At 50.4% G+C, this 70,787-nt stretch overlaps 1 protein-coding gene and 1 pseudogene across 3 annotated transcripts; one reads left to right on the top strand and one right to left on the bottom strand.

Moving 5' to 3' along the window:
• Nucleotides 1-3,290: 3,290 nt before the first annotated feature.
• Nucleotides 3,291-3,409, top strand: LOC132026327 (5S ribosomal RNA; annotated as a pseudogene).
• Nucleotides 3,410-12,890: 9,481 nt separating this feature from the next.
• On the bottom strand, nucleotides 12,891-66,437 carry MPZL1 (myelin protein zero like 1). Of its 3 annotated transcripts, none has more exons than XM_059412368.1 (6): nucleotides 65,944-66,356; nucleotides 31,493-31,659; nucleotides 27,651-27,864; nucleotides 26,819-26,951; nucleotides 24,310-24,412; nucleotides 12,891-14,542 (listed from the first exon to the last, which is right to left on the bottom strand). In XM_059412368.1, the coding sequence occupies exons 1-6, from the start codon at nucleotides 66,182-66,184 to the stop codon at nucleotides 14,441-14,443; spliced, it is 960 nt and encodes a 319-aa protein (XP_059268351.1). In that variant the 5' UTR covers nucleotides 66,185-66,356; the 3' UTR covers nucleotides 12,891-14,440. The 3 variants fall into 3 exon arrangements, 2 of the variants coding, with proteins under 2 accessions (XP_059268351.1, XP_059268352.1); XM_059412369.1 differs by lacking the exon at nucleotides 65,944-66,356 and adding an exon at nucleotides 65,456-65,607; XR_009406541.1 differs by lacking the exon at nucleotides 12,891-14,542 and adding an exon at nucleotides 25,560-25,657 and having other exon boundaries at nucleotides 24,324-24,412; nucleotides 65,944-66,437.
• Nucleotides 66,438-70,787: the final 4,350 nt, after the last annotated feature.

Below are 70,787 nucleotides of genomic sequence, written 5' to 3'. Positions count from 1 at the left end.
CCACCTCCAGCAGCCCCGAAACACCTGTAGCCTTCAGCCGCCTGCAGCTTCCAGCGGCCCCGAGCCACCAGCGGCCCTGCCTTCAGTAGCCCAGAGCTGCAGAGACACCAGCAGTCCAGCGGTCCAGTGGTCAGCGGTCCCGAGACGCCAGCAGTCTGGTCAGCGGTCCTGACGTCTGCAGCCCCTAGATGCCAGCGGTCTGGAGACGCCAGCAACCCTGAGATGCCAATGGCCCCTAGCCACCAGCAGCCTCGCTGCAAAATGCCTCGCCACCCTGAGCCATGAGTGGCCTTGTCTGCAGCAGTGGCTTCCTCTGGGTGGCAGCCTTGTCAGAGTGGCATCGTGGGGAGCAGAGTCTGTCATCCGGGTTGTCCTCCGTGTCGTCACCGTTGTCTCTTTGTCGTTGCGAGCGGCCTCATCTGGGAAGCAGTCTTTTCCAGAATGGCCTCTTCTTGGGAGCAGCCTTGTCCGGGGAGCAACCTCATCGAGCAGCAGCCTCGTCTTGGGAGTGGCCTCTTGGGAGCGGCTCCAATCATGGAGCGGCCTCATCTATGGAGCAGCCTTGTCCAGAGCGGCCTTCTTGGGAGTGACCTTGTCGGGATCATCGTTGTCACCTTTTCGTAAGAGATAGTCCTGACTGGTTGATTCTTGATGCTTGGTGTGAAATAAAGTTTTGCTTGACCTTCGCTTTGTATCAGTCTCATTCCTTTGATCACGGACCCTAACATTTGGGGGCTCATCCGGGATCAAACGACGAGAACTGAGCCAGCATCAGAATTTTTAGGAAAAGCCTCCGGAGGTATTGGGATCAGAGGTATTGGGATCGGAAGCATTGGGATCTGAGGTATTGGGGATCAGGGGTATTGGGATCCTATCTGTCTGGTTGGAGCTCCAGGGTATAGCCTACTGGGGAGAAGCTGGATGCAGCCATGCTCCCCAGGGCTAGAGTGGATGCAGGGATGCCCCATCCCTCTGCTGATAGAGTCCCCCTGGGCAGTCGGGGGGTTCGAGTCCCCTGCCAGTTGAGGGGGTTTGAGTCTCCTGCCCCCCCTTAGACAATTGAGGGGTTCGAGTTCCCTTAGGCAGTTGGGGGATAAAGATAGCCTCCACCAGTGGCAAGTTCTGGGTAGGAATCGCTGGGTCTGCAGTTGTTTTTGTCTGGTTCTTTTGTTGTCTATTGTGTGGTTTGTTGTGTTTGCAGGGAACCAAGAAAGTGTCCCCCCCCCCCCCCCCAGCAGCAGGCTCTGGATGAGGGCCACTGGGGTTGTGGTTGTTTGTTTGGTTTTGTCTTTTTGTTGTCTACTGTGGTGTTTGTTATGGTTGAAGGAATGTGGCAAGCAGAGAGTAAGGGGACGTTGGCTTTCATCTCTCTGTTCCTCATAATAGATGTGGGGCTTCTCCCTCACTCATTTCGTGTGTTAAGGGCTATAACGAGCCACCTGGAGTTAGTCAAATGCCGGGTTGAGGTGTCCAATGCTGATGCTCATTAGAGCCGGGCGTGGAATATGAGTGCCTAGTGGGCCACTTTTGGTAAGCAGAACTGGTACTGTGGGATGAACTGACCTCAAGACCGACTGTGAGGAATATTCCCAAGCAGCTGCCGAAACTCCCTTTGTTTTGAGGAATTCCTTGTCTTCTCTGGCCTGATGTGGACTGCCTAGCCCCTCCCCCTTGCTGGCAGGGAAAGCATGGCATCTGAAGTGGAATGGGCCCAGGTAGAACATGAGGTCTGTTGGTGAAGGGATGGCTGGGCTGATGGTTAACGGTCTCAAGGTTTTAATGAGTAATTGTTAAAGTGGCTTCTGAAGTCTTTGGTAACCTGAAACTGTTAAGGGTTGCTTGAATGACAAATGGAGTTAAATTTGTTGGACATGTAGGTCTTAACCAAATGGGATGAAGTGCTAGGGCGCTGGTTGCTGGAACTAGGTTTGTACTTTTGAAATCTGCTGGTGAACACATTCTGTGCTTAACTGATAAATTTGCCATCTAAAGAATTCTGTTGTAACAACTCACAATTGGTTTATATTTAGTCTTCAGTAGAGGTTAAGGTATTTCTAAGAGTACAAAATTCTGTTAAATGTAATTAAGACTGATGGAAATGAGAAAAGCAACTCCGTATGTAAAAAGTAGGCGATATGTAAAAGTTTGAATCTGGAGAGTGCCTGACTGTGTGAATGTATCTCTATGGCTCCACCGCTTCTGCTATGGAGTCTGAATGGACTGCACCCTGAATCTCATGGGGCGTCATATGGCATAACGGTCATCTACTCCACGGAGTAGCCTGGTCCAGGGTTTATACAGACAGACCTTAGATAAGATGGTCCTAAGTTCCCGCGAGGGACGCGAGCAGGACAGCATCCAGGGATGGCCCTGCTCCGATGGCAGAACAGACCACAGCTGTTCTCTCTGGGCTCCTCCACCCAGAATCTGGGAGATGGAACAGGGGAAATTCTGTGCAATGAATTTGGACTCTGGCTCAGCACCCAGCAGAGGTGTGTAGGCTCAAAGGTGTGCCTACGTGCCTTCGTCCATCGTCAGGAACTTGGGATCAGTAGCCAGCAGCAGGGCCGGGTAGCCTCCCCTTGCTGAGTGTTGCTGCTCCTGGGAGCACAGCCTGGGGAGTGGGCGGTGTGGGTTCAGGCGAGGCAGCACTGCTGCCAGGTGGCCGATACCCCCATGCTAGAGCATGCGCGCCCGTGAGCCTCAGCACCTCTGTGTTGGCTTTCAGACCTAGAAAAACGAGAGTCTGAGGGTCCACTTTGAGTCTAGGAAGCCATCTTCCAAGGGGAAGAAAACTCTCTGAAGTGCCATGAGCTGCCCATCCCTCTTCTCTGATGTCTGGACTTGATGGGTCACACAAGGACCCATGGGAGGAGCTCGGGAGTCAAGGCTTCAAATCTTGGCCATCGGAGGCTGCCAGGGACCTGTCCCGAGTGATACACGTGCAGCTGCTGGCACGTTCCTGAATATGCTGGCTCTCTGCAGCCTCCATCTTTGAACGACATGTCCATCTGTCTGAAACCTCATTCTGTTCCAAGCACTTAGAAACCCTCCACTACCTCCTCCTTTGTACAGAATGGGTATGACCACAAGGCATCAATAGCCCAAGAAGGCCAGGGGCCAACGTAAATGTGAACAAGAGAGATATGGTAGCTAACCAAGCCTAGACAGATTAAGGGAACAGTAAGGTATGAGAAAGTTCAGCTTCCTCCAGCAAGGGGAGGACAGTTCCATGTTACATAGGGTGTTGCGTACACTCATCTGAGAATATATGGTAAGAACCTTATGATTTCTACAGCCATACCACCCTGAATGTGCCCGATCTCGTCTGATCTCGGAAGCTAAGCAGGGTCGGGCCTGGTTAGTACTTGGATGGAAGACTGCCAGGGAATACCGGTTGCTTTCGCTTTGATCTCCAAGAGGGAATTTCTTGGGAACATGGGCTACTGCTGGCTGTGGATGCTGCCTTCATGGAGATGGCACAACCTCTCTACAAACTGGCTAAGGGAGGACTCACTATGGTAGAGTGTGGACAGCTGAGGCAGAAGGAGCATTTCGGCAATTACAAAGACACAAAAAGCCTTACTCTGTGCCCCAGCATCGGTCATCCCAGATGTTACCAAGCCCTTCCACTTCTATGTGGATGGAAAGGCAGGGCTGACTAAAGGAGTTTTGACTCAGACTCTGGGGCCTTGGCGAAGGCCCGTGGTCTATCTTAGCAAGAAACTAGATCCAGTAGCAGCTGGGTTCCCCCCTTGTTTCTGCATAATTGCGGCCATGGCCCTCCTGGTCAAGAATGCATGCAAATTGACTCTGGATCAAAATTGACTCATATTGACTACCACCCACATTATTGAGGGCCTTCTCTGGACTCCACCATACCGGTGGATAACAAATGCCTGAGTCACGGGGTATCAGGCCCTCTTCCTGAACGAAAAAAAAAAGTGATCTTCCGGCCCCCGGCAGTACTAAATCCAGCCACATTGCTACCAGAGGTGCTGGCTGACCACCCACACAACTGCAGGAAGGTCCTAACCCAAGTCATGGGAAGAAGGCTGGATCTCAGAGATACTCCCCTCCCGGATGCGGAAATGACTCTGTTCACAGAAGGGAGTAGTTACATGGTCAGTGGAAAGAGGTATGCGGGGGCTGCAATGGTTTCTCCTGAGCAGGGACTCTGGACAACAGCCCTGCCACACAGGACCTCGGTGGAAAAGCAAAGCTGATTGCATTCACCAAGGCGCTACAGATGGCCAAGGCCGCGGGCACTAATTGGAAACTACAGTGTGCCTACTGGCTCCAGAGCTCTGAGCAAGGAGAGAATGAACCAGACTCTCGAAGACACCTTGACAAAGTTAATTCTGGAGGCTGGCAGTGGATGGATGGATCTCTTTCCTTTTGCTCTCCTCAGGGCACGATGTACACCCTATTTAAACAAGGTGACCCCATTTGAAATGTTTGGGACGACACCCACCCCCCCGCCCCCGCTCTGTCCTAGGCTACAGGAGGTTGCCCTAGCAGAAATGACCGATCAGTCTATACCCCAGTCACTGCAGGCATTACAATCTGTCTTAAAAAGAAGGGATCCAAACTGCCCACACTGGGACAGAGACAGTGGTGGAACCACATCCCAGGGACTTGATTTGGATACGTCACTATCAAGTGGGGAACTTGAAGCCTCGCTAGAAGGGACAATTTACTGTTATCCTAACCACCCCCACGGCAGTAAAAGTAGAAGGTATTAGGGCCTGGGTTCATGCGGGTCACGTCAAACAAGCCGAGAGTAAGGATGCCCCCCAGAGATGGCAGCGGCAGCTGACAGACCCTGTTGACCATGGACTAGAAACTAAGACTAAAAAAACTGTAAGTTTATTGTTGCTATACTAAACAAAATTGGGGCGATAAAATGTTAGTTTTATATGTTCAATATAAGATAGAACTATCTGAAAAGTCAAGGATTTGACTAATCTCCAAAGAAAAGGGGAGAATGTAAGGGCCTGCCCCTCCCAGAGGAACGTGCTTGTGGACCCTGGATGTAGTAGGGGCGGGGCAGGCGGGTGGAGATGTCCAATCGGTGTGGCATTTGTATATCCACTAGGGTGAATTGAGATCCGATTGGCCACCTGTGTAGGGGTGGGGCTCAACTGACCGCATAAAGGTCGCTGTGCAAGGAGAGCTGGAGAGCTGTGGTGGGAGCAGAGGGAAGAGTTGGTGGGAGCGGAAGAGTCCGTTGGGTGGAGGAGCTGTCACAGTGGAGCAGGTGGGGGGCACATGGGTGGGTGTGGAGGACAGCCTCGCATGAGCCCCTCTGGGCCAGCAGACGCTCTGGAGCTGCCCCGCCCTGAAGTGAGCCAGGCCCCCCTCCCTAGCCACCCCCCCTCCCCCTTGCAAAGATGGGCAAGGCTGGGAGGTGGAGCAGGTGGACAGGGAGAAGGCAGGGGTTCTTGGAGGTGCAGCCCCCGAACTCCCAGACCGCGCTGGGAAGATGCGCCGTGGCACTCACGCAGCCCAGAGGGGAGTGTGTCCGGCTCTACAGGAACCCTGCACTTCCGGCCCCCAGCCTGCCTCAAACCAGTTATGTGACCTTCCTGTCACTTTCCCCACATCCAGAACACTCACACTGGGAGCCCTCAGGGCCTGCTTCCCACCCACAGGACGGGCGTGGGCAGGTCCCCTCTCTGGCCAGCAGATGGCAGCGCCGCCTCCCGCTGTGGCCGCGGTCGCAGCGCCCCCCCCCCCCCCCTTTCTGGTCCCGCCCCGGCTCGCGACCCTTTGAACCACTTCCGCGTCCAGGGCAGCCCCCACCCCGCCTGCAACACCACGGGAGCCGGTGTGTCCGGCCAAGAGTTCCCCGGAGAAAGCGCCGAATCCCTGAGGCTTCAGGAGCGCAGGGAACGGACAAGACCGGACATCCGCTTCTTTCTTTAAGCACGACCTTTGACCCCCCTTCCCTCTGCAGGTCGCTGGAGGCCGGGGCTCTGTCCCCCTCCTCCACCGCCAGGCGGGGGGCGCAGGGGCTGGGCGCGCGGGAAGTGGGCGGGAAGAGCTCGCAGATGGCGGGAGGTGCTCGCGTTTCCACAGGCCCCCGAGAGGTTGGGACGCGTCGTGCACTGAGCGGGTGAGACGCGTGGACCCTAACGGAGATGAGCGAAGGTGACCCGCAGGGGCTCTGGGCTGGGGCCGTGAGGACAGGCCCGTGAGGACCCGTCTGCCTGGTCGTTACCGACGCGTGGGTCCAGGACGTCTCTGAACAGGATCCCCGCACGGCCAGGCGCCCGTTTTGTGTCCTTGGGCAGGGTCACCTCTTCGTGGGCAGTTCCCTTGTTGTTTTTTGTTTTTTAAGATCTTATTCATTTGACAGACGGAGACCACAAGTAGACAGAGAGGCCGGCAGAGAGGGGCGGGGGGAGCAGGCCCCTGCTGAGCAGAGAGCCCGATGCGGGGCTCGATCCCAGGACCCCGGGATCATGACCCGAGCGAAGGCAGAGGCTATAACGCACGGAGCCCCCCAGGCGCCCCCGTTCCCGTGTGTTAAACGGGGACAGTAATACCGGCCGGCTTTGCGGGCTGGTAGGAGTTAGTTCAGGTAAGCTCCCTGCAGAGGGAATAAACAGGCAATTAAACCCAGGATTTGGGGGAGAACCACACAGGGCTTGTGGGAGGACGACATGGAGAGACGCGCACCCTCACGGCTTTCGACGTTTCTCGGAAGCTTCCTGGAAGACAGCCGGCGGCCGGGGGAGCCTTGCCAGGCTGGGGTAAGGTGTTCAGGCTGGAGAAGCGGTTGTGGAAGCCACAGGGAGCCTGGGCCTCCCTCAGGGTCTGAACCGAGCTCGGGAGCGCGCGGGACCGACGTCTCGAGGCCGAGGACCTGGCGGCTGAGGGGCTGCGAGCTCCGCAGGGGACGTGGTGACTTCCCCGAGGCCGCGGCGCGCCGCCTTGTTTCAGAAACTCCGTTCGGGGAGCGCGGGGTGGCAGCGGCGGACGCGGGGAGACGCGGTGCGGGCCTGGAGCCGGCGCGGCCGCCGCCGAGGGGTCAGCCCCGTCGAAGACGCCGGAGGAAGCGCTGAAGCCGGAGGAGGACGCTCGCCGGCGGCCGGCACGTAGGGAGAGGCCCCGTCCACTGGGGACGCGGCGCTCCGAGCACTTGGTCATCCTGGGACCCACCGAGCGGACTGTTCCATCGCCACCTGTCGTCTGGGCCACAGCCCTGAGGCCCTCAGGAGCCCCCGCCCGCGAGCGGCTGCCCGTCTCTTCGCGGTGCTGCCGCTGCTCTTCTCCGGCCGTCTCTCCCCCGCCCGCCCGTCGCTCTTCGCACCCCCTCCCCCGGCCCTCCCCAGACCCTCCTGGCCATCCTCACTCCCAACGCTCTGACGATCCTGCTGGTTGGTGGCGTCCCCGACAGCCACCTAACAGATCTCTGGCCGCCACCCCACAGGCGGGCAGGTGCGCTCCCTCCCTATGAATTCCCGCTCGCTGCTGCTCTGCTAAAGCCCTTTGCCTTCAGGGCTGCCGTCCCGTTTCTCAGCCTGGACCGCAAGGCTGTCAGGGCCCAAGCCCTGCTGAATCCGACGTGGCCATCGCGCTGGCCCCTCTCTCCCCCAGCCCGAGGCTCTGGGCTGTCCCCTCCGACTGGACCAGCCTCCGCCGGTCTGGAGAGTGTGTGGGGGCACCACGGACTGAAAGGCAGCCGGCTCCTGTGTGGTCTGCCCTGGGGCTGTCCGACAGAACTCCCTGTGCTGAAGGAAAGCTGCTGTCCGCGCGTGTGTCCCGTCCTCTGCACCTGCAGCTACCAGGCACCTGCAATGTGGTTAGTACAACGGAGGATGTGAACTGTAAATTCTATTTCACTTCACGTAATTTTCATGTCAGTGGTTGCATGTGGCCACTGGCGACCATAGGGGGCCATGCACTAACTTCATTGACCTTAAAATGTCAAGGCAGAACCATCAAAGATGGACCGGGAGCATCTGTAAAGAGTGATACCAGCTTGGATGGAAGGGGAATCACTAATACGTAGGAGAACAGGTATCATGTTGCATGGGCTACAATTCTCGTCGGGATGGATCTCTGCTGGGACGCCTGGGCGGCTCAGTCCGTTGAACGTGCAGACGTTCGGCTCAGGTCATGATCTCGGGGTCCTGGGATCTGAGTCCCTGCTCAGCGGGGAGCCTGCTGCCTCCACTGCATGTGTACTCTCTCTCTCTGACAAATAAAATACTTACACAAAAAAGATGTATTTCTCCAATTAACGGGATTCCAGATACCAAACCAGTGCTTGACAACAGCTCTGATGTCCATCTGATGCCAGGTCACACACTGGCTAGCCTGCTTTATACTTCTACCCTCCTTCCTACCCGCCCTTGGCCTCCAGGGGAAGGGACTGCCTTTTGCAATGACTTGAATACATGCCTGTGGACGGGGAGGAGGAGGTGGCGTGAAAGGGAACCCTGGAAAAACCCAGAATGAACTGAAATGGACAAAATGTACACAAGGCACCCGAATCTCTCATCTTCCTCACGGTATCAGCCCAGGTATTTCCAGCCAGGTGTGGGCACACCTGCTTCCTCCTCCTTGCTCACGCTCACTTAGCCAGCAGAAGTCATTACTCTCTGCACCCCTGCGTGTCCTGAGGTGTCCGTGTCTGAGGGGTTCAGGCTGTGCCTTCTATACGTACTTCTTTCTCGGGGTGTGATGCTGTTCCACAGGCTTGACCCTGGAGCTTCCCTGCAGGGAAGGACTCTGCGTGGTGTGGCCCTTGCTGGCCACCAGCACCTACTTGGTCCACAGATATTTTACATTCTTTGGGACCAAAACGCCTAGGCAAACTTTTCAGAAACTCGGCTCCCTCTGGCAGAGCAACTACCTTCAGGAAAGGCTTCTGGGCAGGAAAGTCCAGGCCTTTGACTCTGATAGAAACGTCCAGATGCATTAGAAACAAAGCCTCTGGGGTTCCATGGGGCCCGCGAGAGCAAGAGCTTCTTTGTTCCCTGCTCCACATTCCTCCGGGTCTCTTGTACATTTTAAGAGATTCCCTACAAAATGAAGTAAACATATTTCTTTTATTGAGAGGAAAGACACTGTTGTTAAAAAAAAAAAAAAAAAAAAAAAAAAAAAACCCTAAGAAAGAACGAGAATGGATCTAGAGTCAAAGTTGTGTCCTCGGAGTCTGTGGCAGGTGAAGGCAAACCTCGGGCCCTCAGCCAGCTGGCCTGAGCTGGGCCCTGTCCCCCATTCCCTCAGCAGAGTGGCGATCTGGGCACAGGAGCCCAAAGTAGACCCCGTGTGTCCGCCACGCAGCACTGAAGGGCAGGGCTCCGAAGCAGACGTAGGGATGTTAAACCTGCCAGACTTCCTCGTCCCAACTGTGGACGTGAAAAAAAAAAAAAAAAAAGAAAAGAACCAGCCCTTCCTCTTCATGCTCAGGAGCCCTGCAGGCTGGGGCCACTAGGCTCCCAGCAAAGGAATGACGGACCCAACCCAAACCTGAGCCAAGAAGGAACAATGGTCCCACACCCTGTCTGCAGGAGGAAAGGGAAGCCGGAAGCAGCAGCTCCTCAGGGACTTGGGGGCTTGAAAGGTTTACGTTTCCGTCCTTGTGAGCACAGCCAGGGCCTGCAGGTGCGGGGGCCTCCGCCAGCCTCCTACCCCCCCCCCCCCCGCTGTTGTTCTTACAGTCCAGTCCGTGGCCCTTCTGCCAGCCGCGGGGCCTTCAGAAGGATGTGGTGGGGACAGGGAGCCCGAAGGGGGCTAGAAGGCCACCACCATCGACCCCTCCGACTCCCTTTCCAAGGGGGCTTGTCTCCTCCCACGCCGCTGCCCCGGGCTGCAAATTTTTCAGTCACGAGAGCAGGTGACGCTTGCAGGAGCACTTGGGTCAACAGAAACAAGACAAGTAGAACAAAAGCCAGGAAGTCAGAAATGGTTTCCAATATGGTGCATCGACCAGAGAGCAGGCTCCCTAGGTGTTACCGGCTGAGGGCCTGGGGCTTTCCGTGCTTGCACAGAGGCTGCTCCGAACCACGCTGAGGGAAGAAAACAAACCACAGAGGTCCGTGGTCCTGTCTTTGTTTCGGACACAGGCATGACGTCATTGGAGCTGTGTGTGCATGGGTCCTGATCCGAAGAAACCATTTGTAAATGCCATTTTTGAGACGGGGGAATTTCAATATGAACAGGTTTTAGATGATATTAAGGAATTCTTGTCATTATTTTTTAAGACAGATTTTTTTTGAGAGTGAGCGAGAGAGAGCACAAGCAGGGGCCCAGGGAGAGGGACACACAGGCCTCCCGCTGAGCAAAGAACCCCACGTGGGGCTCGATCCCAGGACGCTGGGATCATGACCTGAGCGGAAAGCAGAGGCTTAACCGACTGAGCCACCCAAGCGCTCCTATAGTCAAAGAATTGTTTAAATGTGTTTTTAAAATTTAATTCAACTAATATACAGTGTATTACTTGTTACAGAAGTACAGGCTGGTGATTCGTCAGGCATACAAAATCGCAACAATCGCAACGTGAGCCCTCCTTAGTGTCCATCCCCAGTCACCCCTCCCCCGCCAGCAAACCTGTTTGATTAAGAGTCTCTTATGGTTTGTCTCCTGCTTTTGTCCGGTTTGATTTTTCCTTCTCTTCCCCCATGATCCTGTCTTGTTTTTCAACTTCCTGGTATCGGAGAGATCATAGATTTGTATTTCTCCGATTGACTTATTTCTCTCAGCATAACACCCTCTAGTGCCATCCACGTCGTTGCAAATGGCAAGATTTCTTTTTTTTTTTTTTAATGTGTGGTTTTTCTTTACACGTTTCCGTTAGGGGTGCCTGGGGTGCTTTGTCAGTGGGCATCCGGGCTCTTGGTGTCCGCTAAGATCTTGATCTCTGGGTCATGGGATCAAGCCCGCGTCTGGCTCAGAGCTCTTCCTCTACCCCTCCCCCTGCTCTCTTAAATAAATTAAAAAAAAAAAAGTTTCTGTTAAATGTAATAAGACATTACGGTTATGTAACAAAATTTACCTATTTTTAGACATGACCAAAGAACGTCAGGTAAATGGACATGTTTTGGGATTTGTTTTCAAATAATTCAGAAAAGAGGAAGAAGGAGAAAGGGGCAGCTGAAGCATCACTGAGGCGGATGTGTGGAAGTGGGTTTTACCCTCCCCTCTCGTGCCAGTTTGAAATCCTTCACAGAAAACGTGGATATACAGGGAGAACGTGAGTGTGGGAACCCGCCATAGAGACAGACGGGCAGTGCCTTGCCTCACCTCCACCAACGACACCTGTCACCGTCCTGCCCGGCAAGAGCGCTCCCTCCGCTGTCCCAGGCACTCGAGGGAGGATGAAGTCATCGGTTCTTCACCCCAACCGGGCCAGCACGGCAGTCACCCAGAAGGATGCGGAGGGAGCCTCGAGGGGTGGCGGGGGGGGGGGTGTTAGAGAATCTGAGGTTTCCACTTAAATACTGCCAAGCCCGCCTGCCTGGGGCTGGGGCCGCCTCAGCAATCACGAGAGTGTATTTGGCTGGTGCACTCCCCGTGCAGCCTGGAAACCAGAGCCCCCGTGGGAGCAACTTCCCCAGACCCAGTTCCCGGTACTCTGCCTCTGTGTGCTGAAGGAGGGTCTCTCTTCCTGGCGCCGCATCACATGATCGCTGCATTCCCATGAGATCCTCTCCCACGGCGGGCCTGAGCTCCAACCCTCTCCCACTCAGGAGAGCATGAAGGCTGGCCAGCCAGCCGCCTGTGCGTCTGTGGTAATTTTAGCAAGTTAATAAATCCCTAGAAAACATCATGGCTTATAAGACATTATAGCATTTGTTTTTTTTTTAAAGATTTTTATTTATCTGACAGAGCATAAATAGAGGCAGGCAGAGAGAGAGAGGAGGAAGCAAGGCTCCCCGCCGAGCAGAGAGCCCGATGCGGGCTCCATCCCAGGACCCTGAGATCATGACCTGAGCTGTATGCAGACACCCAACAACTGAGCCACACAAGCACCCTCATTACTTGTGACACAGCTCTCAACAGACTGTCACCATATTTGTCTTCCAAACTGAGTGTGGCTCCTGATCCCTGTGTCTGTGCCACACCACCCTCGCGTCAGCCCCACCGAGCTCCTCCTGAACACGAGGACTGCCTTTCAGCACGTGGCACATTGACTCAAATGAAGAAGTTCTTTTATTTATTTGCTTATCTTGGTGAGCTAGGTCACAGGGCAGTGTTTCAGAACAAGCCCAGTCCTGCCTCTCTGGACACTATTCGCTGAGTAACCTCAGGCAAGGACTACACCGCAAGCATGACACTCTTTCTACAAGTGGGGTGAAGAGTTGTCCAAGTAGCATGTGCACCGTGCGACGCAGCGTGAGAAATGCCGAGTGCCGGGCCCACCGCTCAGTCGGTGCTGGCTGGCGCCCTTATGCCCCGTCAGGCCTGCTCTGTGGCAAGGGCCTGGAGCTTGGCTGCTTCATTTCAGTCTCCCGGGCCGGCACAGCCCCTGGGGCAGGGCCATTCACCCATCGGTGCTCATGGAGCCCCGGCTAAGCACCAGGTACTGGTCTGTGCCCTGAAGATGGAGCTGCGAGCCAGCGCTGTGCTCTGGGGCTCGTGCTCCCACGGGCAGAGCTGGCCAAGCACACGGCAGTGGGACCCAGGGGGCCGGGGAGCCGGCCAAGGGGGTGAGGCGGCTGTTCTGCACGCGGCCGAAGGTCTCTCTGAGGGGAGCGGACGCTTACAGGAAGTGGGGGATTAAGCCACCCAGACAGGTGCCAAGTGCAAGCTCCAGGCCGAGGGGACAGCAGGTGCACAGGGCCTGAAGCGGGCAGTGCATGGTGCTCCTGAAGAGTGAGGAGCCCAGTGCGGCCCGAGGGGGACAAACGGTAAAGAAGGAAGACATGACACGATTCAGTAATTGAAAAAGATGTATTAAGATATTCACAAAGGTACAACAATTCTGAAGAAGGAAAAAACAAAAAATAATAACGAACTAGATGGGTTTTCCCGAGCTGGATACATTTCACTGAAAACCGAGAGGTGGTCTGGGATTTTCGTCTCTTAAGAAATGCCTTCTGGGTGTCCCCTGATCACATGGAATGTTAAAAGGTCTCGTCCTGCCACTAATAAGGCACAGGAAGGGCAGCTCTGCCAGCTGAGAGCAACCCCACCATTGTCCTCTGCAGCAGGCACAGGCACACTGGGACACAAGAGGAAGGGCTAGGAGGCGCCTGCTGCCAGGGCCAGGGGTCTGGTTGGGCGGCAAGGGGGCCGGGGGCCAGCGGCTGTTGCTAGAGCGGGTGCCGAGCTCTCAGTTTTAATCGATTCCACGTACTGGGGGAAGTAGGGGGTGGAGTAAAAATAAAAAAAAGAACCCCCCCCAAAACCCCACCCCAAACTTCAAAACAGTGACAGAGACGGGAACCCCAGAGTAGAAGTGCTAATAACCCTACCCTGATTCACAAGTCTAGACTATCTTCAGCCTCTTGAGACACCGGGAAGCTATCACAGAGCTATGACTGACGCCACGTCTCGCCAGACATGCCGGAAGCTCTTCCAAAGAGGATCGTCTCGAGACAGCTCCGGGTGCCACAGACTGGCTTTGTAATGACCCCATTTGTGCCCACTTAAAAGGAAAAGAAACTCCTCTCCTTTGGCTGGACGGAGACCCTTACTTCAAGCAGGAAGGACCTGGGCAAAGAATGTTAAGCAGTACTTCTTACTCTCCAAATGCTACCCACTCCTTAAGCAAGGCCTAGGCTTCCTACATCAACGGTGTTTATGGTATCCATCTGAAAGCATCGAGGAAGCGGTGGCCTCGGCATTTACCCTTTGCTGGTCTCACTGTGCCAGATCCACAAACTGAGAGGGTTAGGGTGTAACATGAAAGTCGGTCTCACAACATACAAAGCGAAAGACCACCCTGTATTCTAGAGAGAAATACACCAACAAAGACTTCTCAAGCTGTGTCCAAGGGGCACGCGAGATGAGGTTTTCCAACTCCTACAGCCCAGCAGGGGTGCCGACACTGGTCAGCGTCTCCGCTCTCCGACCACAATAAATGCTAAGACTGGCTAAGCCCTTAGACCACAGGGCCACGTCTACTGGAACACTAAGGATCTGCACTGTCTCCACGAAGGCAAACCGCACGTAAATGACAGCAACAGGAATGTTTTGGACTTTTCCCAACTGTAAATGACCCTGGAAGACAGCACAGAACAGCAAGGCAGTTCATATATACGTAGAATCATAGCATCTTTTTGTCATGCAGCACTGGCTCCCCGTATCAGATTAAATAAAATGTTTATACATATCCTTTATACAATCTTTTTCTCCTTCCGTGAATAAACGTGTTTGTCCTTGCCCAGCTCTCCCAGCCCACACGGGGTTTGGGCTCCGTTTTCTGCACAAGTGTCCCATTTCATTTATTTCTTGCTTAGGGTATGTTCTGGGTCTTCTCTTAATTCTTCCGGATGTCCGCATACACCACAGACTCTGACTTGTTAATCTTGTCACTGTGATGTCCACCAGAGTGGTCTAACTGCGCATATATGACTGGGCCCTGGAGAAGAGAAGGACAATTAGGGGTTTAGGAAAACCGGGGGTCCCTCCAAGGGCAGGTGCAGAAGCAATCATTGAAGAGGTAACATTAGGGTTCCAGAGTCGTGAGTTCCTCCTTTTAGACGTCTTGGAGGAGACCTCTTAGGAACAGCGTGTCCAGGGAAGACCCTAAAACAAGTCTTGGGACTGTTGAAGCTGGTGCCTGGGGGCACGTTACCTTATGCCATCTACTTCTTTATCTGTTTGGGGATTTCTGTACAGCAGAATGTTCCTCCTCAGGAATTACCCTTACCTCAATACCTGCCACAGAATTCCTCAGCCCTTGGAACTGGGATCTGAGTTTTAAGAACTAAGATGGGCACTTACCCCAACCCGAGACACCCTGAAATCATGAGCATCAGACTAATGCCAGTAAGAAACCAGCATCCTGGGTATCACTCAAGGATATGCCCAGTCTGAACCGGTCACTTTGTACAAACAGGTGCTTAAAAACATTTCAAATACTCTCTCAAAACATTTCAAATACTCTCTCATGTGCCTACTTAGAGTATAACCCTTTCGGTCTGATCCTGTCATAACTAATAAAGACATTGCTTCGTTGACATCTAAGACCATGTAACTATTTTTCCTGTTTTAAAATAAAAAACCAAAAGGCTACGACTGAAGCAACGTGAAGAAAACTCTGCGGACCAGTGTGGAAGTCCTCCCTTTGGCCTCAGCATGAGGAAGGGGGCTCCATAGTCTCAGGCAGGGCAGCCAGGGAAGGCGGGGGGCAGGGGCGCAGAGCAGGGCACAGGAGTCCCTCTGGCTCCGGGGAGGCTGTCGAGCAGAGGCCGGAGACGGTGCCTGCACTTCACAACCCTTATTGTCCCTCCCTTCCGACCCAGAGGTTCTGAAGTTACAAACAACAACACCACAATAGCTCTGATTGCAAAAGACAAGTTCAGTATAACCCAAAGTCAACTTTTCTCCCAATCTAGGAAACTCTCCTGGGAAGTCCAATATTGTACTTAAACTTTCACCTCTGGAATCCTAAGCTCAGTGGCCAGACGCCTGTAGTTTCAACTGAACAAGCATACGCCCACCTAGGAGCCCCTGAGCCTGCCTCCTCTAATGTGACCCGGGGGCTCCCGAGGAGCGCAGGCCCTCCAAGCGCTCCAGAAGGGACACGTCGGCTATTGGGGCTGCACCACGTGCAACTGCAGTGAAAAGTGGATCACAGAACAACACCCCAGGGCTGCCTCTCGGGCCCACAGCCTGTCCCTGAACAGACCATGACCAAGACCACTGCGAACGGTCCAGCCGACTGTGGGTGTGTGGGTGAGCATGAGGACACGGCTGCACTCTCCCGGCCAGACCTGCCCAACCGACCTACAGAACCGGGAACCAAATAAACACGGTACCATGTTCTGGGGTTTTGGGGTGGTCTGTTACACAGCAACAGGCCACTGGTCCACCAGGCGAGTGGAAGAGAGAAGAGAGAAAACAAAGACGAGAAAGAACACGGAACAAGCTGAGAATCAGCCAGTAGATGCTGACACACCAGTACGGTGTCTCATGCAAGACAGCGTTGTCTTTCCTGGCAAGAGGACACAACATTTGTCAAAAGCAACTGGGAAACACTGAAAGATACAAGGAATCCCCTCCTGTTGGTGGATTTGTGTTTTTTTTCCTTCAACTGCTTACCACTATGCCCTGTCCTCACTCCCTTTCCCTCTTAGAATGGGCTCCCGAGATCCGGGATCTTGTGAGTTCAGTGCCTGCGGCGGGACCAGCAGACCCAGGAGCGCCGGTGAAAGGGCAGATGATGCAACGGGCCCAGAGGAATTCTGGGATGTCGGTCAAGCTCAGGCACGTGCTGACAGATCTAGCGCAATCCAGAAGAGCTCTCGGAAGTCGGTCCGGAAGGCCCTCTGGAAGCTGAAAGCAGCCTGGGTCCCTGCGGAACATGCAAGTCGGAACATGCAAGTCCCACGCAAGGGAACGAAGACGGACGTGGAGATGACTCCGCCGCCGCGAAGAGAGTCACTTTTGGGTGTTCGAGAATTAAGACAACACCAGGAACAGCACCTGTGCTGACGTGGATGTCCACCGTACATCTCGGCACTCACCCCTCCAGCCTCCCCTTCCCTTCGGTGGGGTGCGGCTGGGGACTGCTTTACCACAAAGAATTACATACAATAATTGAGTAAGAAGCTGCTCTGGATATGTTTTCCCCGATTAATTACTACACAAATTGTCTTTAACTAGAAAATGTTTCAAGAAACAATCTGCTTGACTCAAGTCTCTCCTGTTAGTGCTGGTAGGAGATAAAATTACTCCTGAATTCCATGTGTATGAAAAGTTTTCCAATATGAAGACACAGGGGTGCAGGTGGGGGCAGAGGGTTCATGGAGAAAGGGTTGCCCCAAATGCACATTAATCACACGACTTAAGCTACCGTGTTCTGTCCTGCCGTCCACTGGCCGCCGTCTCTGCGGCCCTTTCTGGTCTCAGTCACACCCGATCTGTCAGCCCAGGCACCACCAGAAGAGAACATCTGCTTTCACCACATGCTCGGCGACCGCTCACAAAACAGCTTTTTCAGTATTTATGTCCTGCCAGAAATAAGTGTGACACACAGCCACGTGTTAGGATGAGATCAATGGGCTCGAGTGTGTCGCGGACTTGACAAGAACGGGACAGGCCGGAGAAAACAAGCAGCTGCCTCCAAGCCAGACAGATCTGGACGGGACAGCAGCTCCGCCACCCAGCAACAGAGCAAGCTTCCCTTTGTCCACGTGCAACGCGGGACACAGAAGATCGAGCTGCGCAGGGCCATGCCGAGTGCTGCTCGAGCTGATGCACCCGCACCTCAAAGGCTGCTACGTCCCCACGCCCCGGCCACAGGGCACAAACTGGGTCATTGCGTCCCCACGCCCCACCAATGCCTGCCTCCTGCACACAGAACACTAACCGCCTCTAGCACGGGGTTCAGGAAAGATGCCCACAAAAATGATTTTAAACTCAACTTCCCAAAGGCAGCGTTTTACTTGTCATCCCCGACACAGGATACTCGAAGCAGTGCCCACCTCGTGCCCTTCCCGGCCAGGCCGCCAGCTCGCGCTCTGCTGAGCCCCCACCCTGTGTGTGCTGCTCACCCTCTGCCGGCTCAGGTAAATGACCTGGACGGGAAGAGCCATCAGGGTGACCCAATCCCTGTGGGACTCAGAGAAGCCTACGGGCGAACTTCTGGGGAAGGTTTTCCTCCACAACAAAACCGCATGGGAGGCGAGTCGGCTCTTCTCCCACGGCCTCTGCTCCACGGGAGAAACCACGGCAGCCATCTGGAAGCTGCGGGAAGGAGCCCAAGAACAAGACGATATGCAGAGACTGAAAGAGTACAGTGGGTCGGGGCGTCTGGGGGGCTTAGTCTTCAAGCATCTGCCTTTGGCTTGGGTCATGATCCCAGGATCCCGGGATGGAGCCCCGCATTGGGCTCCCTGCTCGGCGGGGAGCCTGCTTTTCCCTCTCCCACTCCCCCTGCTGTGTTCCCTCTCTCACTGTGTCAGTCTCTGTCGAAGAAATAAATAGCATCTTGAGAAAAAGAATATGGTGGAAAGAACTATGTTGTTGATGACACTGTGGGGCCACTGAACTAAAGAACACAGAAGTACCTTCCTTGGGACCCCTTGTGAATAAATAAACCTCTGACTATTAAAGCTACTTTTACTCAAGCCTTCCAATTATAACAAAAATAGTGACCAAAGCAAGACGAATGAAACAGCAAACTTAGTGTCTTGGTTGGGTGTTACGTCTCATCTTTTGTAAATATCCTCCTTAGGTTCTCCTGCTGCTTCTCTTCTGATAAAATAGCACGGATGTATTTATTTCTCCCAGTAGTAACTACAAATGCTACCAGGTTCTCAGATGGTGCCTGCAGGTAGGAAACGGAAGGTTTTGGTGATCAGAGAACATGTCATGATAAAATCCCAGAAGAAGGTACAAAGGTATAGTTTGCACATATTCCTACCCACACCCCCACTTCACCGGTCTGACTGCCAGCGTGCTGGGCAACCGCCTACCCCGTCCTTATAAAGCACAGAGCACCACAGGCCCTTATAACTAAAAAGAGAAAAATGAGAAGATCGACTTGCCCCAACCCATCATTTCAGAGATGACAAACAGATGCTGAGATGAAATAATTCTCCCCACGTTACCACCACCACTGGCTGGCCTCAAGTCAGTGCCAGTCTGTAACACATCACTAGTTCTCTTATTTTTTTAAATACTTCATTTATTCATTTGACAGAGACAGACACAGTGAGAGAGGGAACACAAGCAGGGGGAGTGGGAGAGGGAGAAGCAGACTGCCCGCTGAGCAGGGAGCCCGATGCAGGGCTCGATCCCAAGACCCTGGATCATGACCTGAACTGAAGCAGATGCTTAGTGACTGAGCCGCCCAGGCGCCCCCATATACCACTAATTCTTAACGCACTACCTTAGAGTTCATCTAAATACGAAGATCTCCTCAAGGATGTTTGCCGGTGTATTCAAAAAAACAAAAACTAAATAACCCCCCCTCAAATATTCATTAGGACTAAAAAAAAATTCAGGACATCACAGAAAAGCCTAAAAGTGATCCCAATAATCCAGGAGATCCTAAGGTTTTGGGGGGGCAGGGTGGGTGCCAATCATCTCCCCAGTTCAGCCTATGTGGCCTGCATGGCCAGTACCCACGTGCCTGTGGAATGGTTCACACCAGAACATACAGATCAGACTCTTAAGAGAATCCTGATGTTTGGTTGCATTCAACTGATAGAAGATGATTAGTCTAGGGTGCCTGGGTGGCTCAGGAGGTTAAGTGTCTGCTTTAGCCTCAGGTCATGATCCCTGGGTCCTGGGATCAAGTCCTGCATTGGGCTCCCTGCTTGGTGGGGAGTCTGCATCTCCCTCTCCAATTCGCCCTACTTGTGCTCTGTCAAATGAATAAACAAAATCTTAAAAAAAAAAAAAAGGGTAATTAATCTCATAAATTCCCTAATAAGATGGACATACCAGGTCAAGTACGTTTTCCCTAAACTGTGAAGATCTTTGCAGCCTCCATCTAAACAAGCTGAGGGAGAGTGTATGTCACAAGGGATCTGGCGAAAACAACTTCCATCAAAAACTCCGATGCTCAGAGAGGCATCGCTCTGGAACCTGAAGATAGCACTTGACTGACGGTGAATAAAAGCACATGCCAGGGGTGCCCAGGGCTGGGGGCTGCAGGGGAACAGGGCTCAGTCAGTTGAGCATCACATTTGATTTCGGGATTGTGAGATCCAGCCCTGTGTTGGGCTCCACGCTCAGAGGGGAGTCTGGCTGGAGACTCTCTCTTGGCCCCTCCCCTGCTCTCGCTCTCTAAAAGGAACAAATAAATCTTTAGAGAAAAAAAGCACAGACTAGGATCACCTGTTAATGCTCTATGGCACTTGGGAACTTTATGGTGTGAAGGAAGCAAACATTTTTGCCTTCGGAGAACAGTCCCTGTTGTGAGTTGACATGGCCACAAGATGCAACGCCAAACAAAACAAAAGCTAGAAGAGAAGTCTCCTAGGAAATCACATGATCTACGTCTAAGCCTGGCCCTAACTGGCAGAGGATGTGTAAGTGCCAGAAACAGGTAAGGCAGAAACTAGTCTGAACAAGCACAACTGCAAAATAAAAGGTACAGTATGACTTGGTAAAAATAAGTGAGTCAGACAAAGGGTACTCAGGTGCACGCCACCGAACAGAAACCCTGATGTGCAGTTGATGGGGACAGAAGAGGCCTTCAGGGCTTTGCCCTGGGCACAAAGGGAACCTCCCAGGAATCAACTGTGGGGAATGCTCCAATTCTGCTCCCAAAGCTAGTCTGCTCTTACCTTGCAGATGCTGAAAAATGCCCCTACTGGTCGACACTGTGGTTGGGTTATTTCTCACCAACTTCGGCCTGGGCAGAACCCTGGGGGCTGACTCGCAGGAAGGGAGGCAGCCTCTGACTCAGGGGCAGCAGGCATGGGAGGGGGAGGTGTTGGCCCTCCAAACAGTGTGGGCAAGTCTGCCTACAGAGCAAGGAGCCCTCGTGTCTCCTTCCTCTGCTCCACTCCCAGCAGGGACTTCCTTCTGGAGAAAGTGATGAACCCAAGAAGAGACTCCCAGCAGCAGGTTCAGAGGTCCCCCGGTGGAAGACAACAGCACCTCATATCAACAGGGAAGCCCGTGACCCAGGAAGCTCTGTCCCTACACAAGCAGCTTCGGGTCAGATCTGAGCACCTTCACTATCAATGGGTAACCAGGGGTCACTAAGCGTTTGAGTAAAGCTTCTAACATCAAAGAAACGATGAGAAAAAAGTAACTGAAAAGAAACAGCAAAATCAAGTGACAGAAGAAAACATTTTTAAAAAATCACATAAAATAGGGCGCCTGGGTGGCTCAGTGGGTTAAGCCGCTGCCTTCGGCTCAGGTCGTGATCTCAGGGTCCTGGGATCGAGTCCCGCATCGGGCTCTCTGCTCGGCAGGGAGCCTGCTTCCCTCTCTCTCTCTCTCTGCCTGCCTCTCTGCCTACTTATGATCTCTCTCTGTCAAATAAATAATTAAAATCTTTAAAAATAAATAAATAAATAAATAAAATAAAAAGCTCTATTTAAAAAAAATAAAAATAAAAAAAAAATAAAAATCACATAAAATATATGAAAAAATGGTATGTGCAGAGAGAAGAAAATGCATTCATGAAAACAAGTACAGGTTATTATAGCGAGAGTAAGAAAAAGCTTTTGAAAATTATTAAAGGGGCACCTGCGTGGCTCAGTCAGTCAAGTGTCTGCCTCCGGCTCAGGTCATGATCTCAGGGGCCTGGGAATGAGCCCTGAGTTGGGCTCCCTGCTCAGCGGGGAGCCTGCTTCTCCCTCTCCTTCTGCCCCTCTCTCAAATAAGTAAAATTTTTGAAATACATACATACATACATACATAGATGCGTACTTGGAAAACTGCAAATAAAAAGGCAAATATTGACTCCATGAAAAATAAAAAATTATAAAAGGAAGCAAATATATGTGGTACAATGGTGGGAAAAAAGGTTCACTCGACTCTGAAATGTCCCTAAATACAGTGACATAACCACATCGGGAAGAGGCCCGTGTGCATGTATGTGCACAGAATGTGTGTGAGGGAAAAAGACTGGGAGAAAAAGAAATGTATATTTTCATTTTCCATAGTAGGGGGTCAGTAGATAATATCTAAAACTGAAGAATCTAAAAGTAGTAGTATAATAACGTTGTTTAGAAACATGAAGTTCCGTCTGGGAACTGCCTCAGGGCAGTAAGCGCAGAGTGTCACAGGGCTCCTCTTACTCAGAAAAAATAGTTAAAAGAATGGAAAGCATTCGGCTATTATGTCATTTTTTTCCTTATTCTCTTCTCTTTCCTTCCCTTTTCTGACTCTGGTCAGATGTGGCCCATCTCCTCTAGTGAACCCTAGAGGTTCATTCGTGCTTCATTGTGGGTAGTTTCTATTGCTGTCTTCGAGCTTTCTGATCTTTTCTTCTTTGGGTTATGCCATCCAATGCTGCTGCTGCTGTTCACGCCCCACCCCCTGCCCTGTTTTGGTCTTTTTTATGTGTCTCGTTATGTCAAGGTTTCCTTTACATCATTAAAGTTATTTCTAAGATTTTCATGCTTGTTTAAATGTCCTGGTTCTATGTCCATTGTCTGTCATTTCTCGTTTTGTTTCTATTGATTGGCTTTTCTCCTGGTTATGTTATTATCTTCCTGCTTCTCTGTATGTGTGGTAATTTTTGATTGGTGCTAGACATCGTAAACTTTGCATTGCTGGGTGCTGCATTTTGTTGTATTCTTGTAAAGAGTGTCAGATTTTTGTTCTTGCATGCAGCTAAAATACTTTTACTTTAGTCTGATTCTTCAAAGGCCTCCTTTGAAGCTTTGTTATGGTGGGCTCACGGTGTCCATATGCTGGTGCTGCACTAGCTCTACTACTAAGGCATGACCAATTGTGAGGACTGCAACCAAAGCTCTGTGTAACACCACGTCTCTGCATTCTGGCCTTTAGGAACATAACTCAAGGGAGTCCCACCACTGCACATCTCTTTTTCTCTGTGGTTTCTTCTTCTCTGGTACTTTGCTTCATAAATCCTAGAAACCTTGGCCTCCCCAAATACTGACTTCTGCTCCTCAACTCACCGAGACAACTGAATTCCGGTTTGCCTCCCCTCCCAGCACTGCCGTCTGGGAACTGCCTCAAGGCAGTAAGCTCAGAGTGTCACAGGGCTCCTCTTCTTTGTGTCCTTTCTCTCAGGGATCAGAGTACCACACTGCGTTGTTTCATTTTCCAATGTCCAAACACCATTCTGGTTTTTATCTCCTTGTTTGTTTTGAACAGGTAAGCAATGCCCACAGCACTTAAAGCAGAAGAAAAAGTTTCGAAGCCTTCTTCAGATGTTATGCCTAACTCTCAAGCCTTTATTCATAACCCTATTCCCATTTGCAACCCAAATTTGTGAGCTGAGGTATCTGAGACATAGTATGTTCTCTGAAAGAGACAGACTAGGAATTAGTCATGAGCCCTGATGCTATGATATGACAGAGAATGTGCCAGAACCTGAGTTTTAGGCCCAGTTCTGTGAACTGCCGGGTGTGTGCTTTTAGGGAGTGACCATCACAGTGCCTCAGTAAAAGCTGTGGAATAAGAGCATGGTGGGGCACCTGGGTGGCTCAGTGGGTTAAGCCTCTGCCTTCGGCTCAGGTCATGGTCTCAGGGTCATGGGATCGAGCCCCCTTAAGGCTCTCTGCACAGCAGGGAGCTTCCCCCCCACCCCCTCTGCCTGCCTCTCTGCCTACTTGTGATCTCTCTCTCTGTTAAATAAAGAAGTAAAAAAAATCTTAAAAAAAGAAACATGAGTGCTGTGAAGTGTGTAAACCTGGCGATTCACAGATCTGTACCCCGGGGATAAAAATACATTATATGTTTATTAAAAAAAATTAATTAAAAAAAAAAAAGAAAAGAAAAAAGAGCATGAGTATATCACCCTCCACAGAACACTGTCATTCTGTCCTTCAGTTCCCTTTAAATCCACTGGAGCTCCAAAACACCTCAGGGAAAAACTGGAATTGGCCAAATTCCTTAGAATGCTTTCTATCCCAGAAGGACAGAATTGGTCCTAAGCTCTGGAATTCTGCCGTGCCGCAGTTAGAGTCCCAACAACACAGCCGGAACACATTATCAAGCACGACGCTAGATCCCATGCTGAGCTCCAAATCACAGTTACTTCTCCTCTGTGCTTTCCATACGAAGTCCACCTCCACGCCGTGCCCTGTTCATCGAGCTTACCGGTTACTCACACACATCTTTACTTTCAGATTCTTCTAGAGAACTCATACAAAATAATGGTTCCCGTTTTATTTTCAATACCAAGAATATCACTTTTTCCTGCTAATTCCTTGTCTTGCAGGTGCCTCAAGCATAATTTAGTTCACTGGACTTGTTTCCTTAAGCAGTTAAGGAATTACATCTGACAAGGCCATCCCCTAATTTCATCGGGCCGAGAGGAGCGGCATGACTAGTACAATCTAAACGGTGGAACCCTTTGCGGGCCGGATCCTTCTCCACGCGTTCCCGTGGCCCTCCTCAGCCAGCTCTTGCTTCCCCCTTCCCGGGTGGCTCTTTTTCCTGCCGCAGGGCTCAGTACTGTTTCCGGCACCAGGAAAGTGCCAGGACGCAGAGCGGGGGGTCAGAGCTGCAACTAGCCATTACCTGGTGGGATCCGGAAGGCAGGCTCTTTACCAGACCCTCTGCATCGGAGGGCGACTTCCGTGGCGCCTCCTTAAGTGGGGACGCGCTCTCTGACGTACTGCAGCTGGTGAGTTGGCAGTTTGGAGAACAAATGTAAAAAAAAAAAGAAAATAAAATAAATGGAAAAAAATATATAGACAGGCAAGTGATGACAAGATGAAGCAGCAGATAACACACAACACAACAGAACGATGAGGGTCAAAATGGTCACAGACTCAAGGCTGTTTCTCGTCCCTGACACTACTTCTCTCAAGTTGATGAACCCACTGTGTGTGCACAGAAACCAGCGTGGCGCAACCTCTTGGCCCCACATTGCAATCATGCTACCTGCTGAGGGGGCTCTGGCTCTCAGGGTCACGTATGCTTCCGCTGCTCTGTGTCTTCCCTCTGTTGTCATCCACCTCGGCGAGCAAGCCCAGCCTTCCGGCCAGTGGCCCAAGGCAGGTCTCTGCTGAGTGCTCCAGAAGTCACCAGACCCGCACCCAGGCGCGCCTCCTTCCTTCCGCCCCATAGTTCCCCAGACTCAGTTTCCCCACGAAGGCTGCAGCCCAACCAGAGAACCCAGGAGGTCACGAACACTAAGAAACTGGGATGTCGCATGACACCGGCTGAACTTGGTCAGGCCTCTGGGGGTCTTTCAGAACGAGCATTATCTCATAAATAAAGGCAGAGTAACTGCAGGAGGAAACTCATTAGGGATTCCCTAGTGGTACTTGTCGGAGCGTAAGTCCTTTATGATGCATTTTTTAAAGCAACTCTCAGGACTGGGGGTGGGGTGGGGGGTCACGTTCAAGTGTGGTTACTAAGACCCAGAGGGAACAGGAATGGCGCTCTTCTCCGAAACAGGAAGCTCTGAGCTCTGACCCCAAACCAAAATGGTCCGGGGATCTGACACAAAGAGGGTCTCAATCACCAACACCACAATTCACATATGAAAGAACACGGACACACACACGCAACCACACACGCACCGCCGCTCCACACGAAGAACATACATACTCCGATGCACAAACCCTCTAGGAACCCTGACAGCCCAGGTCCCGGGGATGGTACACTCAACAAGGGGCCCATGCAAACACAGGACGTATCCGTGGACAAACCGCAGTAACTGCCGGGTTAGCTCAGAGCTAGCGGGTTAGCTGTCGACAAGGGCGAGGGACGGAACACACACTCACGTCGATGTTAACAGCAACGGCAGTGTGATTAGTTACCATGTGTCTAGTGGGGGTGGAAGAGGACCCCAGCCCTGCCACAGTCCCAGGGTGTCGTCTACGTCAGCTTTTCTTAAGAAGTGGCAGATAAGCAGGATCTGATCCCGGCACACCACGGCAGAAAGAGCAGGGGAGGGAAAAAACCACAGTAAGAAGAAAAGCAGCATTCACGGTGCCATGCAGGATTCTAGGCACAGTTCTGCCCCCTTCTGAGCCCCAAAGCAAGAGCTACAGACCCAGGTGAGTCACCACCCGGCGTGAGTCTCCCGCTGAAAACCAGCCCTCTAGTCACAGGTCTTCGTAAAGCACTCACCATGCAAAGGGGAAGACAGAGTGAGCAGGACAGAGCATTCCAAGCAAACAAGATCTGAATTTGAACACTCAAACTTGTTAGAACACGGCACTACTAAAGACCAGAGCAGCGGAGCCGGGTTCCCACCGTCCAGCAGCACGGGGGTCCGGCGCACGCCATCCTCTCGGAGCACAATCCCCGATTCAGGCTGCTGCCGGCAAGCCCGTGCACAGGAGGCCCGGCTCGTGCTGCAGCCTGAACCTGGCCTCCGCTTGGTCTTACCCTGGGAGTCATACCTAGCGTGCGTGGGCTGCCTGTCCAGCTGGAGCCAGGGAGAAGGTCCTTCAGTTAGACACGTACCCTCTGCTACGAGGTACTCTCTTTCCGAAGCCATAAACAAAAAGACAATCTACTTCTCTTTATTGCTCGTACACTCTGCTGTTCAGCTCTTACTAGCCGGGTTTAGAAGAGTCCAGCCGTGCATTTGAGAATGATCAAAGCAGTAAAACTGCTCACCAAGCAGGAAGAGCGGGAAAGCCCTCCCGTCACAGCGCTGCAGCCGTCAGCGCCGTGCTCTGAGACTAGCGTTTCATCTTCACCTAACTGCAAAGGAGAGCCTCATGAGACCACTACCAGAGACTCAAACCACACTCAGAGCGGGAAAGGAACGTGCGTGGCCTCGCAGTCCTAACTGTGGTCAGGGGGCTGCCGACAGCCGTGCTGATCACCGAACCCAGGACGGGCCTTCTGGAGCGGGGCGGAGGCACAGCCCGTGCTCACCCACAGGCCTCTGCGCTCCGCTGGCCCCTGCGGGACACAGGGACACACTCCCCCACTCCGATGTGAAAGCAAACAGTAGCTAATACTTCACCATTCTTTCTCCAAAAACATTCACGTTTTTTAAATTCCTTTCCTTCCCCCAACCTCTCCCCCACCCTACCCCCGCCCCCAAAGCAGATTTTCTTACCCCATATAATCCCGTTTAGAGTTTCTCCTTCTGTAGAGAACAGCCAGGGTCGTGCTGACGAGCAGAGTGAGACCCAGGACCACAGCAGCAACTATCCCCACCACCACCCAAACCGGAAACACGGGCAAGACCTCTGGAGAGAAAGAACAAAATCGTTTTAAGGTACTTTGCTACCAAGAGAAGAAGCAGGGTTTTATTAAATCACTAAGTGAGTGCTTTAGGGGCTTCCACGGCCTCTTTAGTGTCCGCATTATGAGCTCCTGGCGTCTGACTGACGACGTGCACACGCTCACGGGTGAAGGAGGCACGGGTGAGGCACGTCTGCCACACACACCTCCCTCCCGATGCTCTAAAGCCAGAGAAATTCCAGGGCTGCGAATTTACCGCAATTTGCTCTCCAACAAAGCAGACTTTGTCTCAAAGGAGACACCAAATGCAGAACCTGCATTTCCTGCTTCTTTTCCAAGAAAGGGAAGGCAAACACTGTCCTGCTTTTGCAAATGTGGAAACTCTCCCTCGAAGGACATGGAAGCTGTACTCACCTTCTTCCCCACGGCCCACCCCTTCCACCCACTGTGAGTTCGGTCTTTCTTCCAATTAATACTGAAGAAGGACATTCCTGAATTTGGGTCAGTGGGCTCCAAGGATACAGATGGGGAACCCGGCTCAAGCAGCTGGAGAAGCAGGGGCTCCCCGACCTCGCATCCAGAGGTACATAGGGGCAGGGCACCTAACTGCAGACAAACATACTCGGAAATGTCACTCCTGCTCTTCAACTGAACCTGAGACAAAGGGGACTGTGTTACCACTGCCAAAACACTCAGGGAAGTACCTTTCTCTACGACATAGAGCCTAATGTGTCCCGGCTGGGCAACAATGTCAGGAGGGTTTTTGACGTCACAAATATAGGTGCCGTTGTGGATAAACTGCATATTTTCTATGTTGATGGACGCGTCCTTCTTGTCCAGGTCTCCAGCCCAGCTGGTCCTGTCCTTAAATGGTGGATAATTCCCAGGATACACTTGCCCTTGGGAGTAGTGGAAAAACTGCAACCAGAGAAAAAAGACACATGAGCTCTCCTCACAGGCAGGCACCCGACACGCCGTAATGGGCAAAGACTTCATAGAGAAAGGCATACAACTCCATATGACAACTGAGCTATGGGACAGAAGCCAGACCAGCGTTTAGAAAGCACAGGGATTGACACTATTTCAGCTGAAGCCATAAACTCGTATATCATCTCAAATCTTCTCAATATGTCACTGGTGGAGTGATTACTGCCCATTCTTCAAACATAAGGAAAAGGAGACTCAAAGAAGCCATCTGTTCAGGGTCACAGTGACAACAGGGGGTGGACCCAAAGTCAAAGTCAGGACCATCTGACCCTTCAGAGCCAGTGACCACACCATGACAGAGACTGTGAATCCAAAGGTTTCAGTCTGAATTCACAAAGTTTACCACTTAGTTCTAGAAAGCCCTGAAGCAGGTAAAGCCTTAATATCACAGAGCAGTTAGTTAATCTGACGAGCTTCTCCCTCTTACGTACTGGTTTCCCAGGGAAATGTTACGGGTGTGTGAGAGGAAGCCCAGATACGCCGATGTCCTCACTTCTCTTCAAACATCAGCCTTCAGCTAACTTTCCTCACACCTGCTTTTTAGCAAAGGAACTCATTTCTCAAAGAAGCCTTGTTAAGCCCAGCACCTTGGAAGCTAGGTATGGTCTAGGGGCCGGGGATCTCTCCTGATCCTGGGCTTCGATCCAAGCAGCTCTTTCTCCTTACTCGCAGGGGAAACCTATAAAAACCAAAGCAACCAGCTCATCTTATTAAACATATTCTGATGCTTTTGAGTTAAAAGATCTTGTATCAACAGCTAAGCGTTCAGGAATTGCCTGTGATCAGGGTGGTGTGTAAGTATAAACTGCTCAGCTAAATACGCTAATGAACACAGCATGTTCTCCACAGTAAGTCTTGTAGACTTGCTTGATTGAAGCCACTTGACAAGACTGTCTCGAGCATAAATGGAGCCGACTTTTTGAGAGAAAGTTATTACCACTGGGTGTCTTCCTGGTGAGAAGGAACGTGGACTGAACAATGCCCCTCACACCCACTCTTACCGAAGACTTCAGGTGGGGAACCCTCACAGGTTTGGACTCATTTGAGTAAACTCATGTGTGCTCCATTTTGCGTCTGTGGGAAGCATCTTCTGCAGCGAGGCCGTGTTCCCATAAAGACGCAGACCGCTTCCCCCGGACGTCTGCATGACTCCTGCCCTCACTCACTCCTACGCAAACTCACGCACATTCACCCCCAGCTGTACCCAGGGAGTAAGTTATCTAACATCTGCACTCGTGGACTTGACCTCAGCCTGCCTTCCTTCTCTGGCATAACATCAAGGGCGGCTTCCTTTTTAATGAAAATCCCGGAAGACATAGGTCCACTTAAGGATTTGGAAGTCAGGTGTGATATATTCCAACCTGGAGCAACAGGTCTTGTTTTGGAGACTTAATTCAACAGTGAACATGCAGCTTTCCCGACATCGCATGTCGGGAAGTGAAGCCACTCAGGCTGAAGTTTACTCCCAGGGCTCCAGTCATCTCTACATACCGCCGGCTCCCAAAGGAGACCCTCAGGAGCTCATGATCTAGAGATAATGGACAGGCAGTCACTCTATTCTTTCAGGAAAGGCATCAAGGGTACATTTTTTGCACAAAGACTCTCCGTTTAAAAAAAAAAAAAAAAAAAAAAAAAGATCTCTCCACTTCACAGATGACCAAATAGCAGCTTCCAGAGCTTCTAAACCATGCGTTCTCAACAGGGGTGGCACCTCTCACCACGGGGGGCAAATACTGGTTCTGAGGACAGAAAACAATAAGAAAAAAAGCTACTCTTTTTTACATATAAAACAGATTTAACAGTGTATCTGTGGTCTCAAGATTTCATAGAAGGAGGACAGAAATTAGGAAAGCATGTTTCAAAGACACTCCGTAGGAAGGGGATAATGAATAATAAGACTGAGAGACACAGCTTGAAGCAATCCCTAAAGCCTAGAGACAGTAAACATTATAAACAAATGTTTCCCTCGGGGTGCCTGGGTGGCTCAGTGGGTTAAGCCTCTGCCTTCCGCTCAGGTCATGATCCCAGGGTCCTGGGATCGACCCCCACATCGGGCTCTCTGCACAGCGAGGAGCCTGCTTCCTCCTCTCTGCCTGCCTCTCTGCCTACTTGTGGTCTCTCTCTGTTGAATAAATAAAATCTTTAAAAACGAAACAAACAAACAAATAAAAAAAAACAAATTGTTTCCCTCTGAGTGAAGGGAGACATAGTGGAAATAACAGAGCAACCAGAGGGCAACAAAAGAGGGTTTGAACAATTCCCGCCTGTTTGGTGTGACATGGGGTAGGTCACGACCCTCTGAGCAGTTTCCCATGCCCCCCAAGTCTGCAGTGGGAAACACACATGTTCCTCACGAGGGTGAGGAGGCGATGAGACAGGTGTGCGAGGAGCACAGCCTCCAGAGGGTGCTCGGGGATGTAACCCATCATCACGCAGAATTTATCTTAGAGAGAAGCAGCACACTCTGTCCCTGCTGAGTACTGACACCCCGAAAAGGGAGACCCGCTAGAGCACGTCCATGTGCAGATGGAACCACAGAAACAGGACAAACTGTGCACTTTAGCCCCTCAGGAGTCAGACACGGTCCCAAGCACTTGACGTGACAATCCTCTGTGACCCTCACAGCAGCCCCAGGGGGAGGGCTGCTTGTCCCCATCTTGCAGACACGAATCAGGGGGGCCGGAGTGCCGGGAGGGCTCAGTGGGTTAAGCATCTGCCTTCAGCTCAGGTCATGATCTCGGGTCCTGGGATGGAGCCCCGCGTTGGGCTCCCTGCTCAGCAGGGAGCCTGCTTCTCCCTCTGCCTCTGACCCTCCCTCTGCTTGTGCTCTCTTACATGCTCTCTCTCAAATAAATAAATAATATGTCTTAAAAGTACATTAAAAAAAGAACCAGACGGTCCGTCCACGTGGAATCACCACACTGCTTGGTCCGCACTCAGCTGCTGACAGATGAACCTTCCTGTCAGCTCTCTGGCGCTCATCTCTGTTCGGCCACTCACCTTAGTCTGAAGTCCCCCCGCCCCCGGACTATTCCTACCCCCAATTATTCCAGAGCGAGAGCACACGACTGAGGACCTGCTGCACAGGAAGGCCCACGACTGCCGTGGAAGCAGATGGACTCTAAATAAAAACCCTCATACTTAAATCAGAAAGGAGTGTGTGTGTGTGTGTGTGTGTGTAAAACAGGAATAGTTCAAAGAAATACAAATAAAAATGGGGCAAATGAAAGTTGAAATGGGGATGATCAACCAGGATGGGTCAGCAGAGTCGACCGGAAGCTGCTCCATGGAGGAGAATCCCATAAGGGGATGAGACGGAGAAGAACAGGGGCCGGTGAGGGGGCAGTGCCACCTGCGCAAGGCCAAGGAAAGAACTGCATTTCAAGGACGCTGAATTATTTCTTCCCGGAGAGTCTGAAGCAAGAGAAGGGCCCTGGAATCTGATTGTCAGCACAGCCCTTGGGGAAGCGAACCGGCCTTCGGAGAACGTACATTCACGACAGGACAGCAGGGGAGAAGCGGGGAGGGAGGCTCGGCAGGAGGATGTGAGCATTCCTACCGACACAGTGGTGTCGGTCCCCTCTGGCTGGAAGCTCCAGGAGACCGAGGTCGACGTGCCTGTGGTGTTCGCGGACTTGAACTTGCAAGTCAGCTTCCCTTGTGTCCCATTTGCCACGAAGATTTCCTTTGGCGTATACACCTCCAAGGCTGGCACGCCAGTGGCCACTGGAGAGAGAAGACCAAAAAGAGGCTGAGTCAGACTTAGTGCGTACCACCGTGCCGACCTATGAGGGAAGATGGCAAAGACAAGCAGAGTTACTCGAGGTCTACAGCACATCTGCGGCCGTCGTGGACTACGCGTGTCTGGCAGAATGTTCCACTGCCAGGCACTGCCCGCAAGCAGGGTGAACTGCTGACCGCCCAGGACTTTGTTCCTGTTTTTCACTATTCAGCTATACCTAATGTCTATGTTTTCTTTTAAATTAACCAGACTTGGGGCGCCTGGGTGGCTCAGTGGGTGAAGCCTCTGCCTTTGGCTCAGGTCATGATCTCGGGGTCCTGGGATCGAGCCCCACATTGGGCTCTCTGCTCAGCAGGTAGCCTGCTTCCCCACTGGCTTACCTTTCTGCCTGCTTGTGATCTGTCAAATAAATCTTATATATATATATGTATATGCATATATATATATATATATAAATAAAATTAACCAGACTTACAGAAATGATGAGCAAGAAGCAGAGGATTCCCATCTCTTCCCTCACTCCCTCCCCCCGTCCAAGTCTCCCTATTAGTAACATCTTTTGTTAGTGTAGTACACTGGACCACTGATGAGTCAATATTGTTAACTAAAGCCCACCTTTATATTAAGGCTCACTCTATGCTACCCATTTCATGGGTTTTGACAATGTATCCACTATGACAGTCAAACACAGAACCCTTCTACTGCCCTAAACTCTGTGTCCCGCCTGGTCACTGTCTCCTCCCAGCCCCAAGCCCCTGGCAACCACTCATTTTTTCCTACTGTTTCTTTGCCTTTGCCAGAGACAAAGTTGGTTGGAATCATACAGCAAATGTACCCTTTTTTTTATTTTTATGGATTTTTATTTATTTATTTGACAGGCAGAGGTCACAAGCAGGCAGAGAGGGGAAAGCAGACTCCCCTCTGAGTCGATCCCAGGACCCTGAGATCATGACCTGAGCCGAAGGCAGAGGCTTTAACCCACTGAGCCACCCAGGCGCCCCCAAATGTAGCCTTTTCAAATTAGCTGCTATCACTTAGTAATATTTAAGTTTCTTCCATGTCATTTTATAGCATTTCTTTTTATTGCTGAATAATGGATATATTTATGGATATTCACCTCCTGAAGGACATCTTGGTTGCTTCCCTGATGGTCTATTTTTAATAATGTTGAGGGCATGTTTTTTTCCACTTCTTTAAACAGTTCTACCTGTTAAATTTCAACCATGATCACACTAAACTTTTCTCATCTTCTATATTTAATGTAATTCAAACTATTCTGGGTACGGTATCGCTTCATTTAGAGCCATATTAAGAACACCTGGGTAGCTCAGTCATTAAGCACTGGACTGGAGCTCAGCTCAGGTCAGGGTCTCGGACTCTTGGGATCAAGCCCCCACTGGACCCGGCGATTGGTGGGGACTCTGCTTGAGGCTGTTTTTGTCTTTCCCTCTGCCCCTCCCCTTCCCTGCACTATAATAAACAAATAAATCTTAAAAAAAAAAAAAAAAAGCCAGGGCCCCCTGTGTGGCCCAGAAAGTGAAGCGTCCGCCTTCCGCTGGGCTGGAGGCCGGAGCCAGCCGTGAAGAGCCTGCTTTTCCCTCTGCCCCTCCCTGCAGCCCTCCTCCACTGTGGACACGGGCTCTCTCTCCCTCTCCTGCAAAAATAAATAAACAAAATCTTAAAAAAAAAAAAGCCAAGTTTATTGTTTAACTGACCTTTTTTCCTTTAAGGGATTTAAGGCGAAAATATGCACAACACAATCTGCTTTCCTTAGTGAAACCGTTATCTACTGCTACGTTTCTGCAGCCATAGAACAACCAGCTGCACACGCTGGGTCACATTTTCACTTCACCCACTGAGTTCATGCAGTTAGCCTAAGCCCAGAAATAGTCATTAAAATGTCTATCACTTATAATATAAAAATAGCTCCTTTTTTCAAATCTGTAAGCAGAGCCAACTGTAAGAATTTTACGGATTGCTGCTAAAATAAAATAATCTTCACTCAAAAAAGACATGTTCATGGATCAAATGAAGGTTACAAAGAAAGTAATTTAGCCTAAAAATGAAACCAATTAAAGCTAACATAGAAAAGATCATCTTCCAAATAAAGATATTTTTTAAGGTAACAGTTTGGGAAGAATCCGTACCCGCAGTGTCCCGATTCTTCTTCAACCTAACAGATGAGCACAACAGGGAAGGACACTGTCTACCAGCCAGGCCTGACGACCGTGCGCGGGACGTTTTCTTCCTGAGTCTTAACCAGGACTCTCGGCCGTGGAGAGCAAGTCCTCCCCCAGTCCTCCCAACCGTCTTCCAAATGTTTATTCTCAGGACACAATGGGCACTTTCGGCTATTCTCTTAAATCAACCGATAGCCACACTGCATCAAGCAGACTTTTTCTGCTAAGGAGGGTGGATTATTATTACAGAGAACAATGGATTATTATTTGTGGTCCAAACCTCAAAACAAGCCCTTCTTTCAAACAAGAAGCCAACAAAAGACGTTCCCTGCCATTGTGGGTAGGCAGAAAAGCACGCCAAGGCATCTGAGTTCAAAATGAAGGACAAAGCACAAGACCAGGCCATCTGACCAGGTTATTCCAGGAAGCAGCACTGGTTTATAACCCTTACTTACGCTGCGTCATTTTGACTGGTTTTCTCCACAGTGGTGAGCACTGCAATGAAGCCAATCTATAAGGCCAATTAATAAAGGTCTCCTCAAGGGTTTTCTTCGGCCAGATCCCTCCCTCAAGGCTGGCGTGCAAAATCTGACACCTGAGAGGTTATTCAGAGATGGAACTGGGCCAAGGGTCCGAGTTTACAGTCACTGAATTTTGACCATAAAGAAAAACCAAATTCCCAAGTGGCTTTTAGACAATCTAAGACAGACTTAATGATATCACTTGTTAATGAACAAGTGACTTAAAAAAAAGGTCACTCTTGGGCTGATTAGGACAGGAAGCTCTTACAGCCAGGATTCGGAATTCCAACTCTGGCCAATCCGCAGTTCCAATAAAATAAAATAAAACGGCTCCATACAGACCTAGTTAACACCCTCTCATCCCTGGCTCGCTCCTTTTCAGCAGCACCACCCTTGCCCCAGCTCTTGGAGAGCCCATTAGTCTTAAAATGAACCTTCCAAAGCCTCAGCCTCTTTGTTTATCTTCTCTCTCCCTGTGATCTTATCCTCAGGCCTATTCCAGCTTCTATACAGAAGGATGTGCTCATTCCCACATCCTTCCCCAGGCCCTGTTGAAAACCGGGCTGCCCTGCTCCCTGCTCAGGGGCTGTCCCTGCAGAACAGGGTGTTTAGCACTGACCCTGACCTCTACTAGATGTCAGTGGCATCCTCTCCCCTTCCAGCCATGGCAATAAAAAAATGTCCCCAGACTCTGAAACAGCTTCTCGGGGCCAAACTACCCATAGCTGAGAACCACGGCCCCAGACCCTATTATTAATATGAACACACCCTCCACAATCTCATGCTTCTCTACTCTCTGACTCCACCTCCTGTCTTTCCAGGGCACGTCCCCCAAGACCCTGACTTGGCCGATCCTTCAGCTGCAGCTGAACCTAAAAATCCATCCACCCTCCAGTCTCTTCACGGTCTCTCCTGCTCAGCACGTCTTCATTTTGTCCTACTCAGGCTGGTTCCCGGGCATATGACTGGACCCATCCCGACTCTCTCCCCTCTGTGCATTCAACCCAATCCTGTACTCCCCCCAGGCCCCTCATCTCCACCGAGACAGCGGAGCACAGACGGAGAAAAGGACACAATCCCACAGGCTGGTTTCACCTGAAACTCATGACCACTAACTTAAAAGGGGGCTCTTCATGCTGCCCAGCAATCCTTCCCCACTTCCCTAGTGCATCTGCTTTGCCACTTTCACATCTTCCTCTCTAACTTCGACTCTCCCCCCGAACACTGTGCTTCCTATTTCACTGAGAAAGCAGAAGCAAGCAGCAGAGAACTTGCCCAGTCCCCACAGGAAACCTCTGTGCTCCTCTCCAGGGCTGGCCCCTCTACACAGGACCTCTTCTCTGGCCTAACTAAGGATGTCAGTCAGCAACTCTTCCTCTTTCTCTGGACTGTTTCACTCTCCTGAGTCACTGCCAGCAGCCACATATACACCCACATCTATACTTATACCCCAGCTGTATGGGAAAAACCTTGACCTGCATCTCCCCACCGTGATGGCTGTTTTGTTCTCTTCTATTTTACAGATCTTCAAAGAATGGCCCACATTTACTGTGCCAAGGCCTCTCCTCCCATATTCTCTTGAATAAACCCAACCCAGGCTTTTATTCTCAGTCCCCCACTGACGCTCTTCTTGTCAAAGAATCCGATGATTCCATGGGGCTAAATGGACAGCCAGTTCTCAGTCCTCACATGGCACACAGCTGAAGGCTTCCCACTGGCACAGCTGGTCTTTCGCAGTTTGACTTCTGAAATGCCACTTGCTGGTTCTCGTATCTCACTGCCTGCTCCTTTTCTGGTTCTCCTGACCTCTGCAGTCGGAGAGTTCTAGACCCTCCTGCTGACCCCTTATCTCTTCTCTTGATGACCTCATCTAGTCTTAAGGCTGTAATTATCCCCTAAATGCTGGACACACACACACACACATACACACACACACAATGCCATCAACTGCCTCACTTGGCTCTAACTGGCATCTCAAACTTCCTATGTGCGGACCGACTTCCTGACTCCCGCTCTCAAACCCACTGCTCTGCGGCCCCTTCCAGCTCAGCAAGCGGGGAGGCCAGCCTTCCAGTGGCTGAGGCTTCCTGACCCTGCACTTTCTCACACTCACCTCCATGCTGTCACCAAACATGCTGTGTCTACTTAGAAACATCTCTCAAGGGGCGCCTGGGTGGCTCCGTGGTTGGGCGTCTCCCTTCATCTCAGGTCATGATCTCAGGGTCCTGGGATCGAGCCCCGCATCAGGCTCCCTGCTCCGCAGGAAGCCTGCTTCTCCCTCTCCCATTCCCCCTGCTTGTGTTCCCTCTTTCACTCTTTGTCAAATAAATAAAATTTAAAAAAAAAAAAGAATCTCTCCGAAGTGCTCCGTCCTTGCGTCTCCCAGCGCCGCTGTCCTGGTTCCAGCCAGGGTGTCTGGCGGCTTCCCCAACTGGTGCCTCTGCCCCACCTCCGCCCAGCTCGCGGCAGCCAGTCCACGGGGGGGCTGCGCAGATCTTGTAAAATACGTATGGGAGCATACCACTGCTCTGCCCAAGACACTCCACGGTTCTCCGCGTGAGCCAGCATCGGGCGGGAGCCCTCACAGGCCCGTGAAGCCCCCAAGCGTGAACTCCTGGCCACTGCTCAGGCCGTTCCGCCCAGGCTTCTCCCTCGGCCTGGCCTTGGGCAGAGTTGCAGCAGCCGCCCTGGTCATGTTGTGGCCTCTCAGCCTGTGAGCGCCCCCAAGGGCAGAGAGATGGGAGGGAACCCGGGAAGCTGCGGGGCCAGGAGAGGCCAGGGCAGAGCCGGTGGCGCTGGGGAGGCCGAGCCGGGCACTCTGCCCAGGCCTCCTGGGGAGGACCTTCAGTGGGTCCCCACGCTTGCAGAGCCGCGGTCAGCCATGGGCTCTGCCCCGCCTGCGACCAGCGAGAAAGGTGCTGCTCCCGGTGGGCCGAGGCTGGCGCCCTGGGTGAAGGGCGGGTTTCACCGACACGAGGCAGCCCACGCCGCTCCTGCAAGGCCCGAGTTCAGCGGTTTCTGAAACAACCGGGCACGGTGCGCTCTGTGCAGACTCTCCCCAAGCCCCGTCCGCAGGAGTGCTGTAAATACACAGTAAAATCACTCCAGAACTCAGAGGGCCTGTCTTCACAGTCATGAAAGAGAGTCACCTAGAATGGCTAGAAATGCAAATGGAAAGCACACTGAGCTGAGGGAAACTACTGCTGTAAACCCGTCACTCCTCGCCACTGCGGACTGGGTCCCAGCCTGAGCCAGACAGTCAATAGGGCTCGTTTAGGCTGAAGATTTAGGTTGGTGGCAAACATTGCTGTGAGAACTAAAGCTTTAATTCAAAAGTTCAGATGGGGAAAAGTCTCCTCTTGAATCCTGGAAAAACCAACTGCCTCAGGAATAAAAACACAGAAGTGAAGCGAAACAAAATAAAAGGTTAAGGGAGGTCTAAACGTTTTTCTGTCCCGCAACTTGGATTCTGAGTTATATATTAACTTACACGCAAATTTCAAAACAGTAACAGGCGCTGAGTTTACTTTCTTCCTGGGGGGAAGGAATCCTGCTAAGCTACACTTGCCTTCAAAGGGCAAGACACCGGACCAAAGACAACCCTTTTCCTGGGAGATTAATTCAAATGAAAAAAGCCTGAAAAATCATCTGATGAGGAATCAAAGAGTTTGTAAAATCAACTCACCAGGAGTGATTTCTACAGTAATCAACTATGAGACCCACCATTTGGATATTCTTCTATTTCAGAGGGAGAACCACAACAGCTGAGGAAAAAAACAAAACAACAAAACAGCATCCACTGCAATCACACACAAAAAAAGCCAATTCAAGAATAGTTTGGCCAAGAGTCTATATTTTGACATGATCTATTTCTTTTTTTTTTTTTTAATTATTTATTTGACAGAGCGGGTGAAGAAAGAGTACAAGCAGGGGCAGTGGCAGGCAGAGGGAGAGGGAGATGCAGGCCCCCACAGAGCAGAGGTCCACGCATCATGACCTGAGTCTAAGGCAGGCGCTTAACTCACGAGCCACCCAGGAACACTGACAGGATCTATTTCAGTATTTTGAATCACTGAAGTAATGCAATGTCAATAATGCCTCCTAATTAACATGCCAAATGGTCTTATGCCAAGTAAATTCAAATTCTCATACCATGAAATCATTAGAAATACACGGGAACAGCATTATTATGAATGAATACACACTTTCAAAGCCTAGACTGGGACCCTGAAACTTAAGGAGGGAAGCAGCTCCTTGTCGTTATCACTACTGGTCTGTAGGGCCCTGCTTTGTCAAAACCTCGCCCTTTCAACAACCCCCGCTGTTTTTCCTTGAAACTGAAATAAGGCTTTTGTTTTGTAATTTTTTGGAAGCACTTTGATGTTACCAGTTTATTCTCCTGCCTAAAAGAGTACAATCAAGCAGTTTATTTAAATAGCTTTCTGGCCTATCTCTTATTGGCTATTTGCACACAATGTTAATCTGATATCATAATATCTCCTAACACAAGCATAAATATGACCTTTTAAAACATACTGAAAGAGAAAAACAAAAGAGCATGAAACACAATTCAGACGGGGGTTCTAAGTGGAAGAGGGTGGAGGGACAGATGACAGAGGCTGTTGGTAAACGTTCCAGTTCCTAGGGTAGGTAGTGAGGGCATAGAAGCACGCTTTTTTTTTTTTTTTTTTAAGATTTTATTTATTTATTTGACAGACAGATCACAAGTAGGCAGAGAGAGGAGGAAGCAGGCTCCCCGCTGAGCAGAGAGCCCGATGCGGGGCTGGATCCCAGGACCCTGAGACCATGACCTGAGCCGAAGGCAGCAGCTTCACTGAGCCACCCAGGCGCCCTGGAAGCGCATTTTAACGTTAGCTCCGTTAGCTCCTCGGGGGCGCCTGGGTGGCACAGTTGTTGAGTGTCTGCCTTTGGCTCAGGTCACCATTCCAGGAGGGATCTGGCCTTGTGTCGCGCTCTCCACGTCTCCCTCTCCCACTCCCCCTCCTTGTGTTTCCTCTCCTGCTGTCTCTCTCAGTCAAAAAAATAAACAAAATCTTAAAAAACAAAAACAAAAACAAAAAACATTGGCTTTGTAAACTGAAAGCACACACGTACACTCCTCTGTATTTAATTTTTCATAATAAAAATTGTCTTTTTAAAGAAAGGAAGACAACAGTAGCTAATAAGCGATTTACTTTTTAAATTCCAGAATGTGGGATCCCTGGGTGGCTCTGCTGAGCGTATGCCTTCAGCTCAGGTCATGATCCCAGATTCCTGGGATGAGGTCCCATGTTGGGCTCCCTGCTCAGTGGGGAGCCTGTGTCTCCGTCTGCCTGCCGCTCCCCCTGCTTGTGCTCTCTTTCTCCCTCTCTCTTGCAAATAAATAAAATCTTTTTTTTTTTAAAGATTTTTTTATCCATTTGAAAGACAGAGTGTACAAGCAGGGGTAGTGCAGAGGGAGAGAAAGAAGCAGACTCTGCACTGAGCAGAGAGCCTCATGTGGGGCTCCATCCCAGGACCCTGAGATCACGACCTGAGCCAAAGACAGATGCCCAACCATCTGAGCCACCCAGACGCCCCATAAATAAATAAAATCTTTAAAAAAAGAAAAAAAAAAAAAAGCTTTTCACATGTCAGGAACACACTCCTCTACACTGTCTGCAGTTATGCTCCAGGCCTCAATCTAAAAGTGACTTCCTGCCGGCGCCTGCCCACACTCTGCGCCCTGTGCTCCTGGCATCTGGCCTGGCCGGGCCCCGCAACGGCCCCTCACATATCTGCTGGAGCGACCCGCTGTCTGTAGCCAGGAGAGAAGGGACTGCATCCACCTGGTTCATCATCATGGTCTTGTCCCCTCACAAATGCCCATGTTAAGGTGTTCAACAAACGTTTGTTTGAAAAAGGAAGGAAAGAAGGACAGAGAGAGAGAAAAACAAGACCTGCCAACTAAACCAGCTACAGAGAGCACACTCGCTGCACAACAATGCCCTGAGGGTAAGGCCCCAGTGCTCGCAGGGTTGCTGGGGGCTGGGTTAGGACACTGAGGGCGATCTTGGAGGAAGCTTACACAGGGTTCAAGAGTCTTCTTCCAATCTAGATGAGGGAATCCCAAAGGAGACTCACCTTTTGAAATGTTCAATAAGAAAGGGGTATGTACTACTTTTAGACCCCAACTAGACAAGCAACCTTGAAAAAGAAAAACAAAACTGAAGGCATCATAATTCCGGACTTCAAGTTACATGACAGAGCTGTAGTGATCAAACCAGCATGGGAGCGACACAGAAACGCACAGATCAATGAACAGAGAGCTCAGAATGAAACCCCACAATCACATGGCCAATCAACGCACAACAGGAAGAGTATGTGACGGGGAAAAGTCTCTTCAACAAACAGTGTTGGGAAAACTGGTCAGCTGCATGCAGAAGAATGACATGAGACCACTTTCTCACACCACACACAAAAATAAACTCAAAATGGGTTAAGGACCTAAATGTAAGACCTGAAACCCTAAAAAAATCCTGGAAGGAGCACAGGCAGAAATTTCTCTGACATCAGCTGTAACAACATCTTTCTAGATAAGTCTCCTAAGGCAATGGGAACAAAAGTAACAATAAACTATTGAAACTACATCAAAATAAAAACCATTTGCACAGTAAAAGAAATAAGCAACAAAACTAAAAGATAACCTACTGAGTGTCATTTGCAAATGACATGTCTGATAAAGGGTTAGTATCCAAAATATATTAACAACTGTTACAAGAATACCACAAAGAAACCCCACAAACAATCCAATAAAAAATGGACAGAAGAGGGGCGCCTGGGTGGCTCAGTGGGTTAAAGTCTCTGCCTTCGGCTCAGGTCATGGTCCCAGGGTCCGGGGATCGAGCCCCGCATTGGGCTCTCTGCTTAGCAGGGAGCCTGCTTCCCCCTTTCTATCTGCCTGTTTCTCTGCCTACTTGTGATCTCTGTCAAATTAAAAACAAAAAACAAAAAAACCCCAAATGGACGGAACAGATATCTCGTTAAAGAAGATCTCCAGATGGCCAACAGACACATGAAAAAGATGCCCCACATCACTCATCATCAGGGAAATGCAAATCAAAACTACAATGAGATATCACCTCACACTTGTCAGAATGGTTAACATTAAAAAAAAAAAAAAAGAAAGAAAGAAGTGTTGGTGAGGATGTGGAGAAAGGGGAACCCTCGTGCACTGTTGGTGGGAATGCAAACTGGCGCAACCCTGTGGGAAACAGTATGGAGGCTCCTCAAAAAAGTTGAACACTGAACTATCATATATTCCAGTAACTCCATTACTGGGTATTTACCTCAAAAAAATTCAGAGGGATACATGCTCCCCTGTGTTTACTGTAGCATTACTTACAATAGATACATTATGGAAGCAACCTAAGTGTCCATCAGTAGACGAATGGATAAAGATGTAGTATGTATAATACAATGGAATATTACTTGGCCATAAAAAGGAATGAAATCTTGCCCTTTATAAAACATGACTAGATCCAGAGAGTATTATGCTAAGTAAAATAAGCCAGTGAGAGAAAGATATGACTTCACTCACACGTGGAATTTAAGAATCAAAACTAACGGGGGGAAAAGAGAGACAAACCAAGAAGGAGACTGTTAACTACGGAGAACAAACTGATGGTCACCAGCGGGCCGGAGGGTGTGGGGACAGAGGAAGCAGGTGAAGGTGTCAAGAGTACACTCACCACGGTGAGCACTGAGTAGTGTGCAGAACTGCTAGTCACTGTCTTGTAACCCTGACACTAACCAACACTGGATGCTAAGCATACCGGAATTTAAAAAAAAAAACAAACAAACCTTTATCTCAGAGAAAATAATGATAAAAGAAGGTCTGTGCACTTTCACAAACACACAGGATCACTGAACTCCTCTGAGCCACTCCTTCCACTCACAAGCAATGTCCAGCTGGCCACATCTCTATCTTTAACATTTTTTGCACCAACAAAGGTCTTTCTGTTTCTCAAATGGGAGGCATTCAAAAGGTCCTGAATCAGGCCAGTCATTAACTAATCATATGACTCCTTAAAGCCCTAGTATTTCTTCTCTGCCCTCCTCTATGTATGGACTGTTCATCCTCTCTCCTGCTGCCGCTTTTCTTTTGTCCGTCAGCGGCTCATTCTTTCAAACCACACAGGGACTCAGCCTCTGCCCTGTAAGGACTGACCATCTCCTGGAGAATGAACAAGTATCTGCAGGCTGTGGCCAGGGCATGGCGCTGGCCCCCCAGGTTGCGCCCAGTCCCAGTGCAGACTTGGCATAGTGCAGGGCCTCCATCAAAGGCCAAAACGGGGCACCCAGGCAGCTCAGTCAGAGAAGCCACTGCCTTTGGTTCAGGTCATGATCTTCGAGTCCCAGGATCGAGTCCTACGTCGGGCTCCTTGCTCAGTGGGAAGCCCTCTCCCTGCTTCTCCCTCTGCCTGCTGCTCCCCTACTTGTGGTCTCTGTCAAATAAATAAATAAATCTTTAAAAAAATTTTTAAATTAATTTTTAAAAGGCCAAATGTCCAGTCAAGCAATCAACACAAATGCCGTGACCACAGCCAACCCGAACTGCATCCCCACATCAGGTGTCCCAGCTTTATCAGTTCTTAGCAAACGGATAAAAGTGAAAAATCAGATCATGTCACTTTCAATAGATTCTAGTAGACTAAAGAGCTCTGTGTAAAGGACACACGGAAGCCTCCGGGGGGCCCATCTTACGATGAAAAAATAACACTCTCATGTAGTTTATATTTCTCATGTGCTGAAACGGCTTATATAATTTCATGCAAACAGGAGACCACTGTACTTAAATCTATCTTTCTGAGCACTCAGATCTTCTCAGAAGGTCTACATTATTTTAGAAGATACCTGAACCATGATTTAATCCAAATCAGAAAAAAAAAAACCCACAAAGTATTACAGCCAACAACAGAACATGTGACTTGGAGAAAAATATGCCTGTGGTCAGTGACAAGAAGGGCATTCCTCACCTCCAAAATAAGGCAATAAGGGTGCAACGAGAAAACCACCATTTACTGAGTGCTTCTTATGGGTAAAGCATTACTGAACTAGGGGACATTTAGTATTTTTCAACAACCCTGTTGGGTGTTATCTACTGGACAGAAGTTCAGAGAGAGGCCAAGGAACTTGCCCAAATCACTTATCCGGCCAATGCGGAGCCAAAAGTTGACTCTCGGATATTCTTACCCCAAAGCACCACTCTCTTCAATATGCTGATTATCAAGCTCTAACTGAATCTTTTATTCAAATAAAACGTGGGCTCTTATGTATAAAGATGTATAAAGAAGACAGAGGGAGTTTTCACATACAAGTCAGAATAATAAATAAGGCCCAGAACTACAAGACCGCGCAGTGGTCCTGGGCCTTGGCTGCACAGTGGAATCACCTAGAGAGCTTTAAGAGGTACTGATGCCTACCGAAACTACTGAAACGCTCCGCTTGGCAATGATGGATACAAGGCACTATGCACTTGTCCAAGCCCACAGAAGGTACAACATCAGAGTGAACCCTAATGGAAATCATGGATCACAGGTGGTTATGATCTATCAGGGCAGGTTTATCGATTGTAACAAGTGCATCACGCTGGCGGGGAGGTGGACAACGACAGAGGCCACGCACGTCTGGGACGATATGGGTATATGGCACACGGATATATAAACTTTCTCTCAATTTTGCTATGAAAAACAGTCTATGAAAGGCAAATGCTGGTGTCCACATCCACCTCTAGCCCCAGGAACTGTGATTTAATTGGAAAGGGGTGTGGCCTGGGCTCCAGGGTTTTTAAAAAGCCCTCAGGTGATTCTCAACTGGTAACCGCTGAGCTATCAGGCTCCACTTCTGTCCTGCAGTACGGTAAGACTGTGCCGGAAGCACATGAGCCAAACCTTGCCTGGCATCTGGCTGAGTGTAGGTACAGGTATGTTCCACTGTAAAACTCTATTAGAGTATACACACAGACGGGAACTTCTTAAAAATGACTAGGGCGGTGCACTACTGTATTCTTAATCACACACAAGTTACAAAAATCTGCTTTACTCAGAAGAATGCGTTAGCTGCTGGAATTAAGGTGGCAGTGGTCTCAGGTCCCCAAATTATTCCTGTGACTTCATATCTATGTATATTGTCCTTTTATTATTATTCTAATCGTTAAAAATGAACTTTAGGAAAGGGGCTCCTGGGTTGCTCAAGAGTTAAGCCTCTGCCTTCGGCTCTGGTTGTGATCTCAGGGTTCTGGGATCGAGTCCCACATCGGACTCTCTGCTCAGAGGGGAGCCTGGTTCTCCCCCTTTCTCTACCCCTGCTTGTGTTTCCTCACCCGCTATGTCTCTGTCAAATAAATAAAATCTTAAAAAACCAAACAAACAACAATTTTAGTGGAAAAACAGAAATGTACGTCGAGTGTTGAGAAGCCCTGAAGCAGAGGAGCCAGAAAGCCCCAGGAGTCCGAGAGCCTGGAAACTGCTGTCCTGCTGGGTTCTGAAGCGGACTACAGAGCTGTAAGACCAGAGTCTGTCCCAGGGCAGTGGAAAGCTAGAAAACAGACTAGCCACATTTTTAACCACACAGGGGAAGTGAATCAAACAGAGAAGGAAATACTAAACCCTCTTCTAGAGCTATGGGCACTCTCACAGCTGTGTTTGCTCCCTGGTTATCCTTTGGGCAGAGTCTTCATTAAAATGCAAATTCACCCATGTCAACTGAAAATCCAGTTTCACAGCTGCCCCATTACTGCGCCAGGCCCATAGTCCTCCGCACGGCACAGGACTTTGCAAAGTCACACCACCCTTTCCTGCTTTCCACGGGTGAGGGCTTGTCTCCAGGGAGCGGGTATGGGCTTGCTCTCACTTCCCTCAACAGGCCATGCAGATGGCCCAGCTTCAGGGCACACGGCACGCAGACATACAGAGCTGGGGCGGAGGCCGTCTAAAATCACACAGAATCTCAAGAATCCACCCAAACGGGACTTTGGTAAAATCTTCCCTGATCTGACTACCTCTTCTCTTCTGCCCTGCTACTCTGTATTTCTTGTACGTCTCTCTGACTGCTGACTATTGAGGTCACACCTTTCAAGTGAGAGGCAAAACCTTTTTGGTCCTTGTACAGCCATTACCTCGAGAACACCCCCCAGACTCAAGACCCTTGGGGGTGCAGTTACATCTTACCTGGCCTTCGTGGGCCCAACACAGGGTACTTCCTCATGGCCACAAAGCTCTCAAAGAACATTTCAGGAGGAAACAAACTGATAACCGCTGAATTTTTAGGATTCCTATAACACAAACTTATCATTTAGGTATTACTTCATTTTTTTTCCCCTAAATAAACTGAAGAAACCAACTTGCCCTTAAATGGATACTTAACGTCAGTCAACATGATTGATCAGCAGCCCCCTGGCACTGCCAGAAAGAGTTCAGAGTACAGGTGTTCCCCCTTACAAAGAAAATAAAATATGAGAGAGAATGGAAAACGTCTGCCCCTTCCCCCACCATCCTGCTGAGATGCTGGCTTTGTTAGAATCAAATAACAACAAAGATAATAAAAATGTAAAAGATAATTTAAAAAAAGGCTAGTATCAATTAAACAACTCATCTGTTGAATAGCCAACGAGGGCTAGCTAGTTCTGTGGGTGATGCAGTCTCGTCAGACACTCTACCTGAACCCACACATGCAGGAATGTGTACAACAAACTCTGAGCGCCAGCAGCTCTGGGGGGTCTGGGCACAAGGCAGGACCCAGGAACATGGTCCTCCAAACAGGGATCACACGCTCCCAGGCCTGTACTCCCCTTCCTGCCCGTTTCACTGGCATCTTCCCTAAGAAGCTCCTACAAAAGCATCTCCTTAGAGTAGCAAAGAGACCGCCCGCAGTTACTGAAAGCTGAGTCTGAAGAACCGATGGGTCAGGGAGTGTTTCCCAGACGATGTACCCGGGGTCCAGCCGGCAGGCGGAGAAGAGCCGACAGAGGGACAGGAAGAGCGTTTCACAGAGAGAAAGGGGATGGTGTTCACCAACACTTTAGGTTATGTGAGGGATATTTTTAAAGATTTTATTTATTCATTTAACAGAGAGGGAGAGCAGCAGGCTCCCTGCCGAGCCAGAGCGGATATGGAATGTGATTCCAGGGTCCTGGGATCGCCACGTGAGCGGAAGGCAGCTGCCTGACCAACTGAGCCACTGAGGCATTGTGAGGGATATTTTTAAAAAACTAAGTAGTGTAGATACCTAATTTCTTTGAAAGAAGTACGTCTGTCCTATGGCAGCCACAAGCTCCTTGAAGTTGTTTTGTTTTTAAAGATTTACTTGAGAGACGTGAGAGACAGAGAACACGAGTGGGGGCGTTGGGGAGAGAGGGGGGCAGAGGGAGAGGCAGAACCAGACTCCCCGCAAAGCAGGTGCAGGACCCTGGGATCATGACCTCAGCCTAAAGCGGGTGCTAAACCCACTGAGCCAGCCATGCACCCCGAGTGCTGGATTTCTTTATGGAGTAATGAAAGTGTTCTAAAATTAGGTAGTAATGATAGCCAAACTACTCTTGTGACTATACTAAAAACCACTGAACTTTACACTTTAAAGGGGCGAATTCTATAGTAGGTGAATTACGTAAAACCACTGTTTAAAAAGAGCGAGCTGGTGAACAACATGTTTGGGATGTGAACAACTTACAGGTTTGCTCCCGTCTTCGTAGAACATCTCTGGAGAGAGACACGGGGAGCTATCATCAGCTTCCTCAGCAAGGACTCTGGAGACAGGGAGGTTGTTTACCACGGACTCTCTTTTTCAACCCAACTATGCCAATACAGCAGTATGCAATTCTTTTTATTAGAAGTGAAATGAAATTAGAAAATGTTTGTAATAGACTAGTTCCTGGGGCGCCTGGGTGGCTCAGTTGCGGGGTATCTGCCTTCAGCTCAGGTCATGATCCCAGGATCCTGGGATCGAGCCCCGCATCAGGCTCCCTGCTAAGCGGGAGGCCTGCTTCTCCCTCTCCCACTCCCCCTGCTTGTGCTCCCTCTCTTGCTGTGTCTCTCTCTGCCAAATAAATAAGTAAAATCTTAAAAAAAAAAAAAACACACACACAAAAAAACAAATCACAGACCAGTTCCTTCCCCTAGCTCTGTGTAAAACGATACCCTTGGAGGCTGCAGATGGTGATGAGCGCTACAACTCGCCGGAAGAACAGGAAAACCAGCAACTCTCCGCACGGTTCCATCCGGTTCCATTAATTTTCCTCCCTGGTCTTCTCTTTGTATCTCGGGGGCTCTCTGACGCACAAATTTTCTGTGCCTCTTTTATTTGGAGACCCAAAGTAAATAAATTATCTCCTTAATAGATCAAATTCCCAAACTTGGAAAAAACAAATCAAGGGACACCCAGGGTTTCAGTGGGGAGAGGGGGCTGGTTCTCTGCCTGCCTGCCAGTCCCCCTGCTTCTGCAGTCTCTCTCTCTGTCTCACTAACAAATAAATAAACAAATAAAACCTTAAAACCAAAAATAAAAAACCGAACACCCACAAACCAAAAACCCATTTTTAAAAAATTCTGTGATAGACTCTTCCTCTACCAGATGTTGTATTTTAGAGAAAAATAAGAATAATAAATGGCTCTTCACTTAGGAATAATTTTCAGAATAAGTGACCCTTAGAAGAAAGCTTGGAAACACCACTTCCTATATGCTTTCCCCAAAATTTCCATCCGAGTGGACTACCACTGCCCCACGAAAGCCATTCTCTCCTTTTCAGCAGCGGCCACGGCACTAGTCCAGAAACAGGCTTCCAGGACAGGCCACAGAACCCCAGCTCACTCTCCCCTGAGGCAGAAGGAAACAGCCCTGCTTGGTGACGTTCTCCCCTCCAGTTAATTCCACAGCACTCAGCTGGTCCCTTCCCTGGGAGAGCTCTGCACGGCTCCTCTTACTGGACAAGCTGCGTCATCTACTCTCTTCTGTTACCGTGGCAATGCTCCCCACCCCTCACTGAAGCGACAGGGGCCCACTGCTTTATGAGGCTTGGGGGGCATTAATACAAGCTCATCTCCACAGCCTGCCATGCCACACCACGCCACGCCACGCCATGTCCTTCCAAAGCTGGGTCCAGGTCACGGTTCTGACAGTTTATCTGTCTCCCCATCTCGCCCCAGCGCCCACATCTCTCCCATGGCGAACTCCTAACCCTGTCCCCAACACAATACACCCCGCAATGACATCATGCTTTGTGCACGCTACTCTCTCTGTCTAGAATGCCAAATCCACCAACCCACTCGCTCAGCGTGGGCCAACGCCTACTTTTCCGTAAACGCAGGGCCAAGACGATCACATCTGTAAAGTCTCCCCTAACGTGGTTCAGATTGCGGATATTGGTCCTGAAGTTTAAATGAAGTTATGCTGAGAAGACATAAAGTTATAAAAATTAGCATATTTCATCAATTCTAAGATGTCATTGATGATAAGACACATTATTTTACGTGCCACTGGCAAGTAAAAATGCTGATTCTAACTCACCAACTGTTGTAAGGCATATCCCAATGTCAGAGACAGTGAAATATGAAAAACTGTCTTAAAATTAAAGATAATGCAGCAAACCACAAGTCTTGAAGGTAAAGATGCTATTTTCCATTGGCCTGTTAATGTGTCTTTTGATAATTGTTTCTCTCCCAGGCCTTCGGCATCTAAAAGTCTGAGTTTTATTCACCTTTCATCCCGCCTCCTAACAGACCAGAACCTAAAACCCAAGATATGCACAGTAAAATAAGAGTCCTACTTATTAAATTTAAAAATGAAAAAAATCAAGCATCTACTTAATAGAATACAAAAAGATATCATAAAACTTAAAAATCATTAATGACAAAAAATTAGACTTTAAAAAAAGCTTCTTTGCCTATAATGAACAAGGGAATACCAATTATTTCAGCATCAGGGTTATTAACCTAAACATATAAGGCATGTTAAATATTTCCAATGTTTTTAAAAGACACAGAGGACATGTGTCCACGGTTCCAAATACATTATTTTTGGTTTTTTTTAAGATTTTATTTATTTATTTGACAGGCAGAGATCACAAGCAGGGAAAGAGGCAGTCAGAGAGAGAGGAGAAAGCAGGCTCCCCACTGAGCAGAGCCTGATGCGGGGCTCGATCCCATGACCCTGAGATCATGACCTGAGCCGAAGGCAGAGGCTTAACCCACTGAGCCACCCAGGCGCCTCCCAAATACATTCTCAACATCAGAGTTTGCAGAATCTTCCATTTGCAGTAATAGATTAACGTGATACGGTATTTACTTTAGTCCCTGGACAACATTTCTGCCCCATAATGTATATAAAGATAACCACTTAGAATTATATTTGTGAGGGCACCTGGGTGGCTCAGTGAGTTAAGCCTCTGCCTTCGGCTCAGGTCATCATCTCAGGGTCCTGGGATCCAGCCCCGCATCGAGCTCCCTGCTCAGTGGGGAGCCTGCTTCCTCCTCTCTCTGTGCCTGTCTCTCTGCCTCATTATTACCTCTCTCTGACAAATAAATAAATAAAATCTTTTAAAACATATATATATACACACACATACATACAGATATATATACACATTTGTAATGGAGTCTGATGTTTGCCAACAGCTTCCAAGCTGTCCCACATCCCTGCCCCTAGGCCAGCTGTTAAAGTCCAGGTAATTCCGCCTGTGGGTCAGGCAGGAAGTTCCAACCAAACCCTGGCCCGAGGCTCACATGGGAGCCCACGCCCTAGCCCCACCATTTTATCTCAGTAAAAGTAAAGCCAGTCCCCTCTCCCTGTTCGTTTAAGCCACTTTTGAACGAGCCTGGGAAGCCCGCCCTGCTCTTCCCAGCGAGCCTCAGACCCCTCAGACCGCTGAGCAGTCCCTTCCCTACCCTCTTACTGCAAACAACTGAGACATCTTTGTTCCCACATCTGAACCAGATACTGTGGGGATGGGAGTGCCCACATCCATACTTCTTCTGATTTCACTCCCAATTAAAAGGAAACAAACTCTGGGATGCCTGGGTGGCTCAGTTGGTTGCACGACTGCTTTCGGCTCAGGTCATGATCCCGGAGTCCCAGGATGGAGTCCCAGGATGGAGTCCCGCATCTGGCTCTCAGCTCCTTGGGGAGTCTGCTTCTCCCTCTGAACTTCTCCTCGCTCGTGTTTTTTCTCACTGCCTCTCTCTCAAATAAATAAAAACTTAAAAAAAAAAAAAAAAAAAAAAAGGAAACAATCTCAATGAACGACGTTCACTTGCTGTTGTAAGGCGTCCATGAAGGGGACCCCTGTGAGGGCTCGTCTGTGAACTTGCTTCCGAGGGATGTGGCCGGCGCACCTCCAGTGTACGTGCACGTTCCTACCGAACTCCGGGGCTTCATTGCGTCCCACTTTCTAATGGATCGTATTTGTTTACAGATCACAAGTTGGGCCCCTCGTAAGGTACTTTGTGAAGGGACCTCACAACTGCTGCTGAAAAGCTACCAGCATGCTTCTGCGCTGCTGTGGAAGCCAGAGGGCTGCAGGAAATCGCAATGATGCATAACCTGGGGCAAAGACCCCTTTGGGTCTCAGCTGCCTTTTTTTTTTTAATTTTTAAAAGATATTATTTATTTATTTGAGAGAGAGAGAGAGAGAAAGACAGCCTATGAGCAGGGGTGAGGGGCAGAGGGAGGGAAGGTGAAGCAAGATCCTCACTGAGCAGGGAGCCCTACACAGAACTCCATTCCAGGACCCTGGGATCACGAGCTGAAGGCAGACACTTTGAGCCACCCAGGCACCCCTCAGCTTCTTCTACGATAAATATGTTCTAATAATAGTGTCTACCTCACAGGGTTGTTACAAGCGTGAAATGAGTTAATGTCCCACTAACGGGCTGTAAAGGGCTGAGAGGAATGCCTGGCCCACGGTCAGCTCCCCACGTGCCTCCGATAAAGAAATGAGCAGTCGCAATAACATTTAGGAATGTTTGTGCAATGTAATGCTTCTGGGCTCTAAAAGGTACCTATCAAAACAGACGATAGCTGTCCTTCCTGAAAAACTGCTGCATTAGTAAGGGGTCCAGAAATGTTGGTCCCATTTATTTCACGCACCTCTGCTCTCTCCAAGCGGACTCTAAGCACCTTGAATGCAGGGGCACATGGGTGGCTCAGTGGGTTAAGCATGTCCGCCTTTGGCTCAGGTCCTGATCCAGGGTCCCAATACCGAGTCCCACGCTGGGCTCCCAGCTCAGCGGAGAGCCTGCTTCTCCCTCTGCCCCCTGCTCATGCTCTCTCTCAAATAAAACCTTAAGAAAAAAATAGGCACCTTGAGTGCAGACATTGGTCACTCCCACCATCTTCACTGTACATGCAACAGAGGAAGTGTCGCCCCTCAGCTGCAGACGGCGACGCCAGTGGGCCGGCCGGCTTCTGGATGGTAACCGTGCTAGAAGGAGAGGCCAGGAAGGCCGCCCAGCCCACCTCAGTGAGATCCATCTGTTTTTCTCAAAACAGAAGGCATTCTAATCTGTAATAAAGACTGCTCAGCAATTGTTCATGCAGAGTCCAGAGACAGAGGCCAAGTTAACCAGGATCAGAACAGTGGAAAGTAAAACAGTACGGCTTGACTACAGGAAACAAGAGGCATCGTTACGTTTATTTACTTATACTCTGCTTACTTATATGAAGGAGTCGATGCTGCTTACTATAAATACAGATAAATATAGGTACTAAATAAAATATGGAAATCGGAGAAAATGTAAGTTAAAAAAAGGATCAATGTCAGGGGTAGAAGAACAGAACACAGATGGGCAGAAACAAGGCTTCTCCTGCCCAGTGTTCTATGAGAGATTTCTCAGGTACCTTCTGCAGGTAGGGTCCGCTGAGTAATGCAAGGGGCATGTCGCCAGGAAAAACTTAGAGTAGTGAATAGTAAATTTTATAAAGCAAGCCCTCCAGACACCCTTAAAAAAAAGTAAGTAAAAAAGCTAGCAACATGACACATGGCAAATTCAAAGAAAGCGGTCCTGTAAGGGACCCAGACACAGGTGTCCAAGCACAAAGTCAAACCAAGGATAAAACAGGGAACCACTACAGAAGTAAACGGGCTGCCTATCACTTCAACAACCCTTTCCAAGTATCGCTTCCCTGAACTAGGCTGCTGACAGAAGTTGTTCGATGAAACGTTTCCGTTACGTTCTTTGCCAGCGTGGTCTGTGTTGATGATCAAAGGCAGACCACATTCGTAACAGATCAAAGAACAGAGCAGGTTGTAAACACTGGGGCGGCAAATTCAAGCTGCCTGTGGCCATCTCACCCACAGGTGGAGGTGAGCGACAGGCAGGCCCCTTGAAAGCAACAACGGCACTTTTCTTAGCAGCTCCGGGAATGCTCCGGAACAAAGTACGGATGACTGGTCATGCTGCCAACTCTAGCACACAAAGTGCAGGCAATACATTCTTGGCCCAGAAATTTCCCATGGTGAATTTCGGCCGCATCGTCTGAGGGGCCCAAGCCCGCCGTGGGGAAGGGCCTGGTACCTGGACCAGGAGGGTGAGGGGCCACACTGAGTTGTCCACCAAACTCTGAGTGGATGAGAAGAGACGGCAGGAGCTTCCCCAAGGCTGTAGGCCTCATGGAATACAGTGAAGGGACCGAAGGAAAGGAAGGCAGGAGTTGTGCAAGGGACTGAGCCTAACAACGGACCACAGAGTCCAGGCTGGAGAGGGAGAGACGAGCAGCCAGGAAGTGGCCAACGTAAATGAGAGAGTGGGGAAGTATCAGACATGAGTCCCGGAGAGTACTGAAGTCAGACTCGAAGAAGGAGATTGTGTAGAATAGGGTGAGATTTGGGAGTTGGTGCATTTTTCTGGGTAATGACAAGGTTCAGAAGGACAAGAGGGAGGGGCGCCTGGGTGGCTCAGTAGGTAAAAGCCACTGCCTTCGGCTCAGGTCATGATCTCAGGGTCCTGGGATCGAGCCCGCCATCAGGCTTTCTGCTCAGCGGGGAGCCTGCTCCCCCTCCGCCGCCTACTTGTGATCTTTGTCTGTCAAATAAATAAATAAAATCTTCAAAAAAAAAAAAGACAAGAGGGCAGGAGAGACAGTCAGAATAGCAGATGTTTCTTGCTCTGAGCCCTAAGAAACAACTCCAGAGAGAGCATACACCCGGGGACGCCCTGCAGGTGACGGTGATCAACAGGGATATGACAGAGAACAACTCTACTGCGTTCCCCAGCTCTCCAGCCACTCTGTGGGTTCCCCGAGGCTTTGTGGGGGCGCCAAGGCAGCGCCTATGTGAGGCAACACCTACTGCGAATTGCAAAGCTACCACATTTTTAGAAGGTACATTCATTATACCTTAAAATGTTAGGAAGTTTTCATTTTTATTTTAAAAATTCAGAGAGCTCATGTATTTCAAGACTTTGAACTAATAAACTTTAATAAAGTATAACAATACTTTGCTACATGGTGACCAAAAATACATCCAACAGACATCTACTGGATTCCTCCTCTGTCCTAGGTACTTTTCTGGGTCTTGGTGTAGGTTCACTCTAGTAGGAGGGCCAAGAAAGAAGAGACAGAAGGCAAAAACAGAACACTCTCAGCTACGAACAGCAGGGAGAGTACTACCAAAGGCAAAGGAGATCGGCAAGAGCGGGGTTAGCGGGAACACGCCTGCTGCACTCTGGGTCACACTTGTGTTTACTTCTGTGCATCCTGACTCCTAAGTCCAGTGTTTTTTCCAGGTAACATTAACATAGGAAATATCCTGAAATCTGATAAAAACTCAATTATTTAAAGAAAAACAAAGAGGTCAATGGATTTTGAAATGAGAAGTATCAACAACACTCCGTGTTCATCTGTACAGAATCCGCTCTAAATGACAGGCTCTCGGGGCACCTGGGTGGCTCAGTGGGTTAAAGCCTCTACCTTCGGTTTAGGTCATGATCCCAGGGTCCTGGAATCGAGCCCCGCGTCAGGCTCTCTGCTCAGCGGGGATCCTGCTTCCTCCTCTCTCTCTGCCTCCTTGTGATCTCTTTCAAATAAATAAATAAAATCTTAAAAAAAAAAAAAAAATGACCGGCTCTTTGTCTAGGGAAACTCTCAAGATTTAGGACAGTGTACCGTCCAGTCAAGGTTTCTAGGTGGTCTCTCCATGTCTACAGGGTGACGATCAGCACAGTTTAGCACTCTCCAGTGAGAAGCGTGAAGCAGCCAATCCAAGGCACCCCTCAGTTCTATTCCTACTAGTGTGGGAAACAAAGAAATTAAAATTCTTGTCCCCTGCGGCCGGATGACAAATACTGGAGAGAGGCAGAGTAGAACACTCGTCCAGGTAGTCCCCACTGTCTTACCCTTTGCTAAAGGGAAAAACCACCTTAGCTTGACAAGAGGATCCTGGGAGTCTTCTTCAGCCTGTGAAAGTCCTTCTGGACACCTCCCTTTGTGCTCATGTCCCCAGGCCCACGAAGTTTATAACCGGCCCCTCCTCACGGCCCTGGTGCAGCTCTTCCTGCGCAATGGTCCTGTCCCCAGGCTTCAAAACAACCACCCTTTTGCACCCAAGATGTCTCAAGCATTCTTTCTTGGCCCTGGACTCTGAACCCCACCACTTCAAACCACGTCACTGCCCTGGAGAGAAAGCTGTCTCGACTACTTGGGCTTCATGACCACAGCCATTAGTCACTCGCTGAACGTCCTCTGAGCTGGTCCCATTTTCCCTGGGCAGTCTTGGGAGAGCAGTCCGCCTTGCATGGGGGAAGAAGGTCACCAACCTGACCACTCACCATCCTAGCCCCCAGCATTCATCTTGCTCTCCGTGAGGTAGTAAGCCAACACCAAGCTCTGGCTGGGCATCACGCCCCTGAGGGCTGGGTTAGTTTCCCCTGAGCCCTATCACTGTCAAACCCAGTGTCTGGACTCCCTGCATCTTCAAGTCCCAAGGCCTGGGCGGACCTGCCTTCTTATTTTCACAGCTTTCTGCTCTAAGGTTTATAGTTCCCACCTGGGTTTTGGTTTAACAGTTCACCAGGTATCTACTAAACACTTACCATGTTCTAGACACTGCCCTAAGTGTTGGAGACCTAGAGATTTCTAAGACACAGTTTCTGCATGTGGAGAGGCAATCCTATAAAAAGTTAATTTCAGGGGCGCCTGCGTGGCTCAGTCGGTTAAGGGTCTGCCTTCACCTCAGGTCATGATCTCAGGTTCCCAGAATCGACCCCCCGTGGGATCGAACCCCCACGGCAGGCTCCCTGCTCAGCGGGAAGTCTGCTTCTCCCTCTGCCTCTGTCCCTTCTCTCAAGCCCCTTGTGCGCTTTCTCTCAAATAAATAAAATCTTTAAAAAATAAACAAAGATAATTTTATGTAAAGTGACAGAGAGGAAGCTCAGACACAGGCTACTTGGCTTTAGCTGGGGGTACCTGCAGATACGAGCGCTGCAGACCGGCTAAGAGTTAGGCAGGTACATAAACACGAAGGGCACCTGGGCAGGAGAGTGCGTGTGTCGTACATAAAACCAGGAGGACAGAACTCGTAACGTGCAGGAACATGCAAATAGCCAACAAAGCGCAAGGAAGGGACGGCAGGGGTTGGGGCAGGACAGGAGTCAAGCCAAGGGCCTGAGCTCATCCTAGAGGGAGCAGGGATGGAGGGTTTGGCACAGGAGTGGCAGGATTACACCTGCCCAGGAACGATCCCTCTGGCAGCAGCTGGGAGGGGAGACCTGAGGGGAACATGCAGCCTCAGGAAACCAATTAGGAGGCTCCTACAGTAGCCCGGACTTCAAATGACCGGCGCTCATCCAAGCACAATGGAAAGGAAGGGGCCGATTCAGAGACAGAAGGGAAACACTGACTGGCGAGACTGATTTAAATCCATGGCGTGTGAGGGAAAGGGAGGAGTCTGAGATGATGCTCAAGCGCTGGTCTTGGGTGACTGAGGGAAAGGCAAAGGGGACAGCAGGAAACAATGGGGGGGGGTAGAGCGGAGGCTCAGTGTGGGGAACAACAGATACGTGGAGAGAGCTTCCAACATACAAAGTTTGGGGTACGTCTGGACATTGTAATGGACACGGACAGTGGGGAAGAGTCTGCAGTTCAGAGTGATGGAGACCTATTTAGGCGTCACCGTTTACAAACCCTTACTGAATGCCTAGATCTAATGAATATGGGTTTGGTAAAAAGAACAAAAGTGGAGACGATCACCCACGAGGAGCACACGGTGACGCGACCAGAGGGCGGAGCGCAGAACCTATGGGAAACCAACGGTGGGACTTAGCAGACTGGGAGGAGCGATGGGAACCAGAAGTCATGTCACAAAGACAAAGCAAGTAAGATCTGACTTGTTAACAATGTCACGGAAAGCAAAGAAGTCCTGAAAGAAAAGGTCTGGAACAGGTCACTGGATTTGGCAATATCAGATGGCCTTTACCCAAGTGTGGCCACAGTCAGACATCACCGACTTGAGAGGGGAAGAGGAAGTGTTCACGTGGAGAAAAGAACAGAACTGCTTCCCGTCAGGGGAAGTCAGCAACTGGAGATACGGTTTATCTTTTTTAATTCATTACTGTCATGTATCATCTTGGCTTTCAACATTCATCAAACTCATGAAAATGAGGACACTGGTTGACTGTTCCTAATGTCACTAGATAAGGTGGGGAAAGGGACATAGGAGTTCAGGGATTCCAATGCCAAATTCAAGTTCTGAATAAATGGTCAGAAACCTCCGTCTATCCTAAAAGAGGCCCTTATCTCCTTTAGCCACAGAGCTGAGACTGCTGAAAACCAAACCCAGAACCTCGTCCTGAGCGTGGCTGAGTGACAAAGCAAACTGAATTCCCAACCACAGGGGACATCTACTGTTAAAGTGAAGACACTGATCAGGAAGGAACAGACCCTGAAAGCTGGGACCTGATGAACGTGGAGCTGCTGAACCCCTGAACACGGAGCAGTCTTCTCTGCCAGGAAAACAACGCCTCTACTCCTGTCCGAGGAGACTACTGGTGCTTTGCCCAAACTGAGGAAACTGGGACGCCCTCTCCTGAGGCAGTCGCCCTAAGGGACACTGCTAATTCTCCTCAGGACCTACTCTGATCCCAGGGTCCTGGGATCGGCCCTGTGCCGGGCTCCCTGCGCAGTGGGAAGTCTGCTTCTCCCTCTCTCTGCTTGTGCTCTCTCTGACAAATAAGTAAGACCTTAAACAAATAGTCATAAAAACAGAAATTTACATCCCCTCAATTCCCAGACTTGAGCCAGTTTACAGACCCAGAACCCCTCAATAATGGGGGAACAGGCCCAAACCACCATCAATTAAGAAAGGAATTTGAATGAAGCCATTTCAGTGGCTTGACTTGATGTACCAAAAACATTTAAAGAACTAAAAATGTATTTTGTAGTTCTTAGTATTTGTAAGAGTAGAAAAAAATGTCAGAGAGCTGATACTGCACAGGCCCACAACCTCTCATCGAAACCCCTTGGTGTCAGATGTGTTTCAGATGTAGAATTTTCCAGATTAAAACAAAAATCAATATAATGCATACACTTTATATCATCTACCAGCCTCAGCAGGGTCCAAGGCAGCATCCCACAATCAAACGCGTGAGTACTTCTGTAGTGAAACACAGGATTAATCACACCAAGTGGGATCATGACTAAAAATAGTCTCTCCTTAGTACAGCTCAAATTTTACAGCCACAGGCGTTTGTTATCAAAAGTAGGGGGAAAGTTTCAGCTTTCAGAGATGTGGGGATTTGAAATCACGGATCAGAGACTGTGGCCCTACGATGTGAAATAAGGACAAGAAATGGGCCCTCAGCATGTTCTGTTCGGAGCTCCGTATACTCGAGCCTGGTTACAGTCGGTACCACCTCTGCTTACGGTCAGGACACGCTCTCTTTTCGCTGCGGTGTAAAACTCAGCAACCCTCACCAGTTCTCCCACTCTCAGTCACTGGGGGGAAAAGAAATTGAACTCTGCAGAGCTGGAAGTGGCTAAGAGCCAGTGCCCACAGGGTACGAGCCCAAGGCTTGACCTCCGGCTCGCGGCGGGCAGCAAGGTGGCCAAGCTTCGGAGCCTCTACTGGGGGGTTAGGGGGCTCGGCAAAGGTGCCGGCAAGGAAGGAGCCTCCCGTGCGAAGACCCAGAGCCTGTGTGGATGTCCTGCGGGGCGAGCCTGCCAGAAGTCTTCGCGTAGACTGACCTGCACAGACTCCAGGGGAGGATGCAACCCAAGCAGAAAGGTAAGGCTCAGTGGCGTGGTCCCTAGGTCGTGCCTCCTGACGAGGGGGCAAGGGACCTTTCAGAGCCTAGCGTGGTGTCAGATGCATGGTTAAACGGAGTCATGTGGTGTCCCAGGCAGATCAGTGTAAGAGTGAAAAGAATCTAGAAAAACCACAGCATTACAAATGCTGTGAGGCAGTCGGAGCACTGGGGGCTCAGACTCTGCCGCTAGCAAGGATGCCTCCAACACGGCAGCTGTCTCCACAGCAGGCAGCAGGGGCCCAGCCATCACAGTTCTTGCACAAACGTTACCATGAAGGGAACGATGAAGGGAAGTAGACTGGACACCCCGGGGCAGAATAAAGACTCTCTGAAAACATTTCAGAGATGCCAAAAGCCTCCTAAAAAATGGCTGGACCCTGAAGGAGAAATTCTGCAATATGGCAGAGAGGCTGCATATAGATACTTTGAGTCCCAGCTCTATCCTGTATTAGCTTTTTGTGACCTTGGACAAGTTACACAACCTACCAGATTCTTAGCTTCCTCATCTGTAAAATTCAGAAAAATAGTGATTATTGGGCGCCTGGGTGGCTGGCTTTGGCTTAGGTCATGACCCCAGGCTGCTGGGATTGAGGCCTGCTTCTGCCTCTCCCACTCCCCCTGCTTGTGTTTCCTTGCTCTCTGCATTTCTGTCAAATAAATAAATAAAATCTTTAAAAAAGAAAAACAGTGATTATCACCCAGAATAGTCAATGAGATAAGGCATGTAAGTTGCTTAGTAGAGGCTTAGCACATAGGAAGCACTCAGCCAATGAGGGTAGAGCAACATCAGTAACATGAAACTGGTTTTATATCCAGATTTTTTTTTTTTTAAGATTTTATTTATTTGACAGAGATACAGAGAGGGAACACAAGCAGGGGGAGTGGAAGAGGGAGAAGCAGGCTTCCCACTGAGCAGGGAGCCCGATGCGGGCTCGATCCTAGGACCCTGGGACACAACCTGAGCCAAAGGCAGACGCTTAACGACTGAGCCCCCCTGCCAGCCCTATATCCCAATTTCTAAGGGCTAAGAAACAGGAACTATACCTGACAGAAGAGACACACAGGATCCGTATCTGTATCTATACAGGCAGATATAGTATCAGTTAATTAACTCAAAATTTCTCCTTCCTTATATACTCATTCTCTCTCTGCCATTCTTGGCCATTTAGGGGATCTCAAGTATTTGCATCTTAACACATTCTTCTCTGAGGAAATGGAGTCCTTTACCAGTGTTTCTGAGCAACACCCTTTGAAGAAGAGTATTTAGCAAATATAACCTGGATGTGACTGGAGAGGGAGTAACTGTAAGATACCGTCTGGTACAGGGTCATATAAAGTTCTCCCTGAGGCTTAGTCTATGATACAGCACCTTAGCTTTTTTAGGTGCTATCTAGAAAAAGCACAAGATTATTTTAAAGTGACATAATTCAACACTGTGCTCCTTAATGTTTGACCATTTCTTAATTTTGATAAAAAACATTTTTTTAACGTTTTTAGGCCAGCATTTCTAGATGGAGGGCATGCAATAATATTTTTGAAAAAAGTCTTCCCCAATCAAAGCACATTTTAAAAACTCAGTAGGAAAGATCAGCCATTAATGAAATCCCAGTGTATCCTTTGTAAATTTAAAAAATATCTATTTTGTAATAAAAATAAGTGTTCTAAAGTTTTTTTTTTTAATTCTGCAAAGTTTTATAACATGTGAATCATATTTTCCTAAACAGGTGAATCATTTTCTTTAAAGTGGTGACTGCCAGGAATTTAATCGGTCTTTACTATTCATTTTCAGTATGTGCATCGTGTAGAATCCAGTCTCCCTACAGCATCCCCAGAATTAAAATGACACAGGGCACCCAACAGGTGTTCATTTAGTGCCTGTGCTCTATAAAAACACAAATCTTCATTTCACGTACTTTTCACATAGATCTCTCTTTCACTTAAGATTCGTCTTTATTTCTTCTTTTGGCAGTCTCTGAGCCTAGTGACTATCCTAGAGTAAGGGTAAAAACAAGTGACAGAATTTTTTTTAAGGGCTAAGTTATTTTTTAACTTTCTTCAAGATTTTATTTATTTATTTATTAGAAAGAGAGAGTACAAGCAAGGAGAGGGATCTGCTGGGGGCAGATCCCAGGACCCTGGGATCATGACCTGAGGTGTAAGGCAGATGCTTAACGACTGAGCCGCCCAGACACCCCTGGAATGTTTGTTTTAGTAACCCAACTGGTAAATAAGAACAAAGCTGAGGGAATTAGTACTGAAATTTGTGGCTTTCTGACTGAAGAAGTAGTGTCTCAAGTCTGAATTTTGTCAACAAGCATCAGATAAAAGTCCTATTGATGAAACACTTGAGGGCTACAACAAACATGATAAAAAAAATTTAAATATATATAATAACTACTAATTCTGAAACCAGTAGTTGAAGTAGTTGAAGAATGTTAATTCATTGCATACATTTCTTTTTTTTTTTTTTTTAAAGATTTTATTTATTCATTTGTCAGAGACAGAGGGAGAGAGAGAGAGTGAGCACAGGCAGACAGAATGGCAGGCAGAGGCAGAGGGAGAAGCAGGCTCCCCGCCGAGCAAGGAGCCCGATATGGGACTCGATCCCAGGACGCTGGGATCATGACCTGAGCCGAAGGCAGCTGCTCAACCCACAGAGCCACCCAGGTGTCCCTCTTTTTTTTTTTTTTTAAAGATTTTGTTTATTTATTTGACAGACAGAGATCACAAGCAGGCAGAAAGGCAGGCAGAGAGAGAGAGGAGGAAGCAGGTTCCCTGCCGAGCAGAGAGCCCGATGTGGGGCTCGATCGCAGGACCCTGGGATCATGACCTGAGTCTAAGGCAGACGCTTAACGACTGAGCCACCCAGGTGCCCCTCACTGCATACATTTCTGAAGAAATATGAAATGGTATTTAAAGAATGAAAATAACCAGATAATACATAAATTCACACTTGGGAAAAAGATTCCTTTTTTCAAGACACATTTATTGGGTACTCACCATATGCCAGGCTAATTCCTATTTACTTCAAACTACTAACAAACTGTTATGGAGACATACCTGTGCCTCATTGCCCTTTAACAAACATTAGCGTCCATCATATCCACTGTGCTAAGCACTAGGAATATTTCTTTAATAAGTTTTTTCAAAAGATTTTATCTATTTATTTGTCAGCGAGAAAAAGAGCACACGTAGGGGAGCAGCAGGCAGAGGGAGAAGCAGACTCGCTGCCGAGCAAGGAGCCCAACGCAGGACTCAATCCCACCATCTGGGGATCATAACCCAAGCTGAAGGCAGATGCTTAACCGACTGAGCCACCGGTGTCCCAGCACTAAGAATATTTCTATAAATAAGACAAAGACTGTCTCTGTCCTGAATTCTCAGAGAGGAAAAAAGAAAAACCAAGTAGTTACAAATTACAACAAAGAAGAAAACAAAGGACCAGAAAATGACAACTGGGAACTCCTCTGGGCAGGTGGCTGGAAGGAGGCCTCTGGAAAAGCGAAATCATGCCCTTGCGGATGAGGAGTAGACAGCTCCCGGCATTCCGGGGAAAGAGCAGGAAGAGGCGGCAAGAACCGCAGGTGCGCGGGAGCAGAGCCGGAAACAAACGTCGAAGAGCAGAAGACGGTGGTGCAGCACAAGGGCAGGCATAAGTGGAAGGCAGAGAGGCAGAAACCAGATCCCGCCGAGCACTGCAGCCCATGGGGAGAAGCTCATGCGCCATTCGGAGCGTAAGGAGAAGCCATTAAGGCTTTTTAACAGGAAAGCAAAATGATCTGATTCCATTTTCATAAAAATCATTCTTGCAGGGGCTCCTGGGGGGCTGTCGTTAGGCCTCTGCCTTCGGCTCAGGTCATGATCTCAGGGTCCTGGGATGGAGCCCCGCGTCCTGCATTGGGCTCTCCACTCAGTGGGAAGCCCGCTTCTCCCACTCCCACTCCCCTGCTTGTGTTTCCTCTTGCTGTGTCTGCACATTTTGCAGATGTGGGGCCTGACGAAGGACCGGGAGGAACTGCAGGTGGACCCTAGGCTCCTGGGCCAAGCAGTAAGGTGAGTGGCAGTGCCGCTTACTGAGGAGGGTGGTGCGGATTTCTGAGATCCAGGCTTCATACACTGTGTGCTCGCTCCCTTCTGCTTTTTACACTTTTTATTTATTTATTTATTTATTTGAGAGAGGGAGAGCGCAAGTAGGCAGAGAGGTGGGGGGTGGGGTGAGCAGAGAGCCTGATGGGGAACTCGATCCCAGGATGGTCCTGGGATCGTGACCTGAGCCGAAGGCAGAGGCTTAACCCACGGAGCCCCCCAGGCGCCCTATGTGTTCACTCCTACAGATGGGCTGCCAAAGACACGACAATTGGCCAACCCAGTGAACCCTCCTCCTATTTCATTGCTTCTGACACGGTTAACCACTCCCTCTTGCTTAAAACTTCATTCCCTCTTGGGGTGCCTGGGTGGCTCCATGGGGTTAAGCTTCTTTCCTCAGCAGAGCGCCTGCTCCCCCTGCCCTACCTGCCTCTCTGCCTACTTGTGACCTCTCTCTGTCAAATAAATACATAAAATCTTAAGGAAAAAAAAAAAAAACTTCATTCCCTCTTGATTTCTAAGACGCCTCATTCTTTCAGTTCGTGTACTCATCGGACCTCCTTCTCGGTTCCACGTACCCCCGGCTCTGTCCCTGGCTCTCTCTATTTCCTTCAACACACTTGGTGGTGACCTCATCGAAACAATCCACAGCTCTAACTACTAACTACATGATACCTTCCAAATCTGTATTTCCAGCCCGAACTTTCTCACCTCCAGGCCTACCTATCCCACCGTCGTCCGCCCACTTCTATTAGGATGTCTCAGCAGCATCTGGAACTCACCAAACCCGAAGGTAACTTCGTCATCACTGCTCCCTCAATCCCACATTCATCTGTGAGAAGCCCCACTTGCCAAAAATGGGCCCAGCCTCCCTAGCCCCGAACCTGAGGATCACCCTTCGCTCAAGCAAATCAACGTGCAAGCCCGATCCAACGTACTTTCTAACGAGCTCACCAGCCTGTCCCCCTTTCACAGCTAGCTCCCAGCTTTAATCCACGTCTCCGGTCTCCTCCGGATTATTAAAGCCTCTGGTTTCTTCCGTCTCTCCACTCCAACCCATCCCTGGCGTCCCCACAGAGAACGAAATCCTTCGTCCAGCCTCACATAGGCAGACTCGGTCCTTAGGGAGTTACTGCCTCTGCTGGCTCTCCCGCCTCAACTGCCCCACCTCCCTCGCCGGGTAACTCCGACCTCCCACCGCAGTGACCGACCCACAGGTCCATTGAGGACCCCGTTTCCTTGCCCCACGCCTACTCAGCGAAGCGTGTCTTCCTCCGGCGCCCCGTCCAGTGTGGGAGGAGGGCCCTCCTCAGGGATCTCGGGGCACACGGCTCTCCACGGGGGTTTCTCAAGTCACCGCCGGTGCTTCTCCCACTGAGGTAAAGTACGGAGGGCAGGGGCTGTCCTTCCCGGAGCACTTCTGGGGCTCAATAAATGTTTGCCGGATAACGGTATCCCGACCGAACTCTGCAAGGTGTTCTACGGAGGTGGACTGCTCTCTGTGCGCCGTCTACGGCCAGAAAAGGGGATTTTGAAGACGAGGGCAAGTTTTTGCCAAGTCTTCCAAAATTAAGCCAGCACGAGCCACTGCTTCATGAGACAGCCTCCTGTCCACCCTCTTCCCCGACTGCGGCGCGGGGCGCGTCCGAGCCGCGAAGCTGCTGTTCTGACCGTCCTCCACAGGACCCCACGAACACCCAGTGTTTCGTCCTGCGGGCGTTGCTCGAGCCCGACGAGACCGCCTGACGAGACCGCCTCAGGGCCGCGCCCTCAGGAGCAGCGCCCGACCCCGCCCGTCGGAGCACAGCATTTCTCATCCCCTCATTTTCAGTCTATTTCCTCACTTGTGGCTTAAAACACAAGGGCTGGGGGCGCCTGGGTGGCTCCGTGGGTCAAGCCTCTGCCTCCCGCTCAGGTCTTCCTGAGGGTCATGGGATCGAGCCCCGCATCGAGCCCCGCATCGGGCTCTCCGCTCGGCGGGGAGCCTGCGTCCCCCTCCCCCTCTGCCAACTTGTGCTCTTCTCTGTCAAATAAGCAAGTAACACTGAAAACCCAGACCCGGTCTCACCCCCCGGGCCGCACTCTGAACCCCTCCTCTGAGGAGACGAGACGGAGCACAGACCTGCGGACCCGCGGAGGCGAGGCGAGGCCTCGGCGCGTCGCCGCCGCCGGGATTTCCCCCCCCCCGGAATCCCCCCCCAAGACGGCCCCCCCCGGATCGCCCCGCGAACGAGCCCGCCCGGGTCCGGAGACCACAGCAAGGGCCGCCCCGCCGGGAAAGCCCGAGCGCAGACGCTGCCACGCACCCGGCGCTTCGCGAACGAGAGAAACGGGGACGGCGGCGGGTCGGGGCCTGCGGGCGAGCCCGACTCGACCGAACCGCACCTCCGAGGTGAGACCAAACGTTCCCTCAGGCCGACAAAACCGCCCACAAAGGCCCCGCGCAAGGAACCCCGCGACCTGCCGCCGGCGCCCACAGGCGGCGACCGCGCCACCCCGGGCAGCCCGAACCCGAACCCCCGGAGCGGGGCCGGGCCGCCCCCGGGCCACACGCGGGCAGGGCGGGCGGGAGCAAGGCGGGGAGCCCGCCCCTCGCCCCGCAGCCGCAGGCCCCGGGAGCCCCCTCCGCGCCCTCCCCCCTCGGCGCCCCTCCCCCCGCCCCGCCGCGCCCCTCCCCCCGCCCCGCCGTCCCCCCCACCCCGCCCCGGCCGCGGCACCACTCACACAGCCCGAGCGCCGCCGCCAACAGCGACCACAGCCAGCGCCTGCGGGCAGCGTCTGCCCGCCCCGCCGCGACTCCCGCGGGCGCTGCCATCGTCCCCCGCCGCCGCCGCCGCTGCGCCCCGGGCCGCCGTCCCCACTGCGCTCCGCTCGGCTCCCGACAGCGCCCGGTCCTCGTCGCCGCCCGCGCCCGCGCCCCCGGCCCCTGCGCGCCGCGCGCCCGCCCCCGGCCCCGCCCCCGCGCTCCGCTCACTGGCCTGCGCTGCGCCCGGGGGAGGACGCCATTGGAGGACACCGACTGTCCATCACCCCTCGCCCCCTCCCCGGATCCCCCCCGTCCTCGGGTCTCCCCCCCCACGCCTGGCCCCTTCTCCGCGCGCCGGAGGCCGGGCTCGGGAGGCGCCCGGTTCCCGCCGCCCGGCCTCCGCCCGCTGGGTGTCCGCCTGGGGCCCGCCGGCTCCTCAGCCTCTCGGAGCTCCCGCCCCGCAGACCTCTTGGCAGCCCCCCGGCCGCGGGTCGCGCTCCTGGCGGTCCGCGCTGCGGGTTTCTCCGGGCCCCGAGGAAAAGGCGGCCGTCCGCGCACAAAGGCGGAGGAAACGGGCGCGACGGCGGGACTCGGGCGGCCGCAGAGAGCTCGGCTCCCGCCTTGCCCTGGCGGGGCCCGCCCTCCGCTCCGCTGGGAAGGCGGCGTGCGGCGAGCGGAGAGACCGCGGGCCGGGACGGCGCCTCCATCTTGCCCGAGTCTCCCCAGGGCCCGCTCTCGGCTCTCGGAGCGCCGGGGGCCGGGCATGAGGTCCCCCCGTCGGAGCCGGGCACGGGGTCCCGCCGCCGTCGGAGCCGGGCACGAGGCCCCTTTCGGAGCCGGGCGCTGCTTCCTGGCTTTCCGTTTGCTTGTCCGTCTGCGGACAACGCGCCCCTCGTTTGTCCATGGAAACCGGGTGGGGAAGTTCCCGAGTCTGAAGGGCCTTGGCTGACTCTGCTCACGTCGGTCTCTTGGCCCCGAACAGCGTCTGCCGCTCCCCGTTGCCTAATAAATGCTGGGGATGCTCAGTACCCCCAAAAGGCGCCGCGCGTCAGCGACGGGAGCAGGGCAAGAGCTCAGTGAGTGAAGAAAAGGAAGGATCCAGGCAAGGGTGTGGACCATTAGGACAAGAGAGGGGAAAGAGTATGGTGAGAAAACCCAAATGTAACCTCATTTCAGGGTTTTGTCTATAAAGTCCATTTTAAACAAAGGGACATTTTTGCTGTTTTAGCTTGCTAGCCTTGTAAGCCAACTCATAACTAGCAGTAGTGAGAGAAAACTAAAAAAGCATGACAACCATTTTGCCCTTTTCTTCTCTGTAAGATCCTTATGAAGTGTGTCTGAATGTCACAGGTTGGCTAGAGGACAAATGCGTTAAGTGAATAATTATTATGTGCTGTGGATGTAGAACACCTAGATTTTATTCCCCAAAAGCACACAGGCCTCCAGAGTAGACATACAGGCACTATATCTGTTTAAATGCTTGAAGAGAAGGAGAAACCCAAGGCCAACAGGGACATTGGTGCTCAAGGACACATGTCCTGTTATAGGCTTCTTGGAGGGTGATGAGGGAGCAGAAGGACTGGCTGAAAACCAAGCATGAGCTGTCACCTGCGGCCTCCTCCCTCCCCCCACTCCTGGGGGGGAAACGTGTGACATACTTTGGGAAATCTCCCAACTACCTTGCTAGTGGGGGAAAACAACCTTAGCTTGACAATGGCAAGGACTGCGGTATCTTCTAGGTCTTCTTTAACATGTAAATATCCTTTGAAACCTCCCTTTTTCCTTACTCCCCCAACCCTACAGTCTATAATCAACCACCCCTCATAGGCCAGCTCTTTCTGGCCACAGGTCCTGTCCTGGTGCTTTAATAAACCACCATTCTGCACCAAATCGTCTCAAGAATTCTTTCTTGGTCCTCAGCTCCCGGCTCCACCCCACCCGACCTCACCTATACTCCAGAACCACATCAGTGATAAACCCCAACACACACATCTTCCTCTTGTGGGACCCACTGGTGCATGAGGCATGTGGAAAAGATGCAGAAAGGATGTAGCATTTGAAGTGGACTTTATTTTTTATTTTTAAAGATCTTGTTTATTTATTTGACAGAGAGAGGGAACAGAAGCAGGGGGCATGGGAGAGGGAGAAGCAGGCTGAGCAGGGAGCCTGATGCGGAGCTCAGGACCTAGGATTATGACCTGAGACGAAAGCAGATGCTTCATGACTGAGCCACCCAGGGGCCCCTGAGGTGGATTTTAGAGGTTGAGTAAAAGTTCACTGGGAAAGCAACAGCAAAAGCAAACTCAGAAATGGGAAAGCAGTACCAGGTCCAAGAAACTGTGAGTAAATCTTGTGTAGTTTGGAACTTCAGAGGAGGGAGTGAAAGAGAATGCTGGAAAAGTAGGCTGTTGTGGTCTTTTGAAGAGCTTTGGGTTGTTCATTCTGTGGGCAGTAGGGAGAGGTAAAAGGGGGAATGACACACTCAGCTCTGTGTTTTAAACGGTTGACCACAGCAGACAGGGTCGGAAAAAAGAGGTGAAGGGGCTGGAGAGGAGGACAAGGTATGGAGAAGCGTTTCACTTGAGTGAGAGAGCAACAGGATGGGGGTCAGCTGGATGGGAAGTCTAAGCAAGAGAAGAGAATCCAGGGCACATCGATGTCTCAGGTCATGATCCTAGATCCTGGGATGGAGCTCAGCAGGGAGTCTGCTTCTCCATCGCCCTCTACTTCTCCCCACTGCTCCCGCTCATGCACACGCTCTCTCTCTCTCAAATAAGTACATAAAACCTTTAAAAAGAGAGAGGGGGGGTGGGGGGAGAATCCAGGAAGACAGATATGACCTTCAGTTTCTAGCCTGAGTGGAGAATAATGCTGCCAGCCCACCAAAACTAAAAGCCAAGGAAGAGAACCTGGTCTTGGAAGACTGCTAACATGCTGGGCCTTGAACATAGCTTAAAATGCTGACAACACCCCCATGGGCAATCAGAAGGCACTTAGATGTCAGGGAAACCACAGAAGGGCTACATGGAACATGAGCCTCATGTGGCCACAAGGTGCTCACAAGAAAGGTCAGATCACCAGTCTCAAGTCAATAGAATACCCTTGCCGGCAAGTATGTGATGTAAAGGAAAAACGGATTCCAAGGCATTGTTTTCTTGGAAGGGTCGGAGGGCTTGGTCTATCTGAGCACTAGTTGCTGTCAGGCCTCCGTAGGGACTCCCGGGTGACACCCAGATGTGACCACTCCCAGACTGAGCACACCAGCTCCTCTTCCCTAGATTCAAGCACCAGCCAGTTTCTCCCCCTTCTTCTCCAGTTCCACATAGCTTGCGGGGAGGAAGACCAGTCCAGGGTCCAGAGAGAACAAACAAGAACACCCAGGCTCGGAGGTGTTTTGCAGGGGGCTGGACTTTCCATGGATATTTCCACAACTTCTACAGCCACCAGAGAGTGCATAGAATGGATTTCCCATTAACGCCCTTTTTAGAGCCTTCATGGGTTCCTTCTTGTCCTTAGCATGACGTCCAGACCCTTTGCTGGCGCGTAGTTTCTGTGAGCCCCTGTCCGGGGCCCTTCACCCCATACTCCAGTCGTGGAACCTCAATCTGCCTTCAGGTTGAGCGCTGGCCCCCGGGGCCTGCAGGGCTCTGTTCTATGGATTCCTCAGGCCCTAGGCCTCCCTCTGCTCCCAGACGCTCAGCATTTATCTTCCCATCTTTCAGAACATCACCAGAGGGTGAGTTCCTCTGAAAAGGTTTTCTGCCGTTTCTAGTATCTCCCTACACTGCCCTGTGTAGACATGACCACAGCGCATATACAGCGCATATACTCGTTCAGATTTCCAGCGATTTGAAAACCTATGATGGGACTTAGGTGTCAAGGTCTTTGCGAACACCACTGAGAGTAATGTGTAGGTGGTGAGTTCTCGGTAAAGGTTACTCTTATCCTATCAGCACCTGCTGGCTGTTACCTGCTTACTTGTCTGTCTCCTATATACAGTGGTCCCCCTCGAGGGATATAAGGGACTTGCCATACAGCTTTCTGCTTTCCCAGGGCCCAAGTCAGAGCCTGACGCATAGGAATGCTGGTCTCCTGTTACCCTCACACTTGCCCTCTGCTCTTAGCCACACTGTCCTCATGGCTGTTTCAGGAACAGTTCAGGTACATGCATGTCTCCTGGTGTTTCCTTTGCTCTCATGTCATCTTCTCAAAGAGGCCTGTCCTCGCCCTCTGTTCAAATCGCAAACCCTCCCCCTGCAATTTATTTCTTGGTTGTATGTACGGTCTGTCTCGTCTCCCTAGAGTGTGTGTTCCCCCCGGGGAAGGAAATGTTTCTGTTTTGCTCATGAACACACTCAGCATGTTGCACACAGCAGATGCTCTAGACATTTTTGCTGGATGAAGAGATGAATGAATGTTTTTAAATTAATCTAGAGACGTTACAGAAAATAAACCAGTCATGCAAGGTAGTTTCTGACCCTGCCATAGAGAGTAAATGGGAAAACAAACAAGCCCCAAACCCCTTGGATTCCAGTCATTATTGTTAGCCCAAGGTCCTTCCTTCTCTTCACAGACCCCTTTCTTCCTCCGGGAAAGTCCCCTTTGCCAGCTAATGTCGTTCAGACAATACAATCCGAATCAGCGAAGACTTCCAGTCAGGTCAGAAGGGTCCTTTTCAAGGACGGCTGCCTCTGAAAAGAAGGGACTCTTTGGGAAGAATTTCCCCTACAGAATCAATAATAAGAGAGAATCATGTGCAGAGGCCTTCTGATAATAGTTATTGACACAGGCCCTTCGCCCTCACAGACCTCCTCCTTCATGGAGCGTACAACAAACAGAGTAGTAAGGAGGGGTTGGCCTTGGGAATTTCTCAGGACTTTTTATCTTTTCTTAATAGGGATAAGATAAGGGGCGCTCAGGGGCGTCTACTGCTGGCAAATAGAGAAGGACCTGGAATTAATGGGACAAAGTAGGGAAGGGTGACAGGCACCCAAATTTCAACCAGATGTTTGGGACCACTTCCGGTATTCTCGGCGGCATTCCTTCCTTCCTTGTCTTTACAGACCTGCTGCTACAGGCATTGGTACACCGTGATCTGTGGGTAGTGATTGCAGGAGGTTCCTGGAACACCAAGAATTTGACTGTTAATGAATAAATATCAGAGAGAATAAAAAATGAATCCCAGGCCACCATGAGAAGGGTTTGCCTGAAGCTAAGTCGATTTCATTAATGTTTCTATGGACAGAATGGCTTCATGCAGGAGAAGGGGGGCAAATATTGAAGGTCTGAAAATTCGAATTCCCCAGAGTC

The sequence above is a fragment of the Mustela nigripes genome, chromosome 10, assembly GCF_022355385.1.
Source record: "Mustela nigripes isolate SB6536 chromosome 10, MUSNIG.SB6536, whole genome shotgun sequence".
NCBI lineage: Eukaryota > Metazoa > Chordata > Mammalia > Carnivora > Mustelidae > Mustela > Mustela nigripes.
The sequence above is the reverse complement of the archived record's forward strand: the minus strand, read 5'-3'. Positions and strand labels throughout refer to the sequence as shown.

What these genes read in the sequence shown, in the direction of transcription:
- MPZL1 (XM_059412368.1), bottom strand. Translation starts at nt 66,184, where the DNA reads ATGGAGGCGCCGTCCCGGCCCGCGGTCTCTCCGCTCGCCGCACGCCGC. An exon ending in GGACCGACACCACTGTGTCG is followed by an intron (nt 27,865 to 31,492) that starts GTAGGAATGCTC and finishes CTCTGGTTGCAG; the next exon opens with TTTTTCCACTACTCCCAAGG. An exon ending in GCTCTATGTCGTAGAGAAAG is followed by an intron (nt 26,952 to 27,650) that starts GTACTTCCCTGA and finishes CTTTCTCTCCAG; the next exon opens with AGGTCTTGCCCGTGTTTCCG.